The following is a 60,948-nucleotide window of genomic DNA, read 5'->3' as shown; positions in this document are numbered from 1 at the left end:
CAAATGTAAACATTAAGGATCTGAGTAAATGTAAGTGACCTTAGAAAATGGTGACTGATGCACTTCTTGTTTATTAAGTGATTATTTACTTGTGATTAATGTCAAGCTTTATGTGGATGGAAGTTAAAAGGCACAATTGTATTATTTTTTTTTATTAAATAGAGCTACCTTCCATGGGCTGGATACCTTAAAAAACAAAAAGTTAACCACGCCATTGTTTTGCATTTAAAAGTGATTTAATAAACAAAGGCCTGCTCTTAGGCTATGTGCCAGACTCCAACATGGCCGCCACCAGACGCCAAAACGGCCGCCGACTAGTCAGCCAGTGACCTACATGGCCCTAAAGAACGATGCCCGAAGCAGACATGGCGGCGCCCACTGCTCTTCCCCTCCGCGTTGCCTTTCATTTCTATGCCCTCTCGATGGTCTTCACGCCCACGGATCGTCACGTGACGTCCCTAACGTGACCAATCGAGGACCGACGTCTCTGTGGGGTCGCTCCAGTGCCCCGCCCAGCCTCGTTGTGGTTGAAGGCGCCATTGAGAGAAGCTGGGGTCGCCGCTGTCGTGGTCCCAAGGAGGCCTCCACTGATCCCGACACAAGGCACCGCCGCCGTTGCCATGGATTACGGGGAAGGTGAGGGCGCCCCCCGGAGCGAGGGGAGAGTCCGGCCGCCGCCTCCTCCTCAGGACCCGCCTCTGTCTCAAAATGGCAGCGTCCGCTTTGTGTCGTGCAGCGGGGACGGGCGCCCCGGCTCCGCCTCTGTGCCCGGGAAGCCGGGAGCGGGCGCTGAGGACCTGCAGCCTCTGTGCAGGGGGCGGCACGCGGCCGGAGGGGAGTGAGGGGCCCTGGGGGCGAGCTTGTGACAGGAGCAGTAGCTGCCTCGTGGCAGCCCAGCCTCAGGATATTCCCACTGGCCCGGCCGCCCGCCCCAGCTCCCAGCTGCGGCTCGCCAGGCATTCCCTTGCAGTTATGGTGTGAACTGACACAGCGGGCCAGTTTCAGGTGTGAGCAGCAAAGCCAGTCCAAAGCGATCTGGCTGAGAAGTCACTGGTGATAATAACAAGGTTATTCGCTTTAATGAGTATAATGCGGGCTAGCTGTACACATGATCGGGATCCAGATTAATTGTAATCAGCCAGGAAAAGGTGTTGAGTGTCTGCGTGGACATATCAATGCAAACCTCTGCTCGTTCAAAAAAAAAGGGGGGGGTGGGGATAAAATGTTGAGATATTCAAAGAATAGGATGGGAATTAATGAAAGAAAAAAATAGAATGACATTACTTGGCATACTGTGCTCAATTCTTGTTACTCTGCATCACAAAGGATATAGTAGAAATAGAGCAGGGTTTGTTGTCATCCCATTTTTACGGGCATGGAAAAAACTTCCGTATGAGTAAAGATTGGGATTGTTTAGTTTAGAGATGACTTGAGTAAGAGGGGACTTGAAAGGGATCTGAAATAATAAATGGTTCAGAGAAGGCACCTTGTTCTTGTATTATGAAAAAGGGTTTTAAAAGTGGGGCCACAGATTTAAGTGATGAAAGTAATAAGTGTTAACAGGATGCACAATTAAGGCTACGTTTTAGTCACGAGTATTTTTAGTACAAGTCATGGACAGGTCATGGGCAGTAAACAAAAATTCACAGCCTGTGACCCGTTCATGACCTGTTCATGACTTGTACTATAAACACCCCTGACTAACTTAAGTGCTTCTAGTGCGCTCCAGGGCGCCGTGCCTGCTCCAGGAATGGTGGGGGTGGCCTGGGGGCTGCCGTGCCTGCTCTGGAGAAAGGGGGGGGTGCGCTTGCTCCGGTGGAAAGGGGGCGGCGGCCTGGGGGGGCGCTGTGCCTGCTCTGGGGAAAGGTGGGGCAGCCTTAGGCCTCATGACTGCTAGGGGGCGGGGCGGCCTGGGGACACTGTTGTTGCTCTGGGCCGCTGCTGCTCTGGCATCCCCTGGGGAAAGGTGCTTGGGGCTGCAGGAGCAGCAGCCCATGTGTTTGGTCCCTGGGCTGCCCCAGCTGCTCGAGCAGCTCTGGGATCAGCTGCATGGCAGTTGCAGAAGTCATGGAGGTCCCAGGAAGTCATGGAATCCCTGACCTCTGTGACAGACTCACAGCTTTATGCATAATTAATGTGTGGAATTCATTTCTACAAGAAATACAAGGACAAGAGATAAGGATTCAAAAAAGGATTAGACATCAATAATCTCATTAACTATATCCACCCTTACATTAGAATGGCTTTTTAAAAAAAAAAAAAAAAAAAAAAGGTTTTCTAAATCCTTATGCTTCAGTACATAAACAATCCACTAAAAGATTGGGATTCAGTGTGGCAGTTCCTATGGTATGGTCTTTCAGCCTTTGGCTGTACGTACGTATGTATTCCCAATAAATCCAAAGTTTGATTATCTTTTATAGAAGCCAGAATAACTAGTTTAAAATCTTTCATCTTGATATTAACTTAAAATGCCCATCTTTAGTAATTTTCATTTTTTTAGTAGAAAGTGCATTGTCAGTGGAAGAAAAATACAATTTTTAAATGGGCATTTAAAATATTTATTAAAACATTCAGTAAAATCATTAACCAAATGGGATGGCTCTAAAACCTGTCTGATGAAAAGTGCTATAAAAGATCTGGATGGTATTTATTTATTTTTTAGTTATTTTTATAGTGAATCCAAAATCAGTTTTCTCTCTGAATGAGGGATAGTGGCAAGTTGTATATATCATATCATTAGAATTAATTTTAACATGCTTCTAAAATGGTTTCGCTTTGTACTAGTTAAAATAAAACAGAACACTTTAAAAAAGTACTAGAAGAAATCAGTTGTGATGCTACAGACTTGTGTATAGGATCAGATCTTAATCCTTGCCAGGTATGCTGTAGAAGGGGATGGGTGACCCATGGTTGCATCCAGATTGGGTCAATTCTACCCTACAGAGCAGTGTGGATTGAAAGTTAAATTGTAAATGTCCAGTAGATGGCAATAGAGGACACAAACGGCATATAGTACAGTACATGGACTTTTTCCTTTTCCTCAACAATTAAGTCTGGTTTGAGCTTTTGGCAAGTTTCTTTCTGATGGAATTTTATTAGCCAGTTCTAAGCACTTTTTAAAGGGTGACTGATGACTGCTGTAACTCTTCAAGCCTGGTCTGAAATTATGAAGAGACAGTAAAAAAAAAAAACTTGGAGCGGTTTGTGGAATAAATTAAAACTATAGTAAATTAATGTAAATACATAGACTGCTGTAATCAATTTCATTTTAGTCTGGAAAGAAAATGGAACTAGATGCATACATGTTCTAGAACATACCTGAATGTTACCTGTTACACATATTAAATATGCTCATGTCTGCATTCAGTTCCTGAATGTTTTATGTGCACATGAAGCCTGATTCCACAAATTCATCCATATGGATGGATGAGGCATTGACTTGAGTGGGGCTCTGTATTCACAGAGGTGTGACTTTCTGGATTTAATTGAGGGACAGTGGTCTTAAAAGGGACAAAGTCAACTTTAACACACAATTTTTGTCAGAAAACATTGGACTGACTGTTGCACAACCAAGACTTAAGATTACTATAGGCAATTCTGGTTGTAAAATGGCAAGATATCAAATTTTGCCATCTGAAATGGACAGAAGTTGGTCCAGTAAAAGATATTACCTCACCCACCTTGCCTCTCTCAAATTCTGGGACCAGTACAGCTACAACAACACTGCATACAGGAATTGTCAGTCACGTGGAGTCCCTTAGCTCAGATTTTTAAACTTAAAAAAAAAAAAAAAAGATAGTTTCTTTAAGGATGGCATTGAAATTGTTCACAAAAAGATTCTTCTTTTCCATTATCTGTTTCAAATCAGTGTTAGCAAGAACTTTCTTTTTCTGTCCCTGCTTCTTTTGACTTTATTCTTCACAGTTATCTGTGCATGAAAATGATGCTGGTCCTTTTGGTTCTAAATATATTTTACTCCCTAATTTTATGTTGAATGCCTTGAAAGGGCAGGCCTCCATTAGGGATGACGTCAGTTAGGCATTCGCAAACTCTTGAGCTTTTTATTAGCTCAGCAGATTTGTGGGTGTTTTTGTATATGTGCTTAAAAAAACAAACAAACCAGAAAATAATGCAATAGCAATTTCAAGCTAAAACTTATTTTTAGGTATTTTTTTTCAGGTGTTATGTCTAAAAGACTAATTTTTCTAAGGAGCTTTAAAATAAATTAATAATCTGAATGAGCTGATGTTGTTCTATTTTCAGTGGTATTCTGGAATATTGCTTTATTGCAGGGTTTTCATTTACTTTTTAAAAAAGTTTACATATAACTTGTGCTGTCGTAGGAGCAGCTGAGGTGATAATTGATTTTTGCCTCAGCTTGACCCTCCCTCCTTTGTCCCCTAACACACACATGCATCAGTGTTCCCTCTAATTATTCCCACGCATTTGCAGAATGGATTTTGTTACGTGCACCAATGTGGAGGTGATGTGTGACACATCACCTCCATATTGGTGCACATAACAAAATTCATGTGGTGGGATGGGGTTGAGGGGTTCAGAGTGTGAGAGGGGGCTCAGGGCTGGGGCAGAGGGTGGGGGGGTGAGGGCTCTGGGGTGGGGACAGGGATGAGGGGCTCAGGCCTGGGGCAGAGGGTTGAGGTGCAGGGTTGGGTGAGGACTCCAGCTGGGGATGAGGGGTTTGGGGTGCAGTGGGGTTCTCCAGGGGGACAGTGTGGAGAGAGGACCCCCCTCCAGTTCTCTCTTCCCACAGCAGCACCTGGGCTGGCGGGGAGAGGCACCTCTCCCCCAGCCGCGGCAGGTCCGTGATGGGCCGGGGGAGGGGTGGCTGGGTTGGGGCCGGGGGAGGGGCGCCTGCCCCCTGGCCACAGGAGGTTTGGGGCTGGGTCGGGGCCCGGGGAGAGGTGCTGCGGCAGGTTTGGGGATGGGCATCAGCCCTGAGCGCCTGCACGGTGCTTAGAGGGAACTTAGCTATGCATTTGCCCCTGTTGTGGTAGGGCTGGGAACAGCCAAAGTGGTACTTACCTGGTCTTGACTCTCCCGAAATCCCCCTCCCACCCAAACTAGGAATGAAAAAGTGTAAACATGAAAAGGTTCAATAACATTTCATTTTAATAGCTAAATTACTTCTTGATTTTAAATAAAGTAGGCAAAATGATTTGTGTGTAAATAAAGAACAACAAAGGTAGCAAGAATTAATTTTGGTTTGCAAACAATATGATATGGAGGTCACTGTAACAATCAACATAGAACTTGCTGTCATTTAAAAATCACTTGTATGACAACAGGTTCTTAGTCCCAGAGCTGGATAAATTTGTGGTCCACAGAGTTAACATCTTTTTGATTTTTGTAAAATGTTTTCCTTTGAAAAATTCCTTTGAAAAATAAGTGGAGGGCGGACCAACCTTTAATGGGGTTGTCATTGCCATATTCCAGATATCTTCTACAGCCAGCAATAATTCCATTTTACCCAGAGTGAACCTAGCTGACTGTCATGCAAGCACTATCCTTTGACAGGCAAGGACACTACACAATACAGTCTTGATCAAAAAGCTGAAGAGCTGCATGTCATCTGCATGCTCTACCAAATCTTCTATGGATATCATCGCACAGATTTACTTTACCTGTTTCTCAAAATAAACGAGAACTTCTATTAAGTGTTTTTCTTGTTCTTTTAAGAAATGGACCGTGACTATGGACATGGAGCTTATGGTGGCCCAAGATCCATGGACTCTTATCTAAATCAATCTTACGGGATGGAGAGTCATGGAGGAGGAGGTGGTGGAGGAGGAGGTGGTAACAGGTAAAATAATAATTCAGTTGTCTCAAGAACTTAAAAAATCCAGTTAAAATTTTAAAGTATATCTTTTTCCAACTTAAGTGTTCCTTAGGCATGTTGTGTGATATATATATATATAGAGAGAGCGTTCCATTCTCTATAAGCCTTCATGTTCAATAAGGACTGGAAAAGTTATGCTATGACATCTTGACAGTCCAAAACAATACTTCTGTGGATAATTCTTGCAATCATAATGACATACTTATTTTTTTTAACTAAAACTTACAATGTTCTTTTGGTATTTAGTGACTTTCAGCAGTCTGTACCTGATTAGTAAATTTAGACTGGTTTAATGTCTCTTAATTTAGCAATCTGTAGCTAAAATGTTTTAATTGGTTCAGTGCTTTAGATTGAGTCTAAGAATGGAATCAGCATTCCATTTCCAAGGAACATTTAGGATCTATGTTTACCCCTTCAATTCTAATGTAAACTGTGAGAATGTTCACTGGTATTATGACTTAAAGTCATGTCCAGATTATTTTATTGGCAGGTACTGATTACACCAAAATTGCGTATACTGGGTTATTCTGTAAAATGGATTGGTCTAAAAGTAAAATTTCTGGTGCAGTGTTGCATATTTAATACTCAAGTGTTCCTGATATTCTTTCAGGCTAAATTTACACATACAGTATATACCAACTGGTTTATTTCAGGTTTTAAAATCCTGGGCAGAGTAGTTTGCTTCTAAGAGCAGTGTTTCAACTGGAACAAAATAAAACTATAACAAAATGTAAATAACTTGTTGGTGTCCTCATTTGCACAGTTGAATCCTCGACTGGAGGTAGCAGGACTACTGTATGGTAACTGTATGTAGGCATGGCAGTGCCGTTGGGAAAGGACAGGTGGGAGGATAGAGAAAATGCCATTAGGCAAGTAGGGAGAATAGAGAAAATATACTTTGCAGTTTTGTTAGACTACTAGTTGATGAATATTAGGATTTGCAAATGATAAATCTTATCAATTAAAATCTGTGCACAGATCCAGGAATAAGATGTACCTACCATTTAGTAATCTGTATATGATTGAGGTTGACTGGAGACTTGAACACATTAAAATGTCTATTGCCATAAAACCTTGCAATTGTGCATGGACTGTTTCTGTAAATAGTGTCATTTTTGTGTGTAGTTTTGGGTCTTCTGAGACTAATGTATTTAAAATGAAGGCATTCTTCTTACCATAGACATGGGAAGCAATTGAGTTCGTTTTATCAGTTTGTATTTCTGTTAGTAAAGGGCTTCCCTTTCCCAATTTCTGTGGAATTGCCCTATTTTAATTCTCTGGGGAGACTAATGAGCTCCCCATCCCAACGTGTTTAGAGATGATAATGATTCCTTGCCCCGCCTCCTCCCTACCCCAAAAAACTAAAAACAAAACAAACCCCAGTGAATAACTAAAGAGTTCTGCTACTTATCACTCTACGTTGAGATTCCCATGGACCATCTCCATGTGTAATGTGTACATATTTGTACAGATTTTCCAAATGCTGAAGTTGCTAGACTTAATGGTCTACAAGTAAAAGATGGAGGGGTATTGGTGATCATGATCTCTGTGACTGGAAAATTTTAAATTTTACAAAAAGAATGTCCAAAAATACAAATGAACTATAGATCACTAATTTTCTATTTTTTAAAGTAAAACTATGGGGGTGTAAAAATCACCTCTGTTGTATTATAAATACTAAATATATTTTAGCTTAATTTTCAGTTGGGAAAATAGGCCATTTTAAATGCTGTTTAATTGTTAAAATGTTAGGCATGGCTTTGAAAAAGAAACAGTTTGACTACCCTGTAAGCTTCTGCAGGTGATTATTTTCCTGAGACTAGGGCTGGGCTCAAATAAAGTTTAGTAAATGCTGCTGAGAAATTAAATTTAACAAAGTTCAGACATACTGAACTTTAGAATTGTTTGTACAGAAAATGGCTCAGATAGTGTTCTATCTGGTCACAGCTTGAATTGCCCAGCCCTAATCAAGATAAAAACAGAAACACAACCGTACAAACCAGTATAGTATAAATTGATTTTAGTTGATAAATGTCAACTGATAACTTGTCTTTTGAAATGTATAACACTAGTAAGCTTACTTTTTTTTTTTTTTCCCTCACTGTCCAACTTTTCCAGGTTTGGACCTTATGAGTCTTATGACTCCGGGTCTTCTCTGGGTGGGCGAGATCTGTACAGATCTGGCTATGGTTATAATGAACCCGAACAAAGCCGCTTCGGAGGTAGTTATGGTGGTCGATTTGACAGCTCCTACCGGAATAGCCTTGACTCTTTCGGAGGTAGAAACCAGGGCGGGTCTAGCTGGGAAGCACCTTACTCACGTTCAAAATTGAGGCCTGGGTTTATGGAGGACAGAGGAAGAGAGAGTTACTCTTCCTACAGCAGTTTTTCTTCACCCCATATGAAGCCTGCACCTGTAGGCTCTCGGGGGAGAGGAACGCCTGCTTATCCTGAAAGTGGATTTGGAAGCAGAAGCTATGATGCTTTTGGAGGACCATCAACAGGCAGAGGCCGAGGCCGAGGAGTAAGTACAGAATCTTTTCAGATTCTTTTCACTAGTCACTCTTTTAAACCCTTTCAAGACCACAGCTTTAAAACTAATACACTGTTCATCACAGTGTACTTCTGACCAAGCAAACTGTCATAGTTGATCAGCCTGGTAATCCCTTTGAAGTTGATTTATGAAGAAGTACGGAGACCCTCTGTTTTGGAAGTAAAGAGCAATATAAGATTAGTTGATAAGGTTTTGTTAAATCTCTCCTTTTGTTTGAAAGGTGAAGATAAAAGTACTAGGTTTGGTCTAAAAGGGGTTAAAAGGAGTTGCCTTTTTCCTTGTAAACACTAGCATATTTGCTGGTGGGAAAGTTCTTGGATAATTATAAAAGGTTAACTTGAACCTTTTTGAAGTTTTGAGTAGGTTAAAGGTGCAATGTATATGTAAAAATAAAATGTTAGGCTGTGTATGCCATAAAACTGTTTTTTTTTTTTTTTTTTCCTTCTTCATATGGGCAGGTGAAATTTTAGCTAATTCTTTATTAAACACATGCTTGACCAAACAGGAGGTCTCATTTTTAACTTAGTTCTTACTCTAACTTGTATCTGGGGAAAGGGGCGGAAATGTCAAAGGTAGGTGGCAAGCAGTTATAGTGGTTTTCCTTAAATTTAAAGTATTGTTTAAAAGGATGTCATCAACTTGAAATCTAGTCATCTTAAAAGAAATTAAAATGAGTTTCATATACGACATCTGCTTATCCACTACCTCTGCCAGTTTTGTTGTACTTACACATTTCCCATGTTATGTAAAAGAGCCAGGCAAATAGGAAATAGGGAAACTGACTGCACAAAGTACAAAAGCTGAAAGATTGGAGAAACATCTCTACATTTTTCAGTTTGTTAAATCTGAGATGTTATAACAGTAGGGAAAAATATTCAGACAGAATTGATATTTAAGTTGATGGTGTCTCTTTAACTTAATTTTATAATTCCATCTTTGATTTTTTTTGTGCAAATAGTTCACTTACTGAACATTTTTTGCCTATACCTTAGAGGTATCTTACTATCTTATAAAATTTGTAAACATACCATGTTTCTTTATGAAGCAGTTTTGTTATAGTAAACTATATAGCTTGTTTGTAGCTTAAAATGTAGATGAGAATAATTTGTATTGGGTCTTCTAAATGCCTGTGTGTTTTTTGTTTTTTGTTTTTGTTAAAAAGGATTACTTACCCAATATTCGTAAGTAATATAGCTGCCACAATCAATTTAGCACAGAAAACTTACACATAGCTGCTAGCTAACAGGTAGCTTAATTGAAAGAGAGTCTAATTTTTTTATCCCTCTGTTTGTCAAACTGAAAGTGGTGGGGTTTTAAATTCAGATGCCCTCCTTTTGGAACTGTTTCCGAGCTAAAAGTTCTGTCTAAAAATATAGTAGAGTACTTTTATCTAAACTTTTTCTTAAAAATTAATGTTATCAGTTTTACCCTTCATAAAGGAATTATTTGAGGACAATATAAAAGCTAAACAACTTCCATATGTAAAATGCATTGCACCTTTAATAGACGATGGAAATATTTGCTTTTAAAAATGTGGATCACCTGGAAAGACTGTTTATTCAAGTGTGTACTTCACATCAAATTTAAATACATGCAGTATGAACACATGTGCTAGATACCTTTGTAGTAGTACCTTGATAATTAAATAGATAAATTGGAATTACTTGAGAATTTGTGCATGGACTTTTATTTTTTTAAAACTGTAAATATACCTATTTAAAATACGTACTATACTCCAGCCGTGTGTGTTTAAAATATATTCACTGTTTATGAGTATATTTTTTTTTCATATAGTACGTTATACTAAATGATTGTAAGGTACTCTTAATTTGAGTAGTAAAACATTAGTTTTGTTTTCGTGACATTACAGGTATTTCTGCTTATCTGATTCATCCGTCCAGTCAGGTGGGCTTTCCTGTCTACCCTCTGTTAATCAAATAAATGAGCCAATAGGAGATCAGTTTTGTGCTGTTACACCTTGGTTCCTCCTCTTTAGATTACTCCATTGCCTCCAAAGAATTGACTGTCACAGATACAACTCCTCAGATGTCTGTACATTATACAGTCTCTTTCAAAGACAAGACAGAAAGGAATTAATGGACTTGTCATCTAGCCCAGTTCCTTGTCCCCGTTGCTGATTTGTATGGATGTTTTTGCCCCTAAAAGCAATTTTTTAAAGAAGTCCTAAATTCACTGGGTTCACTGTCTTAAATCCTCTTGACAGGATAAAGTTACTAGAGTATGTTGGGTGTTCTCCAGTAGTCAGTGGTCCACACCGGACAACTTCTATGCTTTAAGGTTGCCATCAAAATAGAAAAATCTTGATGGTCATCTCTATTTTCTTGTCCCAAACCCACAAAGAAAACTTATTTTCTGGCTGTCAGCTGAGTTCTAAAGGACTTGGATGGCTTTCTCGCCAGAAAAGAGAACAGACATATCAACTAGAGAATCTAAAGAGAAGGAGCTGAAGTGTACTGAGCTATGAATTCTGATAGGCATACTCATAGCCTGGACTAATGGTTCTGAATAAGCAGAAACCCAGTTCATAGGTGCACATTTAATCTATTAGTGAAGCATCAACAAAGTCATTAAGCACCCAATTTTGATGTGTTTTATTTTAGCAGTGTTTTGTTCCAGAATGCAGATTTTTATCTGCTTAAATGTATTTATAAATATTTACATGTAGTAATTGTGTTGTTTCTGTTGATTTCATATACTAATACTTTTTCTTGATTTCACAAATTTCCAGCATATGGGAGACTTTGGAGGGATGCATAGACCTGGAATTGTTGTTGACTATCATAACAAACCCAGTTCTGCAGCAGTTGCTGCAAGAGGAATAAAGAGAAAAATTATACAGCAGCCATATAACAAACCTGGTGGGACATTTATCAAGAAACCCAAACTGACAAAACCTATTATGATGAACCAGAATAAACTACCTAGTAAGTAATTAAATGAAAAATAATACAAATGGCATTGTTTAATTTCCTTTTTTTAGACACAGGCATTTGCGATGTTTTGCAATTCTTCATTCTTCAGCACTGAAGTACTCTACTAGGGCTTGGTGTTGGCACAAGTCAAAACTTTATTAACTAGGGGCTTGAAAAACTATAGATCAGATAGTCACCTTGGTGTGTAGATATTATGGGCATGTTAGAAATGCATAAGTGTAGAAGGTAAGTCCCTTCAGGTGTATCTTTTTTTTTCTCCAACAAATTGTTTATTTAAATAAACTTTCTTGCTCTTTTATTGTGAAGATAGCTTATCAAATGAGAACAAGTGTCATGATGGTGTGTTAAATAAGTATTGCAGAAGACTGTCTCTAAGCAAACAGTATCACAGCAAATTTGTGACTTTAAATAATTCCCCTTCATTATTTAAAGTAATTTCAGATCTTAGGGTGCAAATGCAAATATTAAACCTGGAAGTCTGACATTCAGCTTGAACGTGGGCACTCTTTTTAAGTATTGAACCTTACTTCAGGTTTCTTTTCCATGCTTGGCTCTGAGGCTGTAAGAATGGGATTGTGCATACCTTTATCCTGGTTGTGTTAAAATGTATTCCCAGTATACCAATCCTCTGTGGAAAAACTGCAGTGTGACGCATCAGTGCCTGTGCAGATGCTGAGTTCAGTAAAGATGCATGATAAATGCTTGCTGTTCCATAGTATTTTGTATTGTAGCTGTTGAGACATGCCAAGTCCTAAAAAGTGCACTGTTGTATAAGCCAGAGGAATGGAAACTTGACTCCTGTCATGAATTTTTCTACTGTGTTTTAGTTCTTGTCAGTTGCGATAACTGGGTGTCCTCTTTTTTTGTTTAATGTACTTGACAAGGATGAAAGCAGTTTCCTTCTGCTTCTCTGTAAACCAAGTCCCACTGGTTCTTTACTACAGTGCTCCATCAGAGTGGTTCTCAAACTTTTGTACTGAGGACTCCTTTCATACAGCAAGCCTCTGAGTGCAACTCTCCTTTTAAATTAAAAACACTTCTAAATATATTTAACACCATTATAAATGCTGGAGACAAAGCAGGGTTTGGGATGGAGGCTGACAGCTCATGACCCCCCACGTAATAACCTTGCAACCCCCTGATGGGTCACGACCCCTAGTTTGAGAACCCCTGCTCTATCCCTACCTCAGTAGCAACTCCTGAGTATCCCTTTTGTTCACACCACAAGAAACTTATCTACAGTACAACTGAAAGAGTGGCAGAGGTGATGGGTGGGGAGGAAGAGGGAAGGGGAAACCAAAGGAGTGAGGAAGTAATGAAAGTCATTAAAAGGTAAATGGGAAGGGAAGATGTTTGTGGCTTATAAAAGAAGAAATTCATTAATGAAGGAAAAGGAGACGAGTGAAGGAAAAAAGAGTGGCAAAAAGCAGAAACTGAAAAGAAGAAAGGAGAGACCAAAGCAAGAAAAGACAACCTGTATAGCAGCTGGCTTAGTGAAACTTATTTTTATACTTGTTCATTTTTAGCAGTTCATTTCTCCAGAAATTCTGAAGTTACTGGAACGAGGTAATGACAGAAAGTTATTAATGGAACTTGACTTAATTGCTTGCTTTTGCAGTACGTGAATTTAAGGATCAAAAATCTTAAGCTGTATGTCCAGCAGTCACTTTTCTTACACCAGAACTTTAAGTCCTAATTGCATACCTGTTGTTGTATCCTTGCTAATTTGGTGTTGTTGATGGATCTGCAATGTTTTCTGTAAATCCTGTTTTCAAATCTACACCTACAAAATAAGTTTAAAAATCGTCTTATAAACTTGTGAAGTAAAGTTAATATGCAGATTTTGGAGAAACTTTCACATGCAAGCCATTGTCTAATATATTGACCTTGTAATAATACTGTGAATTGCACAGCTCTGGATGGACAACTGGGAATTACAGATATTTGTCCCCTTGCCTTTCGCTTCAGGAGTGCTGTAAAACTTTTCATGGACTAATTGCAGTGGGTGCTGAGGAAATATTCCTGTACACATTACGTAGGAAACAGTGTTGCTTGACTTGTCCAGAGTTGGTGTGACAGAACAGGTCTGTAAAATACACATCCAGGTACTTCCAAGCTGTGCTGTACATCTTAAAGATCTCCTAATTTGTCTTTGGAACTGCGTAGCCCAGTTGTGCTAAGCTGGCATTTGTGGAGGTGACTCGATTCTAGAAATTTATATTCATCTCATTCCTGGGTAAGTGGCACTGTAAGAATGATAAAGCATTCTTTTTTTTAAAACATACAAAAATAAATAAGTCTAGTGTTTTGAGAGATATTATATTGACTGAACTAGAAAAGTGAAGTGCACTATTTCAAGAACAGATACAACAGCAGCATTGAAAGCTTACACGTGCATGCACAAACACTGGCCCTGCCATGGTATTTTGACCTTGAAGGACTTTTATCTCGAGGTTGGATAGTCATTCGTTCTCTCTGATCATTCAATTTGTGATCTCCTTTTGGGATCACTAAAAAGTAACAATTGTAATGTGAAGACTTAATCATCTGGAACTAGAGATCCCCAAACTTACTTTACATAGGCCACATCCATCAAGTAACTGGATAGGTTAGTAGTGACAGTCAGGCCATTGACCCTAAGTTATGACCTGTTCATTAACAATATTCTAAGATATCCATTTCCCTTAATTACTGTTCTTTTATGCCATATTCAGATACTCAGATATACGTGCCATATTCAAAATGTTGCTATTCCTTTTGTAGGGAAAAGTGTTTTTTTGTCACAAATCCCTATGGGTCTTTCTCCAGCTGAACTGTTTCCAGGGCACATTTTAAGAGAAATCTTTACTTTCCCTGTATTAGTCATATCCTCAAAATTCAATCTTTCATATTTAATTTAAGTGTCTTTGGTGTAATTAATCCAGTTGGGGGTGCGGGTAGGGGAACCTTTCTCATGACTACAATGGAAAAGTCTTAGTTGCTGCAAATTGAAACTTATTGCATCAAGCACCAGCTACTGTATTTGGTTAATCTCATTTATAAATGTCAGAATGTATTTTAAATTTTAAAATTTCCCCCATTGTAGCTTGCTACCTCTTTACTTCCAGGTGTTCAAATAGGTTACTGAGCCCACATTTCCTTGTGTCTGCTTGTATTTTTTTCCATTTATTCAGGTTAAAGATGTGATCCCTGTGATCATATCTGCATAATAAATCTTCTGTCAGTGGTGCTGGCAACAGGATTGCAAAGATAAAGTTGAGCGGCCCTAACCATTTTTACTCTGCTGCAGGCATCATTACAGAAGTTCAAGAGAGCAGAGATTCTACTAATTTGAAAGAGATTGAAATGAGAGGCAGTCAGGAGATGGAGTTAAGAAACAACACTGTCATACAAAAATAGGTCTGGAGTATATCTGCCTCAGTCTTTTCCTCCACAGCCCTGCACAGTTCCCTTCTTCCCACACCCCTTATAAAGAGGCAGATTTTTTTTATTAAAGCTAATGTTAAAATTATCTGATACACAAGTTAAGGAAAGAGTTTCTATACATCTGGGTATAATGCTTAAATTATCCGAAAGTACAAAGTTTGGTTTAAAAGCCATTAAATACATATAATACATAATCTGCAGTATCCCAAATTAAGGTTAATATATTTAATGGTACAGTTAAAATACTGGCATCCAAATATTCGGGTACATCACTCATAAAAAGTTATACTAAGAGTAGCTTGTGGGAAGCAAATGTAGCAATGAGTGTAGATTGTCCCTCAATAATTTAGGATTTAGGATAGGTTGTCCCTCAGTAAGTACAGTCCATCAGAGAAGTATTTCAGTTATCTTTCCTGACTTCACTTCTCAGTGGCACTCCAGCTCATCTCTCCTGATGTTGCCTATATCTGGTGAGATGTTCTAAATAGATGTCCCTTGACCACCCTATGGTGTCCGACACCATAAGTTGCCACATCATCCGAGCATAGCGCTGATCGATTCCATGTTCTCGCAACACTTGCTCGTTACTGGGGTCCCATGCGTCCAGACTTCCAGTGATCAGTGTGTGTGTTTGAACTTCGTACCCCTAGCTCTCAAGGCATCAGCCAGAGGGGCATATTTTTCCACTTTTGAGCTCGGGCGTCGCAGAAGGCCGGAGTCCTGTTCTTAAAGGGAACTATGATGTCCACTATGACAGTCGTCTTATGTTCCTCTTTAGTGTTGACGATGATGATGATGTTCGGTCGCAGTTGACTGTTCATTCCAGGGATAGTGGAGTTCACGCCAACCTTCCCCATGGGTGGCAGGATGACTTTGACTAGGCAATCTTGGATGACATTGTGGCACAGCTGATAGGCTCTGGAATGGGGCTAGCAGCTACAGAAGTCGTGGGATAGTCTCTCATTGGCATAGCTGCACTTTTTCCATTGCTTGTTTTGATTCCTGTGGCGGACAGCTCTGTTCAGCAGGACACAGTCGAGCCGGGCTCTGTGAATGAATCTCCAGTCAGCAAGTGGGGTGAAACTGCCCCTAGGGAGGAAGTGGTTGCTGGTGTCCCACTTGCATGTCACCTCAAAGGCCTTCCGTCTCAGGTTTTTCCACATACTGCCAGTGGTTGGCATCCTTCAGGGTCGTCTCCAGCATAGTTCTAGTTCTCCCAGCTCCTGATGTTCCTCACACCATGTTCAGTGGTAGCTGACTCTCTTCTCCAGCTGTTGCATAACATTGTGGGCACAAGTCCAAAGTGAAGCAAAGTCTCCCCCATCTCATCCAAATTTGCCTTCCAGGGAGCCGTGTGGCAACATATTGGTTGGAGGGGGTCCTGGCGATTTGTTTCCTGATGGCATCATGCATAGCACTCTCCACAATGTTCCTCGTGTGTCTGTGCATGTTAGAAGGTGGAATGCATGAGTGATCATTGCAACATGACACAGATCACCCATTCAAGGGATGTTGGCGCCGCCCTGCTTGTGCAGGATGTACATCAGTTCATTACTGGCCGTCTCAGGAAGAAACATCCACTTCTTCACTCACTGCCTTATGGTGGTGTTCACCTTGTTGAGAGGTACCTTCGCCTTGGCAGATCCCCTCAGGACAAAGCCATGTCCAGAACATGTCTTATTTTCCCCCGATCTTTGTAGACTAATAGCATATTGAAATGGCTTAATGCACTTCCTAAAGTACTGGAGGACAGTGCTTCTCAGAATGGAGTTTGAGGGCTTGTCTACATTGTGTGGCAATGTGTGCTCTGGGAGTCTGAATTCTGAAGCACGCCAATGTGCTGCACACTAACTGCCCAACGTGGAGCCTATTGGTGCTCATTGGTGCTTTGTGCACAGACTTTCAATATGCACCAGCAGGGTCTATATGGGCCAGTTAGTGCGTATCGTGTTGGTGTGCTTTAGAATTCACACTCCCATAGCACACACTGCTGCATGCTGTAGACAGGCCCTTAGTCTGCCTGCCCTAAGGTTATGGGGAGGGTGGGAAATACCACTTAATTTTCTGTGTGGCAAAATACAAATCATTGGGACATAATCTGGAGGGTGCTTTAAGCAGGAATTGTGAAGTTTTGAAATTAAAAGGTGTGTAACAACGTAATTGAAAATAAATTACACAGTATGGAGGTTTACTTCAAAATGGTACTTTGCAATTTTCATGACTTTCTTTCCAGTATTGTGGAAACTGTCTGTTTGGGGTAAAGAGAGAAAAATATTGATGCCTATAAAATGCTGTGTAATGGACTTTCCATTAAACTATAACACTTTTTGTTTGTGTGGTTACTCTGCTTACAAGGCCAACTGAAATCTGCAGAACAGTTTCTGAGACTTTCACTCAGTAATTACAAAATACTGCAAATCATTAACTTGAAATAGTAAATTGTGAAGAATGGACTGCTAGTTAACCTATTTTGCAGGTGTGCTTTTCTAATGAGGTCTGTATGAAACATTGCAAATCTATGGATCCATCAATAATGCCACTTTAGCAAATGCATGTGAAAATTTATGCAGCTTTTAAAATGAATGCAATGTCATGCAGGAAAGTGGGAGACACAAGTCCATATCTGGACTCAGGCTTCCATTCCCCTGGTCTGGTAGAGGCTGGGCATTTTCAAGGTATCTACTGATCTTGAGGGTAAGCTGTTCAGGCCATTTCACTCCACAAAACTCCATACCAGATGATTTATGCAGCAGTTAAACAAGGAATCCTTTGCCCATTTTCTGGGTTGAAGGTAAGGTGCCGCATTGAAAATTTTAACTCTGGAAGGCTTTATTGGGAAATGTAAAAAAAAAAAATGATATGGGGGGAGGATACTCTTTCCTGCAGGAGCTGAGTAGTATTCAGGCCCTACATGAAGGGTGAAGAGCCTATTCCACAAAATAAAATACAAAAAGTCTTTGGAGGCCAATAGGGAAGCACAGCTTTTCTAAAGTAATTATGAATGTTTTGAACACTTCTGGGCCCAGCAAGCTTTTTGAAATTCTCTTCACTGGGATGAGTTTGTCATGGGAGTGTGTACACATTTTCTGCTATTGTTTGGCTGGACACACATTTCAGGGGAAATGACCTTTCTTTAAAGTTGACCTGCAAAAAGAAAAAACAAATTATACCACCTTACTTCTTGTGAACGGTGGCCTGAATGATTTTTTTTTTTACACATTCATAGAATTCTAGAGCAGAAATATAGAACTATTGTGATTGATAAAAGACTGAAAACTGAGCAGTTAAGAAAGGAAGGGATTTTTAGTCAGACATTTTAAAACTTAGTTTCTTGTCAACATATTCTTACTCAAATGCCTGAGAAACACTTGACAGAATTTCTTTGTTTAAGCTTCTACTATCCCTGCTAAGAAAATTGATCCTCCACTACTCTAGCCCTCTAGCAAAAACCAGGAAGATCTATTATTTATCTTTAAGCTATAAGCCAAAAGTGTGTGTGGGAGGATTTCAGATTTGACATTCAGTGCCTATACATCACAAATAATCAAAAAGAAGCATTAACAATTGTCTTTTTTCCTTGTAGATCATCTTTGTATTCATTTCCATTGTATAAGCTATCTTCACAACAAAAAGGTTGGCTAGAGACTGATTTCTTTTAATAAATTATGTTTTATGCAACAGCAAATATTGCAATGAAACACTAAAATTGTGGGGTGTTTGAATAATTGCGATTTTTCCAGTGTCCCTCCTGGTCACTTACTTGGAAATGCCTTTAGTATCTAGGCAAAATGCGGTTGGGTTGGCTTTAACTCTGAATTTCCTCACTTCTGAGATTTTTAGTCAGGCCCTTAACCACTAAACTTGCATTGAAATATTAATGTTTACTGATTTTTTTTAAATTAAAAATACCCAAAACTTATAGATGCCATTGAAACACTATGACTTGAATTTATTTTACATTTTGGGACTAGAAAAGATGGTTGTGAAAGAGGTAGGGGAAGTCAAGCATTACACTTTCTACACTCTGGATTTTGGAGATATAAAGTGTTTAACCCAATTCACTATGTGTTAAGGTACCAAACCAGAGGTCAAAAGTGAAGAGGAGGAAAAACGTCGAATTGAGGCAAGAAGAGAGAAACAGAGGCGTAGAAGGGAGAAAAACAGTGAAAAATATGGTGATGGATACAGGTTTGTGCTGTTGTTGTTTTCTATTTAACATCTGTCATCATTCCCTAGCACCTTTTGCTGGTCCCAGTACTCTCTATAGAGGAATACATCAAAGGGTGCTAGGTATACAACAGTGTTTTTAAAAAAAAAAAAAAAAAAAAAATTTGTCTTGGAGGAGAGGAGATTGCTCAACTAGAGAACCTGAAACATTTTGAGATATAGTAGCATTAATATTTCTGAAAATATATTCGTGCACTCCACTACGCTCATGAGATGTTCAAATAATCATCTTTTATAGTGGTACCATCTTCCAGTACTACGCCATATGTTTATAGTACAATTAGATGAATCTACATGCTGAAAGGGTATCCTGCTATCCTTCCTAAGCTCCTCAGGATAGGAATTGATCTTATTTTATGTTTCATGTGTCTCCATTTTAAGCATTACAAAAGTGCCAAATTATGTGGGAGACCTGATTTTCACACAAAAAGGCAATACTTTTGTAAATAAGAGGAGTATTCAGTTTCAAGTATATTCCACTAAACTGTGCCCCAGGAAAATGGATTCATTAAGATTATACCGTGATCTCAAACTCTCCAGAGTGCAAGGGGAATTTTGATGTAAGACTTCAACTTTGTAGTAAAAAATAAATTGACATCTCCCTGATGTGATCTCGTCCTGAAGTGGGGTTTTTTTTGGTAGTCTTGTGATTGTATAGGATTACGTATTATGTGAATGGAGGGAAAGAAGCGCTCTTGAGCTACATCTGTTCCTCAAACAGTCTCCATTTTTTTTGGTCCTCTTTCCTTTTCCTGCTGTTTGTACCTTTCCCCACCAATATGAGATTGACACACTTGACAGTTCCACTATTGCTAAACACTGACAGCGTTTTTGAATATCAGCAATAAAATTAACCAAGCTGTTTCATTCTACAGTTTACAAAATGTTGAGTAACAGTTCAGAACATGCCTATTTGAAAATTCAAATAGACATCAGTAGCTGGGTTTGTATTCGGCTCACTTTTGGCCCTTACCTTCAGAACCATAGCACTGCAAATTTAGCTTTCTTTTATGTAAATATCATTAATAAAAATTATAGAAAAAGTTGACTTAATGCCCTACACTTCCTAGGGAAAGCTTTCCTACTTGCCACAGGTGACTGGATTTAACATGTCCCCACATAAGCCATGTAGGTAACTCTTGAAAAACACTGACTTAAAAAAAAAAACAGAAACTTATTGAACAGTAACACCTTTAACATTCCTGTTTCTCCTGCTAGAATGGCATTCACGTGCTCGTTTTGTAAATTTCGAACCTTTGAAGAGAAAGACATTGAAGCTCATTTGGAAAGTGCTGCTCACCAGGAAACATTGGATCATATTCAGAAGCAAACCAAATTTGACAAAGTAGTGATGGAATTTCTGCACGTAAGTTATTATGTTCATAGAAATGTAGGGCTGGAAGGAACCCCAAGAGATCGTCTAGTACAGCCTCATGTGCTGAGGCATGACCAGGTAAACCCAGACCATCACTGACAGATGTTAGTCCAAACTGTTCTTGAAAGCCTCCAGTGAGCCTTCTACAACCTAAGGCTATTCCAGAATTTAACTACCCTTACAGTTAGAACATTTTTGTTAACATCTGACCTAAATTTCTCTGCTTGCTCTAGAGTAAGCCCATTTTTTCTTGTCCTCTCTTCAGTGGACATGGAGAACAATTAATTATGGTCCTCTTTATAGGTGCACTGACGGTGGTGTGTAGAGTTCAGTCATGGCATGCAAAGCTAGCACCAGTATAAATACAGTGTATACAGTGAGTCATGGCTTAAGTAGAATAGATTAAGTGCCCTGCACCCTGAACCCCTAGGGTATATACCCTACATGGCTCTCTACATGCTGAAGCTGTGCCTCCAATGTCTACGCTGCAATTTTTAGTAGTGTAGTGCCCAGCTGTCGCCCCACTGCCAAAGCCTTTTCCCATGGTGGAGGAGAGGAGGCAGTGGGGAAAGGCTCTGGCCGGGGAAGGAGCAGAGAAAGGCTCTGATGGTGTGGGGGAAGGGAGCAGGGGAGGCAGTGGGGAAAGACTCTGGTGGTGGGAGGGGGAGGGAGCAGGAGAGAGAGTGGGGAAAAGGCTCTGGCGGCTGGAGGGGAGGGAGGGAAAGGCTGGTGGTGGGAGGGGAAGGGAGCGGGGTGGTAGTGGGGAAAGGCTCTGGCGGTGGCAGGTGTCGGGAAAAAGGGAGGTAGTGAGGAAAGGAGGAGGCAGTGGGGAAAGGCTTTGGTGGTGGGTCGGGGAGGGCTGCTGGAGCCTTTCATTGCTGTGTATATCTGTAAACCTGCCTTTCACTGCGGCATGTAGCTGCATGTGTAGTGCCTGTACTTTACATGTTGTAAGTGTTGACATAAGCTATAACAGCCCTTAACGTATTTGAAGTCTGTTTTCAGATCCCCCATATTTTTCTTTTTTCAAGACTAAATATGCCCAGTTTTTTAAACCTTTCTCCATAGGTCAGGCTTTCTAAACCTTTTATTGCATTTCCCTAATTTGCTTATGAGACTGTCAAGTGGGACTGTTTCAGAAGCCTTACTAAAATCAGATATATCTCATCTAGTGCTCCCCTCTACCCCCTAGGACAGTAACCCTGACAAAGAAGGAAATTATGTTGGCTTGGCTGGATTTGTCCTTGACAAATCCATATTGGTTATTCTATATAACCCTATTGTTCTCTAGGTTTTACATATTAATTGTTCAATAACTTGTTCCAGTATCTTTCCAGGTATCAAAGTTAGGCTGACTGGTCTATAATTCGTTGGGTCCTCTGTTCCCCATTTTGAAGATAGGTACTATATTTGTCCTTCTCCAGTGCTGTGGGACCTCACCTGTCTTCCATGATTTCTTGCAGATAATTGTTAATGGTTCTGAGATTGCTTCAGCTAGTTCCTTAAAGACCTGTGGATGAATTTTGTCAGGCCTTGCCAACTTGAATACATCTAAATTGTCTTGATTTGTAGGTCACTTGCATATTGGAGTTTAAATTGTACCATTTATCGTCTTCAAAACATGTACTTAATTTTTCATTAGATCATTTCACTTAGGAAAAGGGTTGTTCACAGTAAACACTACTGAACAGAAAGGCAAGTTCAGAATTTTTGAAAAGTAGCATTGCTTCATAGCTAGGTAACAAAATACGCCGTTATTGAAGTTAATAGCTTTGAATGTCTTTGTTAGTCATTATGCCAGAAAATTCCCTTGGAACTAATAATAGTTGATACAAACAAATCTAATAATCAAGAATAGAAAGAGCTGGGTAACTTTCAAAATTTAGTATGTTTCTGATTTGGAGTGTTGTGTAGGTGGAGAAATACGTCAGTCATTTAAAATTGATGTTCTGTTTCCTGCATTCAAGGAGTGTATGGTGAATAAATTCAAGAAGACAGCTATGCGCAAGCAGCAGACCAACAACCAAACTGAAAATGTCCAGGTTGTTGAAAAAGATGTAATGGAAGGCAAGTAACAGACTCCATGTGAAAGTACATGTTTTGGGAATATCCATGTCTTTTTTTTTCTCTTTTCTTTTCATTTCATTTGAACATGCTGATCTGATGTTCGGATTAAAATCAGTTCCAGTGCACTTTATAAAATCTGTTGGACTCTTAAGACTCTCTTTAAAAGCTATTTACTCCAAAGGCAAGTCTCCTCCTTTTAGTTCTACAGTTCTGGTCTCCAGTACATCTGTAGTGTTAGAGGTCTCAAAACTTTCCAAAAATAGGTATTACTACTAAGATTTTGAGTCAGATTACATATCACTTTTTCCACACCCTTCCTATTTTGGGATGAGATTCTGTTCTGGGCCTTTAAGAAGTGCAGCACTAAACTCGCAACTTGGGGAGGTAGTGGTGGCTTAAAAGTCATTTTAGCCCTGTTGTTGTAGCCATTCTGGGGCTGTCCTGGGGCTGGAGAAGCCCTTGGTGTAACTTAGCCCTAGAGACTTTTCTGAGTGACAGTGTCCTCCCTGCCTTATGAGCTGCAGTACTGTGTAAGCAGCCCTACCCCAACACCCCTCTCTGTCCAGGTGGAGCTTCTATGCTGGGTCTTACAAGGGGTTTTCAGGAGGCAGCATTGTGGCTGTTTTCCAGATTATGTGCACTAAGAAGAATCCTCCCTCCTGCTTCTCTGACTCTTTTATAGAGCATATAGTGGCCAGGATCTTATCCTTGATCTTTGTCTTGTGTTAATTAGCATAGCACTTATTAGATAAGACATCCACTGGATCAAAGATCCACACGCTTCATGTGTAAGTAAGCCCTTAGACCTCTGGTCCAGTGGATGTCATATCTGCTAAATGCGGTGTAAAATACAGTGTACTATAAAACATGTTAAATAGTTTAAATTAAACTATTTACAGCAGTTCTAAAAAGTCATCCCCTTAAATTCTTGTGTGTGTAGGAAGATCTTTTCATGTTAGCTTGTTAACAGAAAACCTTGAATGCAAATATTGTAAGTTTTTTTAAGTAGAATTTGAGTCCTGCAACTTATCCTGTTTGGGGGGAAAAAAATTCATATGTCCTTAAGTAGGGCAGAGTGGCAATTCATACAGCTACTACAATAGGATCAGTCCTATAGAAAATACTTGGGGTTTTTTTGGGGGTTTTTTTTTTTTTTACTTTAAAAATATCTAAGTATCCTAAATAAAATTAGGTTCTTCTGTGAGTGCTGGTCCGTATGTGTATTGCACACATGGGTACCAATGCATGCCGTGTGCCCGAGTCTGGAAATTCTTAGTAAGCAGTGTCTGGTGGCCTTCACGTGTGCACTTGCTGTCCTTGTGCTGCAGACCGAGGGCATAAGAGGCAGTGCAGGCTGACACCTCTCCCATTCCTTCTTACTACTACATGGCCTGACTCAGAATCCTCTGGGTCCACAGTTTTCCCCAGCTTCTTTCTCATCAGCCTGTAAATATATATTGTAAATAGTTTTAATATTTAGCATAGTTAAAGTTTTGCGATAATATAGTTAGTTCGGCTTAGTTTTTCCCATTGTAGGGAGTCCCTCCCTGTGGATTGGGACTAGGTCTGGTGTCCTAGGGTTCAAGAATTGCATATCTTGGCCTCTCTCTTTCTCCATGAGCAGTTAGCATCTGTGCTGCCACTGCTATCTGGGTAAGATGCATATCTCAGCAAAGTGCAGTATTTACAGTTTGTTTCCCCCATGAATATGTGAAGTTCATGATGTTCAGCTTGGGAAGCACCTTATGGAGAAAGCCATGAGATCTCACTTGGATTCAGGCAAGGGAGACTCCACTGTATATTGACCTTAACTGACGAGCAGTGACTACTCTCAAGCTCATCCTTAGAGGGAGCCTAGAGCTGCGAAGCCCAAGGAATTGTCACCATGGGCTTTGCATGGGAGGGGCGCACTCATTGATACAAGGACAGATCCCCATCCAGGTCTACTCCTAAAAGAAGAGACCCCTCCCTGACTCTGTGAAGGTCAGGTGAGCCTTCGCTCGCAATTCTGAAGGGCTCAGGACCACGTAAGACCCCCGGGCAGGTGGTTAAAATGCATAAGAAAAAGGATCTGTCAGGACTGTCTTCGGTTCCGATTTCTAAACATAAAGACTGTCATCCACCAGCTCCATTTAAGAGTTCTAGACCTGAGTCTTTGGTGTTTTTTGTTTTTTTTAAATGAATCATATCTTTGATATTAAAGTGGGTTTGATTTATTTTCCCAGGAGCATCTTTGACTTCTTTCAGTTAAGCAACTGTGTCTGTCTTTGACAAATTTAATTAGCGTGAACTGAGCTTTGTAAATGTTTGCTTGTGTATGATTGATATAGACCAGTGGTCTCCAAACTTTTTTGATCGCGCACCCCATCAGTAAAAAATTTTTGAGCACGCACCCCCAATATATGTATAAATTATATACATGTACTACTGTACTAATATATTATGTAAATTATAAAACACACAAAAAATAGAAATTAAAAAACAATGAGATAAAGATGAAATAAACAATATTTTATTTATTTTTTTATTTTATTTATTAACGGTACAAAAAACCTTTTTGCTCTCACTAAAAAAATTATTAATATTTTTAGTGAGAGCAATGTGATTGAATATGCTTTATTATTTTTGAAAATCTTGGTTTAACACTTTGTGATACAGCGGGCGTTCAGGGTGGGGTGCGGGGTCTGGGAGGGAGTTAGGGTGTGGGAGGGCGCTCAGGGTGGGACTGCGGGAGGAGGCTCAGGGCTGGGGCAGGCAGGAGGTGCAGAGCACTTACCTGGGACAGATCCTGTTTGGTGCAGGGAGTGTGCAGGTGGCTCTGTGCAGTGCAGCACCACCCCCATGGCCACAATTCTGGGAGCTGCCCCCCCCCCAGCAGGCAGGGCCACCCGGAACGCGGGGGCTTCAGGGCCCTGGGCTAAGGGGGCCCTGGCCTGCAGCTCTAAAGCCCCTTTCGGAATGCGGCCCTGCGAGCACGGGCCGGAGGACTCAGGAGGAGCAGGGGCAGCTGCGCAGCCAGCGGCTGGAGAGAAGTGGTGCTTTCCCGTTCAAAGCACCGCTTCTCTCCGGCTGGCTTTGAAGGGGAAAGTGCCGCTTGTTTCCGGCCGCTGGCTGCATGGCTGTCCCTGCTTCTCCACGGGCCGGAGGACTCAGGGCTGCCCCTGCCCCCCCTTTTTTTCCCTCCAGCGGCGCTCCTCCTGTTGCGCCCCCCAATTGATAGTCTTGCGCACCCCACTTTGGAGACCACTGATATAGACAATAGAGCCTCATAATTGTGGTAATGTCTTGTTTTCTTTGCTAGGCGTTACTGCTGATGACCACATGATGAAAGTTGAGACTGTTCACTGCAGTGCTTGTAGTGTGTATGTTCCTGCACTGCACAGTTCTGTTCAACAGCACTTAAAATCTCCTGATCACACAAAGGGAAAGCAAGTAAGATTCAGTATTTTATAAATGTTCGTAATTACTTGTTCTGTGAACTGCTGAAGGTACAGTCTAATCTGAACAGAAAATAGAATGCAGGTTTCCTTTTTAACTTTAGAATTTTCTGTTTTGATACTGGGCATCTAATGAGGAGCAATAAATTCAGCCCTCTTATCAAATAGACAGCTTACATTGTGATCTGTTGCTATGGGGTTTTATAGTTTTCTTGTGATTCAGTGTAAGATTTAGGTTTATGTTACTAAATGGAACAATCATTTTAAGTTGCGATTTGATGAGAGATTTATATTCTGACTAATGAGTATACACTCTGATATGCTAGTTTTCTAGTGAAAGTAATGGTTTATGAAGGTTCAACTTTCCAGTAACAGTGTATACATTAATAATGTGTTTTATGGCTGCCAATAAGGATCAAAAGAAAATCAGTGGTGACATACTTCTCTGTTAAATTCCTCGCTCTATTAGAAATTGAAACTAGTAAGAAAACTTACTGCATTAAATATTAAGTAGTACTAAATACTGTTCTTGGTTGAATGCATGAGATAAATGAAAGGAATTGTTAGAACAATAGTTATTTAAGTCTATAAATAGGAGTTTAGAGCATTGATTTAGGTAATTATTTATAGTGATATTGCAATAGTTCATTGTCCTTTCCTGTCTGTATCAGACTTTAATGTATACCTAGTGCAAGGCCTAAATTCATATATTTTGGGTGGTGCTGCTGCCATCATTTCCTCTGCTGGTTTCATGTAGACATATGCATGCCACCTCACTGTTTAAAGCCAAGGTGTGTGTTCTGATTGTTAAGCACTTTTTTAATCAGAAGGAAAAGTCTTATATAGAAAGAATTAGAACAGTTGAGAAGTAGCAGTGATACACAGAAACAAAATTTCCATTGCAATTTAAAATGCTGCATTTTTAATTTAGCTAATCTACTAAAGTGATTGGTTGAAAGAGGAACATGACTGGAAAAACGGTGGTAGCTGGTGAGTGTGGCTTGGAGAATAATATAAATCTGCAGTAGTTTGGACATTCCTTGTCCATTATACAGTTACTGAGATTTTGTATATTTTCAATAATTATAATAAATTATAGAAAATGATATGCAGGGCAATCTGCTCTGATACGAAGATGGTAAGTCAGAGAACTTTTTTGCATTAGTGGTCAGTGTAAGTTTAAATGTGCATTAAATGCATTCAGAGAAGCCAGTTACATGATTGCAGTTTGTAATGTAGATGAGGGCTTAACTGTGTCCCTAGACAAGGCTAAAGCCAGGGACCAGTCCACTCGCCCACATACAGATACAACTGTGTTGTACCCAGTTCCTCTTATTTCATTTATTGTGCAGGTTGGACCTTTTATGCCAAGAGTTAGTGTTTCCTGCTTTGACAAGTAAATGTGTAACAGCTCTAATGTAGCAGCCTTAACCAATAGAGCATGAATTAAATTTGTATCACACAACTATTTAAATAGATCAGGTTTGTAATAGTTACAATTAAATCCATTTCATAGGCCTACAGAGAACAAATAAAAAGGGAGAGTGTACTGACTGCTACCAGCATCCTGAATAACCCAATAGTGAAGGCACGATATGAGCTGTATGTCAAGGTAAGATATGAAAGGAAAAAATGATACTGTCATCTCTGATCTTGTTTATGGTGTCACCCTGTTCCTTCCATCAATTCCCCATTGATGCTAATCTCAGTGCATGTTTGTCTCCTCTGCCTTCTTACAGACCACCCCAATCCATGGAATACCCTCCCATCTTGATTCACTGAGCCACCTCTCTACCCTCTTTTAAGTACCTTACAAAAATTTTGTGATGCTAATAAGTCAGCTATTAACATGTTTTATTTTTTTTTTAAATCCTTTTGTATTCCCATTTTGGGGTGTCCTAGTTTGTCCAGTCTTGTGTGTCCTTTTTACTTTTTAAGCAAAGACTCATGTTGAGTTTGTAAATTAGGTGCATTGTTGATGCTTTATTAGTAAATAACAGTATGTATGACACAGACTCTTGCAGAGGTTGCAAATCCTGTGACTTTGTATTAAAGCTGCGGTAATCCTTTTGCTGAAATATCCTCCTTCATCAGTAACATAAATGCAAAGATTCCATTGCACATCTCATAACTGTCATACTAAATTGCTAGTATGTCCGCAGACCACTTGATTATTCCACTTCTGTTTGCTGCAGAAGAAAATGACTAGTCTGATATAGTTTATTTCAGTGTCCAAATAAATCAGCATTTCCAATAGCAGTCTATGCTACCATAAACTTAGAATTAAAGAACCTTTCCAACCCTTGAGCAGGACATCTTTTGGGATGCCTGTGAATGCAGTTTCATGTATAATGCACAATTTTCTGGATCAACTAAATATACCATGCTTTGATATTTAAACTGTGGTGAGAGTAACTATAAGTAGGTGTCAAAATAGCCATAATTTTGTCCATACATAGGGTGTCAAAATAATACAGATTTTTCAATCTATACTGACAAGAGTAAAGTCTTCAGGAAAAATTACAAGATTGCAATCAATGTGCCAAATAACCAGGATTTAAAATCTCAAATTGTTCTCATCCTGTGAGATTTAGCATAGATGCATCAGTTGAAGCCATGAGCTCTAGCCTCTTGAGTCTTTAATTAAATTCTACAAATATACAGAATTTGGACTTATAGTTCAATATCCTTAGCAAAACATTTCTAGCTTGCAAGCTAAGGTAGTTGGGGGTGAGGAGGAGAGAAGAGTATAGAGGTAAATTTGTTTGACTTTAAAAGTGCATTTCTATACTTGGAATTTCCTAGTTTTCTTGCATTTAGTTCTTAAAGCTGATAGTTTAAAATGTCTTTTCCTGAAGTTGCAGATGTAAGATTGAACATATACAACAATTTAAAGAAGGTTTGGAATTTTGAGTTATATACGCTTCACACTTATTGATTTGTTAAATATTCATTTCACTACTACCAAAGACGAATTGTGATTGTACCTGGACATAATAGCAACCTACAATTGACCTGCAAAGGAATTTAAAAAAAATAAACTATAATTTGAGAATTCATATACACGGATCCCACCATAGGTGTGTGCACATAAACCTGAAATCTTTTAGCCATAAATGTCCCTTTGGGCTGCACAGGCAACCGGTGTACGTTTGCACCTCTCACAGCAAGGGTATAAAAGGCCGAGAAGCACCAACTGCCACTCAGTTCCTTCTAACTGCCTGTGGTTGTGAGTTGGGTGGCCATCTTGAGTCCTTCTCAGGCTCATGTTGGCCATCCCTGAGCTACATGCCATTGTAGGCAATTTCATCATACCGTCCCTTTCATAAACTTATCAAGCTCAGTCTTGAAGGAAGTTAGGTTTTTTGCCCCTACTGTTCCCTGTGGAAGGCTGTTCCAGAACTTCACTTCACTTTGATGGTTAGAAACTTTCATCTAATTTCAAGCCTAAACTTGTTCACGGCCAGTTTATATCCATTTGTTCTTGTGACCTTCAACTTAAATAATGCCTCTCCTTCCCTGGTATTTATCCCTCTGATTTATTCATAGAGAGCAATCATATCTCCCCCACAGTCTTATTTTGGTTAAACCTAACCTAATTTCTGCGGTAGGGTTCTGCAAAGATCCAGCTACTAGTTGGTACTGTATTAGTACTGTATTGGAACTAGTTTGGTACTGTATTGGTGGGCGGTGTGTGTGTTTATCTTTGTCTCCTCCTTGATGCCTAAACATGATCAAGACCAAAATAAATAAAATTTTGTAATACGTTACTTTGGGTTTGTAATTAATTATGTTATGGAATACTTACTGTCTTTAAAGCACTCAGGGCTTTCAGTTAGGTCTGTTAGGGTCCATCTGGCCGCAGATCAGCATATAATCCATATGTTGATGGTCATTAGATTTTCCTATCACCCTATGTTACGTAGGTTTTTAAAAGGCTTAATTCATATATTTCCACCAATATTAAGGAACCATTTGCTACCTGGGACTTGTGCGTGGTCCTTAAGTCTGACGGACCCTCCATTTGAACCTGTCATGTTTTTTGTATCACCTCTCTGTTTAAAGTGATGTTTTTGGTAGCCATCACCTCAGCACACAAGGTGAGCGAAATTCAAATTTTGATGTCTGGCCCCTCCATATGCTGTTTCATAAGGACAAAGTTACACTCTGGCTACATCCAAGATTTTTACCAAAAGTAGTTTTGGACTTCATGTAAATCAGTTTCTTCCCTTACTGGTATTTTTTCTTAAGTCTCATGACTCTCTTCTGTGGAGACTAAACTCCACACACTTAGACGTTCTTAGGGATATGCCCTTTTATCTTTTCACAATGAAGCCTTTTTGTAAATCATCTAGACTTTTTTTTGTAGCTTTGGTAGTAAGTCTGAGGGGTAGGCTGTATCCTCTCAGACTCTGTAAATAGGTTACAGACTGCATTAAAATTTCCTGTTCTTTTGAATAAACTACCTGTTCCCCCTCAAGTTAGGATACACTCTTCTAGGATCCAGTTGATATCTGTGGCTTCTTTCAGAGGGCTTCCTATTTCTGAAATTTGTAGAGCAGCTACTTGGAGTTCTGTTCATATGTTTACCAATCACTGCTTCATTGTGATAGGTTCTAGATCAGATGCCAAGTTAGGTCTTGCTGTTCTACAGTCGCCATTTAGATAGGACTCTATCACCCACCTCTTTGAAGGATAATTGCTAGTTCTATAGTTGGATCCATGTGGATAAAGAGAGGTTACTTATGTTACAGTAACTGGAGTTCTTCAAGATGTTTTTGTCCACATGGATCCCAGGATGCACCCGCCTTCCCCACTGATACAGAGGTCTTGGATTTCTGAATTATTGAAAGAACTGACTGGAAGTTTGAGCTGCTCTATACCTTTCCTGTAAGAACCATCCGTAAAGGTACACAAGGTGAATTCACAACCCCAGTGGACACTTGCATGCCTTAGGTGCATGTGTCTGCATTGGGATCCATGTGGACAAAAGCATCTTGAACTCCAGTTACCGTAAGGTAAGTAACCTCTGTTTTCAGGCTGTGTGTGTGTATCTCAAGAGGGCATAAATCCAGATTTAAGTGTTGCTTTTTTAACCTTAGAAATATTGAGGTTATCAAGTTCCAGTCATGTCTGGTGTTGTAGTCCTCCTAAGTCGACCTTGAATAACACCGTGGTGCTTGAAAAAATCTTAAAAAATAAACAAACTCCAAACTTACATGGCTTTCTTTGCACATCATAAGCAAAAAAGGCAGAAGCCCAATATTTTTTCCTTTTCAGATCACCTTTAAGTAATACTCTTGGAAAACTAGTTGTGCTTTAATTAGCAGCTTGTGCAAAACAGCTGTCTACATTTCATGTAATTCCATTGTTTTTACTTACTGTTAATACACAGTTCTTAAAGGTGTACAGCAAAACAAAAATGTTCTGTATTGAATGTCCCTACTAAACAGGGAGAGCATTCATGAGAAAATTAAATTTTGACTAATCTATTTAAAATAAACTTCTGTCTTAAATCTACTTGCTACTTCCTGGTTCAGTAAGGATAACCAAGAATATGAATTTCAGATCAGACAATTTCAGTGACCATTAAAAGGTTTATAATTCTGGGTCTAACTTGGTTTTAATTTTGCCTTACAGTTCACCTTTAAAGTAGAATTGTCTTCTTGAGAATGAATAGACTGACTTAGGGCATGGCTATACTTGCAAATGTAGAGTCCTTTGAGTTAAACCAGCTTTCGTAGAGCGCAGTAGGGAAAGTGCTGCAGTCTGTCCACACTGACAGCTGCAAGTGCACTGGCATGTCCACATTTGCAGCACTTGCAGCGGCATTGGGAGCGGTGCATTGTGGGCAGCTATCCCACAGAACACTCTTCCCATTCTGGTGCTGTGGGTTGTGGGAAGGGGACAGGGAGTGTGTGGTATTCTGGGTCCTGTCTCAACGCCCCATGATGCATCGGTTCGCATCCCAGCAGTCCCTCTGCTTCCATCCACAATTGGCGCTATCTTTTGACGTTTTTTGTACTGCGCACTCTTTCTTCCCTTTCGGTCTGTGGGAGTGGAGCCCGAACTGCTGAGGAATATGCTGATGAGTCTCGCCAGCACATCACGTTTGGCAGTCGAGTTACTCCTTAAGATCCAAAGTGACAGTGAGGACTCCGATAATATCGACACGAGTAACGCATAAGCTATGAGATTGCTTGTGGCATTCACGGACATGCTCACCACCATGGAACGCTGCTTCTGGGCTCGGGAAACAAGCCCGGGAAACTGAGTGGTGGGATCACATCGTCATACAAGTCTGGGATGATGAGCAGTGGCTGCAGAACTTTTGGATGAGAAAAGCCACTTTCATGGGACTGTGTGAGGAGCTCGCCCTCACCCTGCGGCACAAGGACACAAGACTGAGAGTTGCCCTCATGGTGGAGAAGAGAGTGGCTATTGCAATCTGGAAGCTGGCAACTCCAGACAGCTACCGATCGGTCGCTAACCAGTTTGGAGTGGGGAAGTCGACTGTTGGAATCGTGTTGATACAAGTTTGCAGGGCCATTAATCGCATCCTGCTCAGAAGAACCGTGACTCCGGGTAATGTGCATGACGTTGTGGCTGGCTTTGCACAAATAGGTTTTCCTAACTGCAGAGGGGCGATAGATGGCACGCATATTCCAATTCTGACATCAGTCTACCTAGCCTCTGAGTATGTTAATTGCAAAGGGTATTTCTCTATGGTTCTCCAGGCGCTTGTGGATCACCGTGGGCGTTTCATTGACCTTAATGCAGGCTGGCCCGGAAAGGTGCATGATGCACACATCTTTTGGAACACTGGCCTGTTCAGGAAGCTGCAAGCCGGGACTTTTTTTCCCAGACCAGAAGATCACCGTAGGGGAAGTGGAAATGCCCATTCTGATCCTTGGAGACCCCGCTTACCCTTTAATGCCATGGCTCATGAAACCATATACGGGGAGCCTTGACAGCAGCAAGGAGTGATTCAACAACAGTGTGAGCCGGTGCAGCATGACTGTGGAGTGTGCTTTTAGCTGTTTAAAGGGCCGCTGGCGCTCTCTGTATGGGAAGCTGGACCTGTCCGATGACTGCATCCCCACAGTTATATCCGCGTGCTGTACCCTCCATAACTTTTGTGAAGGGAAGGGTGAAAGCTTCACTCAGGCATGGAACTCGGAGGTTCAACACCTGGAGGCTGAATTTGAACAGCCAGAGAGCAGGGCTATTAGAGGGGCCCAGCGTGGGGTTGCAAGGATTAGGGATGCGTTGAGGGAGCAATTTGAGGCTGAAAGCCACCAGTAGTGTCTGGTGCCCTGCACGGGAGTGAAGTGCAGTGGTTCCAATGTTAGTAGGAATTTGTGTTTGCTACGTATGATATACTGACTTGCAGTGCCTGTTGCTTTCCTAGACTAAGATATCTTTTACTTTATGCAATAATAATGTTTTCAAAGCAAAAAAAATCTATTTAATGAAAAGAAAATGCATTTATTGAAAAGAAACACAACTGCTTGGGAAACACAAAGGGCAAGGGGGTGGGGTGGGGAACGGTACAATCACAGGTTTGCGTATGTTCTGTTATCATACTCAAGCCTTCCTGTTTGGAGTGCTGTGCAATGAGTGCTGCACTTCAGGATGGCTACATTGCATGGTGATGGGGGTTGAGTGCAGTGGGTAAGGGTCATAGTTTTCAGGGCTGGGTGGTGAAGCTACAGGTGCTGGAGGCAGCTGGTGGCGGTAAGAACCCGGATGTTGGGGTAAGTGGGTTGGAGGTGACATGGGGCAAAAGGGAAAGAGTTTTGGGATGAGGGCTGCGGGGGAGGTGGGCGGCCATGGTAGTACTCTGCCTGCATGGCTACGAGCACCTGGATCGAGTCCGCTTGGCACTCCATGATGCTTATCAGCTGCTCTGTGCTTTGGTGCCGGCGATACGCATTCTGCTGGCGGACCGTCCTTTCACTCTCCCGCCACTCCTGCACTTTTTGATTTTTATTAAGAGAGTTCTGCATGACTTCATGCAGCATGTCCTCTTTGCTTCTACGTGGCCTCTTCCTGATTCTTTGAAGCCTCTCGGCCGGTGATAACACGCACGGCTGAGATCTCAGGGTTGCATCTGTAAAGGCAAAATGCAACACTTAACAGAGGCAGCATTGTTCACACCAGACAGAGCAGTGATTCCACTGTACTTAAGGAGGGTGAGCACAGTCTACACAATCTCATAATTTGCCTGTCCCAAAGCGAGCGCGCACAACCCCCAGGAGCCCCAGAATGGTGAGTAAGCACAGGGTCAAGGGGGACTGATTCTTTCATGGCTGTACTGTCCTCTGGGTTTCTGTGCCTGGGGGAGAGTCAATAGCTGCAGGGGGTCCCTATACTGAACACTGTTCCCACATTTTCAACAAGAGTTCGTCCTGGAAGATATCTTGCTGCTGAGGGTGACCTGGGAAGCAAGGGAGGGTCTTCTACTACAATGCAGCTTCCGCCCTGGCCCATATGCAGCTTGCCTGTGTGCAGCAATGGTCTCCCCGCCCCTCATGGCACAGTGGTGTGGACATGTTAGACTGACTGGGTTAAGGACCACAGTGGCTCTCCCACAAAACCTACGCAAGCGCATTGCCCAAGTTCTGGATGAGAGCTTTGAAGAGATCACTGAGGCCGATTACCACGATGTGAGAGAGCACATCAGTGCCCTATCTTGCATCTAGGCACGCATGCAGCCATAACACTCCTCGTCCCAAGAGCCCACACTGAATAACTTCCTTCCCAAAATAAAAGCCACTTACCGGGAACCTCCTCTGGTGGTTGTCCTTCCCCAAGCACCGGCCACCTTCCTCCTGGCTTGAGAACAGCTCCTGGATGCATGCATCTAGGGATGCTGGGGTGTCTTCCTCCTCCTCAGCACCCTCGCTCCTGCTTTGCTCCTCCTCCTCCTGCCTTGTTGGACTGTGTTCTGAAGTGTCCACAGTGGTGCTTGGAGTGGAAGTGGGGTCGCCCCCAAGTATCGTGTCCCGCTCTTTGTAAAAATGGCAGGTCGTGGGTGCAGCGCTGGAGCGGCTGTTTGCTTCGCAGGCTTCGTAGTAGGCATTCTGTAGCTCTTTCACTTTAACCCTGCAGAGCATCCCGGTCATGGCCCCTTTCCATCATGTCCCTTGATATCTGCCCGAAGATATTGTAATTTCTACAGCTGGAGCGCAATTGGGACTGGACAGCTTCCTCCCCCAAACACTGATGAGGTCCAGCACCTCACCATTGCTCCATACTTGGGATTGCCTGGCACGTGGAGGCATGGTCACCTGGAAAGATTCGCTGAGAGCACTCCACGCCTGGCTGAGCAAACATGAAGGGGCTTTTCAAAATTCCCAGAGAATTTAAAGGGCTGGTCTGACGGTTGGTCACCTGAGGGCAGGGCAGTAGAGTTCAAAGTGATGACCAGAGTGGCTAGAACAGGCATTATGGGACACTTCTGGAGGCTGATCAGAGCGCATTAACAGACCATGGCATCCACACTGGCACTGCGGCGCTCCAGCAGGGGCGCATCAAACATTATTCCACTCGCCGAGGTGGAGTACCAGCAGCGCTCTACGTGCCTTGCCAGTGTGGACGCGTTGTGAGTTAGAGCGCACTGGGCTGCATTAACGCGCTCTAACTAGCAAGTGTAGCCATGCCCTTAGTGTGAATAAGAGAAGGTAGAAGGAAACCAGTTTTTTCAAATTCGCCTTTCAATCCAGGAAGCAAAGCTGTTGGAGCTACATGAAGAATTGCTTTTTTTGTGAAGTTTAAGCATGCTGTTTTATCTATTGAGTTGTTAATGCTAAGTGATACTGAGGTTTTATCTGCATATCTAACACATGGGTGCTTTCAGTCTGCATCAACTCAAACTGTTAAGTGCCAGTTCTGATTTCATTAGAGTCAAATATTGAGATCATGATTTCTAACATATAGAGATTTGTACTTCTGTTTCTCGCTTTATACTCATGTGGTGGCTGTTTAAATTATAAAAATTAGATGTAGCTCATCATGAACCTTGAAAAGCCATTTTTTGATCTCCATGTGTTGCCCCAGAAATAGTGTAACAAATTCCAGCATTATTTCAACAGTTTTTTCTCTTACATGACTTGACAGTGCATGTTTCTGCTAAATAAAATTAAGGTTTCATTTTTAATGTCTTAGATTTCAAAATATTTGAACAGTTAATTTCTCTATTTTAGGGTGAAAATCCTTTTGAAATTACTGATCAATCTCAGGATCAGCAGGCAGGGGAGGAGGAGGAGGAGGAAGAAGAAGAAGAAGACAAGGCCGATGAGCCTGCTGAAGAGGAAGAGGAGGAGGAAGAGGAGGAGGAAGAAGAAACAGAAGAACAAACTGACTTCACCCTTGACCAAACTGAAGATAACTAAATGCATGAAAATGAAAAAATTCAAGTTGAAAAACAGCTTTTTACTTCTGTTCTAAAGTGGCTCAATGCAAGACTTTGTAATAGTTTCACAGATGAGACTTGTGTAACATCCCCACCCTATGCATGCATTCCATTATGCAGATAACTTGTTTATATAATTTCTGTGTTTCCCATTTGTTTAAAATGACATTAAGACCATTTTAGTTGAGCTTTTATAACAACCAAACTGTTAGAGCTGATTAAAACATTTTGTGTTGTATATTTTTTTAAGCTTCCTTTTTCTTTTTTCGGTGTTGAAAATTGGCTATATTATTAGTGTTTGTTCTAATCACTTGAAAAAGGTAGTTTGAGGGTAAATATTCCAAGTGCTGTGTGACATAATACATTATGCAGCTCATAATATTTACCCCTTAAGGCTACGATGCATAAATTTAAAAATTGTGCTGTGAGTGGCTATTTTTTGGAGTGTATCGCACACTGTATAGTAGTGTACATGTTATAAACAGGGCTTGTAGCTTTTTGTGATAAAATGTACCAGTTTGTAGTAATAAAATGTTTTAGAAACATTGGTGTTCTTATTTTTTGTAGTTAAATACTAGCAAAAACTATTTTTTTTCAGTTGTTGTGAAGAAATGTCTGTAAGTAAAAATTCAAATATAAATCCCACTAACCCAATTTGCAAACCTATTATTCCATTTGCAGTTCAGTGATTGACACAGCACCCTTTATTGTTTGACGCTTCAAAGTTTCAGTCCTCCCCTATCAATATGCATTCCATGCTTCCACCTGCTTTGTAGGTGCACATGGGGAGTGTGTGTGCGTTTGTGCACACTCTGCATACAGTTCTATCCAGTTGGGGTGTGAAAGCCCTGTGCTAGCCTGCTGTGGAATATCTGTCCTTGTGGACCCTTGTGACGTGCATTAACATTTAATATGCTTTGATGTAGTCCTCTTTTGAACTGAATTAATCAAAACACATTAACAAACTGTTAATTTGTAGCTATTTCACTGCCATTTTTATATGACAGAGAGGGTTGAGATAAAGGAGCAAGGGCTAGGGGGAGGAGGGAGGAAAGTAGTTGTGGTGGAAACTAAGCCCTGGTCTACGCTGGGGGGGGTCGACCTAAGATACGCAACTTCAGCTACACGAATAGCGTAGCTGAAGTCGGTGTATCTTAGGTCGACTTACCTGGCCGTGAGGACGGTGGCGAGTCGACTGCTGCCGCTCCCCCGTCAACACCGCTTCCGCTTCTCGCGAGCTGGAGTTCTGGAGTCAACAGGGAGTGCGTTCGGGGATCGATTTATCGCATTTTAGACGAGACGCGATAAATCGATCCCCGATAGATCAATCACTACCCGCCAATCCGGAGTGAAAAGTGAGCAGGGGTTGGCTGAAAGAGAATTTTACTTCTTGCGAAATATAAGGTAGGTGGTCTGTGAGACTAAAACATATTCAAGATGTGATCATTGACACTGACACTGTGCTCCACAGTCTTTATGAAAATATGTTTAAAATATGGATATGACAGATATACTTTATGCAAGATGGGTCTTGTAAGGTATCATTGGAAAGGTTATGATTTACTGAATGTGATTATGCAATTCATATGTATGTATCATTTCTGTACCTAAGGTTAGGAATATGTACTATGTAACCATTACAACTGGGTGTGTATTGGGAAGACACCCACCCGACGACAGGCCATCAAATTTGATGGGCCAGCAGGAAGGAATAACAAAACCATGAAGATACTGATCTCTCTCCCTCTTGGGAGGTGTCCGGGAATGTAACTGTGACACCTACTAGGTCAGGTGGTCTTGTCACCTGATTATCTCAGAGTGGTAGCCATGTTAGTCTGTATCAGCAAAAACAACGAGGAGTGCTTGTGGCACCTTAGAGGGAAGGGAGGTCAAGTTTGGGAAACAAAGGATTCCCGCCTTATGTAAATCTTATTTAAGGGTGGGGAGGAAGGCAAATGCCCAAGAAGAAAGACTGCTAAAGACACCTGAAGGGAAGGCAAGGGGGCAGTCCAGACTGAAAAGAAATATAACGAGCTCTAAACCACAGAAATTTTGCAACCTGCCTAAAATAACATTTAGGGTAAGAAATTATATTTTGTAACCTGCTTCTTAAGTATATTGAGCTTAGCTTGCATATTTTGTTTTATTTGCTCAGTAATCTGCTTTGTTCTGTTATGTCATATTTACTTAAAATTAACTTTTTGTAGTTAAGCTTATTTCTTGTTTATAATATAATCCTGTTAGTACAATTCACAAAGTGGGGTGGGCGGGGGGAGAGGCTGTGTATACCTTCCTCCACATTGAGGGAGGAGGCAGATTTCATAATATATCTTTGGGTCTGCACCCCAAGGGAGGTGGATACCTGAGTGCTGGGGCAAGTCCCTTAAGCTGAGCTTTCCCAGAACTGTTCTGTGTCTGTTTCGTTCTGCAGGTGGGAGTGGCCCTGCCTGTGTGTGTGTGCGTGCTGGAGGAGGCTTAATAGCTTGGCTCATCAAGACAGGTAAAAAGGGTGCCCAGGCTGGCATAACAGGTGGGCTCAGCAGTATCTCAGCACATCAGCTGACATCCTAAGGGGGACAGCCTGTCACAGATACGGTCCCTGAATGCATGTGTTACTGAGATATGTCTAAGCTGCTATTGGCCCAAATATCTCATCAGGTACAAGGGGCAGTTTGAACTGAGGGAAAATAAAGGCAGGCATGGCTATAATTGTTGCACCAATCTGAATTGCTAACCTCCTTTTCCAAAGCTGGATTTGGTCGAGTGTGTCCATTTTGTGAAAGTCCTGTAATGGAGTTAAGATGGAATGTGGTATTGGGACATTGTTCATCCCATTGCACTTCATAGCCTCATGTGAGCTGGCAGAGTTCCTTTCTGGGATGATTGTTGCAGAGCCTGATTGTTCTGGCCAACTTTAATGTCTGAATGAACAGCCCTTCAGGGTTAGCGTGGGATCTCTTGGCTTTCATGGCAATCATAAGACAGGTGTTTAATAGGGAAGGGTGGTTTCTGGCTATCTAGGTACACGTGGTCCCCATTACTGTAGTTTGAGTATTTCAAACATTAATTACTTTATCCTCTCTATACCTCTGTGAGGTAGGGAAGTATTCCCATTTAAACAGATGAGGAAATTGAGACACAGAGATTTGTGAGGAATTCTGTGGTTTAGCCAAGAATTAAACTTTTTCACTAGGAGGGTGGTGAAACACTGGAATGCGTTACCTAGGGAGGTGGTAGAATTTCCTTCCTTAGAAGTTTTTTTTTTTTTTAAGGTCAGGCTTGACAAAGCCCTGGCTGGGATGATTTAATTGGGGATTGGTCCTGCTTTGAGCAGGGGTTTGGACTAGATGACCTCCTGAGGTCCCTTCCAACCCTGATATTCTATGATTCTAAACCCAGGTCACCTGTATCCTAGTCCAGTGCCTTGGTCATAGGACCATGCTTTTTGTCCCATTCTCAATAAATATAGGTGACCACATTCTGGATTTGGGTTGGTGCTGGAATTGCACTGGTGTGGAAGTAAAATTTTGTAACAGAATGACCATTCACGTACCTTTTCTATTTTGATGCCAAGATATATCTTTTACTTTGGCGTGCAAGTTTTCATTCCCACACCAGTCGCCGGAAGGATTTTCCCCTAATGGTACCTGTCGGGTCAGCTGCGAAGCTCCCTGGAGTCGTGCCTTCATGGCTGTGTATCTAGGTCCCTGCCAACCTGCCACCTCTTCAGTTCCTTTTTACTGCCAGTGACGCTTGTTGGAGCAGCTTCTCTCTTGCAAACAGCAAGCAATCCCTTAGTTGACTTGTTCAGTGTGTCCTGTAAATAGTTAAAATCTTATAGTTAGTGTAAATAGTATAGTGAGTTTAGATGGGTTTTCCCCCATCCCCATCATGTTTCCCCTCCCGGGAACCGGGGCATGCCTCTGTCTCAGGGTTTCAAACCGTGCGGGTCCTGTCTGATGCCCATGCCAAAGGGAGAGCCACATGACTCCTGTCTGAAGTGCCTGTGTGAGGCACACCAAACAGATAAGTGCAAGATCTGCAGAGGCTTCCGATCGAGGACCAAAAAAGAGAGGGACTTTAGGCTGAAACTGCTGCTCAAGGAGTCAGCCCTTTGTTCCCAGCCAGCCCAGGCGGCGTCCAACCCCAAGCCCAGCACTTTGATGTGAGGTGGCTGCGACGCCAAGAAAGAACTCACGCTCCAGGGACCCTCAGTACTGACATTCTCCGGTGCCAAAGACCTCTTCTGGTGTGAGTGCCTGGCACCGCTCCCATTTGCTGGTGCCACACCAGCAGAAGAGAACGGACAAAGGTCGCTCTCCCACTAAAGTAGTGGAGTGAGCAGGTACCAGCGGGGTGTGTCCCACGTCAGGACACCGTGCTCTGGCTGTGACTCTGCTGGCACCATTGACTCCCGCCTCCCAGGAAGGTCCGTCGAGTGTAGTTCTTGTGGACTCCCTGGTGTGGGAGATTCAGGAGGAGGACATAGACCTCCCTTCCACACCGGACACCTTTGAGGTGGCTTGGGGCCTTATTGCGATGATGGTGCAGTCCCCTGCACTGGCACCGGTGCCGCAGAGAGGTTCCATGCCCTCGAGAGGCAAGCTGACTGATGCAGCACCTCTTGCCCTTGCTGCAGCACTGTTGCCCGGCACAGTCTGGGTCCACACCACCCTGGTCGCCAAGGTCAGACTATTCATTAGACTCTGAGGTGGAGTCGTATGCCTCTAGGCGCAGCCGGCACTGCTCCCAGCACCACTCGAGGCAGGAAGAAGGGCAGCCGCTTCCCGTGATATCTTGGCCTCCGCAGTGGCAGGCGCCGGCTCAATGGCCCTTCTGGACACCGTGGACCTACCACCAAGCCCAAGAACTGGGATCCAGATCCCTGTCAGTGGCTTCGGAGGCTTGGGTCCCTCCATCAGCTACTTCAGTAGCCCAGGAGCCTCTGTGAGGGCAGGAGATGGGCACGCAGGTTGGCACTGATACCAGTGCGGGTTCTGGGACCGAGGCAGACGCAGGCCCAGGCCCGGGAACCAGCACCGGCACCGCACAAGGTGTCTTGACGGGGGGGATGAAGTGGTGATGGGCAGTTCCACCACCACTGCCTGCCATGGACACCAGGGCACACCAGGAGCTGCTCAGGAGGGTGGCTCAAAATCTCAACATGCAGATGGAGACGGACCCTATGGTGGACATTCTGGTCCCTAAGGGGACCTTGAAGGGTGGCTTTGCCACTATTAACACCACTAAGGTGCTATGGCAAACGCCCACCTCTCTTTTCCCACCCACGGCAAAAGGGATAGAGCTGAAATATTTCATGCCATCCAGAGGGTATGAGCACCTGTTTACTCACTCTCAACCGGGTACTCTGGTGGCGGAGTTGGCCAACCAGAAAGAGATGGAGAGCTGGGGCTGACCTTTAAGTCTAAAGAGACGAAGAGGCTGGATCTCTTCGGTAGAAAGGTGTATTCTACCGGAGGGCTCCAGCTTCGCATTGCCAACCAGCAGGTGGTCCTAGCTACAATTCCTGGAACACATTGTCCAAGTTCCAGGAACTGCTACTGTCAGAATCCCACTCCAAATTTGTGGTGGTTCTGGAGGAGGGCAAGGTAGTCACAAGGACCTCCTTACAGGCCTTCCTGCACTCAGTGACTCGGACTATGGTAACCGCGATAGCCATGAGGTGCAGCTCATGGCTTCAAGTCTTGGGACTCCTGCATGAAGTCCAGAACACCATTCAGGACTTGCCTTTTGACTATTCAGAACTCTTTGCAGAGCAAACAGACACTAGGCTCCATAGCCTGAAGGACTCGCAGGCAACCCTTAAGTTCCTGGGGCTGCATATGCCAGCCCCCCAGAGAGAGCCATTCAAACCACAACCTGCCCCTCGCTTCTACTCAGCTCCTCCCAGGCAGGACTGTAACAGGAGGAGGTCCCCTCAGTCCTCCTCTGGTCAGGAACAGGGCGCAGCAAAGCAGCCCTCTGCTGCTAAGCCAAACTTTTAAAGGTGCGCCCGGGGGCAACACACCAATTCAAATCCCGGATCCTTCCCCTCCCTTTGTGAATCCTCTATCCCATTTCTACTGTGCCTGGGCTCAAATAACCTCCGATTAATGGGTCTTGAGCATGGTAGAATTAGGATATTCTCTCTCCAATTCTGTTCCCTCCTGCCTTCCCACCTGCCCTCCCCATCCCTCTTCAGGGACCCCTCTCACAAGCAACTTCTACAACTCAGGACGGTAGAAGAGGTCCCTCTGGAGTTCAGGGGCAGGAGGTTCTACTCCTCGAGGCCAAGGCTGGGCTCAGGCCTATTTTAAACCTGCGAAACCTAAACAGATTCATGAAGAAGTTAAAGTTCCACATGGTCTCCCTGGCTTTCATCATTCCCTCCCTGGATCCAGGGGACTGGTACACCACCTTTGACTTTAAGGACATGTACTTTCACGTGTCCATAATTCCGTGCCACAGATGGATCCTCCAATTTGTGGTCAGCAACACCCACTGTCAGTTCACGGCCCTCCCCTTTAGCCTTGAGGTGGCCCCTCGGGTGTTCATCAAGTGCATGGCCGTCGTGGCAGCCTTCCTGCAGAAGCGGCAGGTGCAAGTACTCCTGTACCTAGACAACTGGCTAAGCAAGGGCCTCTGCTGGGCACAAGTGGAGGACCACATGAGCCTGGAGCGGACAACGTTCCACAGGCTCAGCCTCATTCTGAATGTGGCAGTCAACCATAACCCCACTCAAAGGATAGAGTTCATCGGAGCCCTCCTGGGTTCCAGTCAGGCGAGAGCATTCCTCTTAGAATCTCGCTTCCTTCCCATGAGCGCCATCATAGAGGATCTCAGAAGAATTCCTACCACTACAGTGCAGAATTGCCTGAGACTACTTGGGCATATTGCTGCTTGCATGTATGTGGTACAGCATGCCAGGCTGTGAATCCGGCCCCTTCAGGCTTGGCTAGCCCGGGTGTACAGGCCGAACTGGGACCACCTACACTGGTCACACTCACTCCTCAGGTCCTCGAGTCCCTCAGGCTTGACCTGCAAACAGTATGTGTGGGAATACCCTTTTCCAGACTTCAGCCATTGCTGTCCCTAGTCACTGATGCATTGTTGATGGGATCGGGGGGCACATCTAGGAAAACTCAGGACTCAAGGTCTTTGGTCTCAGGCAGAACTTTCGCTCTGCACGTCAACGTCAGGGAGCTGTGTGTGGTGCGCCTTGCTTGCCAGACACTCCAAACCCATCTACAGGGCAGATGTGTATTGGTATTGACAGACAATACCACAGCAATGTTCTGTATAAACAGACAGGGTGGTGCTCGCTCCTCTCCCCTGGGTCAGGAAGCTCTCACGCTGTGGGACTTCTGCATCGCCCACTGGATATATTTGAAGGCATTGTACCTTCCAGGCTCGCAGAACGAACTGGCCGATCACCCCAGCAGGTCTTTTCATGGCCACGAGTAGTCTCTCTGCCCTGATGACTCAATCAACTTTTTTCAAAGGTGGGGATTTCCCCAGATAGACCTGTTTGCGATACAGTGCAACAGGAAGTGTCAGCAATTCTGCTCTTTCCTGATCCATAGCCCGCGCTTGCTTGCGGATGCCTTTCCTTGGAAGGGGTGCCTGCTGTATGCATTTCCACCTTTCCCGCTCATCCACAAGGTCCTCCTCAAGGTCTGATGAGAGGAAGCATCAATAATCTTGATAGCATCAGCGTGGCCACGTCAGCTGCTAGACCTGTCAGTCTGCTAGATGTCTATAACTCTGCTCATGGTCCCAGGCTTGATAACACAGAACCATGGTCACCTCCAGCATCCCAATCTAGAGTCTCTTCACCTCACAGTGTGGAACTCCATGGCTAAACCTGTTAGAGCTTGCATGCTCAGACTTGGTTAAAGAGGTTCTCCTTGGCCTCAGAAAGCCATCCATTTGGGCCACTTATCGGGCTAAGTGGAAGAGGTTTTCAATTTGGTCTCTGCTGAAGGGCACTCCTCCGTTGCAGTCATCGATTCCCTTCACCCTGGACTATTCACCTAAAGCAGCAGGTCCTGGTGGTATTGTTGATAAAGGTGCACCTGGCCGCTATTTTGGCTTTCCATCCCGGCTCAACTGGATGGTCAGTATTCGCTAACCCCATGGTTGGCTGCTTCCTCAAAGGGCTAGAGAGACTGTACCCGCAAGTAAGGCAACAGATTCCCCCATGGAATCTCAACCTGATGCTCTTGAGGCTGAAGGCCTTTGAGCCCCTAGCAACATGCTCTCTCCTTTACCTTTCTCGGAAGGTGACATTCCTAGTGGCTATAACTCAAGGCCTTGACATCCAAGCCCCCTTACACTGAGCTTTATAAAGACAAGGTGCAGTTGCGGCCGCACCCAGCTTTCCTCCTGAAGTTGGTCTCACAGTTTCACACGAACCAGGACATTTTTCTTCCAGTATTCTTCCCTAAGCCACATGCTAATAACTGGGAATGGATGCTCCATTCGCTAGATGTCAGACGAGTATTAGCTTTGTACATTGAGCGGATAAAGCCATTTTGGAAATCGGCACAGCTCTTTATTGCAATTACTGAGCAGATGAAGGGGCTCCCAGTGTCATCCCAAAGGATCTCTACATGGATCATGGCATGTATCAGGGTGTGCTGCAACCTAGCAAAGGTACTGGCCCCAGTATTAATGCGCACTCCACAAGAGTGAAAGCTTCGTCTGCAACGTGTCTGGCACAGGTTCCTATTCAAGATGTCTGCAGGGTGGCGATGTGGTCATCTATTCACACCTTTGTGTCACACTATGCCATTACACAGCAGGCTAGAGATGATATCGCATTTGTCAGAGCAGTGCTACGGTCTGTGACTTGGTAAATTCCAACCCTTTCTCCTAGGGACTGTTTGGGAGTCACCTACTTGGAATCGACATGAGCAATCGCGCGAAGAAAAAATTGTTACCTTTCGTAACTGTTGTTTTTCGAGATGTTGCTCATGTCCATTCCAAGACCCACCCACCTTGCCTCTGTTGGCGTATCTGGCAAGAAGGAATTGAAGAGGTGGCGGGTTGTCAGGGAGTTATATATACCTCCATTAAGGCGCGACTCCAGGGGGTTCCACAGCTGACCTGGCGGGTACTGCAAGGGGAAAAACCTTCCGGCGACTGTGCACACGCCTACTTGAAATGAACATGAGCAATGCATCTCAAAGAACAGTTACGAAAGGTAGGTAACTCTTTTTTTTGCTTACAAACCAGTGGCCCTGCTTAAGTGGGATCAACAGGCAAATGAAAGAAGAATTTGGCCCCTGGTAAAAGGCTCCAACAATAATCTTTAGCAGTAGTGGTGGAAACTAACAGGAACTGTGGCAGCATGTCAAAACCCATTCCTCAGATAGTTGATGAGAAAACTGAGGCATTGTGCTGCTGATAGATTTCTGTAAGCATCTGCTGCCGTGTGCTTTGCACATGTATTCTTAGCCTGGTTCAGAAAGGTCAAGAAGCTGCTCCTGTTATAGGGTTAGCATTCATAAGCCCTTCTAAACAAACTCTCAATATCTTTCTCCTTAGTTGCCACTGCCACTTCAAACTCTAAGGATCTCTTTGCATCTTTGAACTTAGTGGCAATTGAAGTACCTGGGAGACAACTGGGGGACAGCATATGGAAAACAATTACGAGGCACACTAAGTGGCAGCCTCAACCCAACTTCAGAAAGCTCAACAATGTCATTGCAGATGTAATGCAAAGAAAGAAAAGTGGGCTCTGCCACCTGCTCTTACAAAAAGGAATCCTGGTTTTTATGGATTGGTTTCATCTGATTCAATCAAAATGATCTTCCACCATCCAGAAGAAAAGTATGGCGGTAGGAACATCAGAGACAGAATGTGACTTCAGGCTCCCCTTCTCCAGAAGATGCAAATTGCTGGTATGATTACACACCTACCCAAGAGTGCCAATCTGAAATCAGCTTACTTTACTTCTAGAATCTCAACAAAAATAAACCTAATGACTCTAGGGAGTTTGGGATGGAGAACACCCTAGAATATACCACAAGTACTTACACACTTATCAGGAAGGCTTGTATGCATTTCCCTATCAAAAAGCCACAGGAAGCTCTTTGGGTTTACTTTCATATTCTGTGTCAAAGCTCAGCCATTCACAAATGTCCTGCTCACTGTGAGACCAATGAGTGTACCAGCCCCTTGGAGTCATTTCTAAATGACATATGAGATGTCAACTATCAGGAGATGCTAGCCAAAGAACTGTGAGCACTTCTGAAACACGGCTTTACCATCAGTTTCCAAAAGGGCAATTGTACTGCTTCAAGCAGTTCACATGGTGGGAGTTAGATCAGTTAAGAAAGAGAAATAAATCAACTGAATGGTCCCTGAACTTTGGGGAACCAAAGGGAGGAACTATCCACATCACATTACAGGTTATCTGGCTTTTACAACTGGTTGGTAACTGCAGGGTACACCACAACTTGGAGGTCATCAAGTGAGGCTAGGTTGGCAGTTTTGGAATGAGATAATCCTTATTAATATATGTAGAAAGTAAGTGTCATAATTCTAACCTATAGGAGAAGGGTACCCATAGATTTCTTAGGGTACGGAAATAAGATTTTGGTATAGTAGGTTGGGCCTGAATTACATAGGTCAGGATCCTATAAAATACTTTGTAAGAGAGTTCGGTTAGTTTTTTAGTTAGTTCAGTGCAGTTTGGTTCTGCTAAGTTCAGCTCTTCTAAGTTCTGACCTCCTATCTATAGCTTAGTTTGTGCAATATAGTACAACTACTTAACATTCCTAACCATTGGGGAAGCCAGCACCATCATGTAATGGGGCATGCCAGGAGTGAGGCTGGTGCTTCACCTCCTATTACTCACATACTTCCTTGAGGACCCAGTATGTTAGGTTAAGGTATAATAGAAATGGTACCACCAGGAGTTTTGGAATTTTTACTGTTTTGCAATTATAAGTTTCATAGCATTTCTTATTTTTATGTTAATTTCAATAAGGCTTTATCAATTTAGTATTGTCCTCCGTGTACTTGTTCTTGCCAAGCACCCCGAGAATCCTCTCCCAATATAGAACTCTGAGTTCTTAAACTTTGTAGTCTGAATTGGATAAGAACATATAAATCTTCTGGTTGGGTGCGATCAGTGGCGAGCCACCACAACTAACCCATCAAATTCAGGTCAACAAGACAGCCACTACTGTGTGATGCACCATAACAACCTACCTCCCACTAGGCAAGGAGGCACAAAGGGAACCAAGCTGCACCAGAACTTACGACTTAGTTCCCTTTGTGCCTCAGCTGAAAGACAAAACACCCAGGAAAGCCACTTGGGTCTTCCAATCGATAGTATCCGAGATTGGAAAACTACAGGTCGATCAGTTTGCATTAGAAACAGCGGCAAGACAGATTTGCAGCTTTAGAGGGACCAGAGAAGCAGGCATGGTGGACGTGATGTTGCAATGTGAATTAAGATGCTTTCTTTATTTTCTCCAATACTTTTCTGGTTTAGGGCAATTTAGAAGATTTGTGCTGGGAGTGGGCAAGAATTATTAGTTTAAATGTGATCCCATCCACATCCCCATGCACACACCTAGTCCAAGAATTTGACTTCCTATTAGACCACAAGCCTGATCTCTCACAGTATAGCAACTGAATAGCAAGAGACGACTGCCCAGGGTACGTGGAGATACTTGAAGGATAGATGGTGCTCACTGAATGTGTAGCTATTCAATATTTCTTTTTATCTTCGTTGATTGTGTGGCCACATGCTTTATTTACTGTTCTTCATCAACACAGTGTGCTAAATGCAGCACTGTTAAATTCCTAATAGGCTTTTCTATGGCACTCATCACTAATGTATCTGAGTCCTTCCCAAACATTCATGAATTTATTTTCACAACAGCACTGTCCCATGAGGTGTTGGCATTATCACCATTTACAGATGAAGAGACTGAGACAGAGAATAAAGCCAAAAGTGTCAAGTGTTCACTAATTTTGGGTTCCCAACTTGAGATACCTGGAACCTGATTTTTCAAATTACTTGCCATTTTGATAGCATATGTTCAAAACAGTTCCCACTGACTCCAGTTGCAGCTGAGTGCTCAGCACTTCTGTGAGTTAGACCCTAGGGTCTCAAGTTGGGCACCCAAAAAATGAGGAACACACAGTGACCACCCATGAAAAGTTTTGTTTAAGTCACTTGTGAAGCATCACACATGGATTCTGACAAAGATGGGGTGGAAACCAGTTTTCTAAGGTAGCATTCATCTGCCTGAATCATGAGACCACCCTGTCTTTTCCTGCAATCCCTTGTCTCATTCACTACACACCTCACTTCTGCAACAAATGAAGCAAGAGGGTCCTTGTGATGGGGGTATCCACCCCAGATAAAGCCTGAAGGGGTTAAGGTGGCTAGGTGGGCCAACTAACTGCCAAGACTGCACCTGGAGAAAGAACCAGGGAGCAGAGATTAATTAGATGAGGCTTAGCTGGACAGGAAGATGAGGGGCTCTATAAAGCCCAGGAGGAGCTGAGAGCAGTTGAGGCTTCATGGTTCAGTAGTTTGCAGTCACTCCATGGGAGAAGGGAGGTGTGTTGGGGGCTACAAAGGCAAGTAGCCTACAGTTACTCCCTGTGAGGAGGGAGTGTGAGGTTGGGAAACCCAGGGAAGTAGGGAGAGCCAGAAGATAAGGAAAGGCTCAGCAAAATTCAATTCTGCTTCAAATATCAGTCTATTCTTCCAATATTTTCTAGAAGCCAATATGTGAAAATTTGATGAGCAAGCCTTAGAAATTGTCCTGTTACTGCATATTCTTTGTAAGTGATCCTAGGATATGAGTAACACAGCCTCTCTTCAGATAGGTTTGCTCCACCTAAATGTAGTCTTTGCACACTGCAGTTGTTAGAACTCTAGGGAAAACCTTTATCAGAAAAGATTCCATACCAGCCAGAAGCAGAGTCTCTCTTCCTGTCTTAGAGCAAGGGAAGGCAGAAACCAGGCCATAGGTAAGTCCCTGTGTTCTCTGTAGTGAGCCTTTGAATTTTTGTGGCTCACTGGTGTAGCAGACTTGAAATTCTGCAGCAGATTAATTTAAATAAAAATGGAGATTTGTCATGAATTAAATATGAAAATGAATGAATAATTTATATTCTCCATAGTGGTATAGTAGCTCCTGTTTATTCTGATATTAAATTCATTTTAAATTTTTTTGTCATTTTTCAGTTTTCAGTGTTGCACATACAGGCTTTTGTTCTGACCATGCATGATTGCATTGTAGAAGATGGGGGGGGAAACTGGAGATTTTGGAAGCTGACTTGGGGACAATCTGGGTTTTTTTATGTTGGCATTGTAGGATAACCACATTAGGTGAATGTTTCTCTTGAAACAGGAATGAAATGGTTAATATTAACATTTTAATTGTCATTAGGCTTGAGACAACAACTCATGGACATTAATGGGATTGGTCATACCTCTGAGCATTTGTTTCAGACTGTCTGCAGACTTGGGAAGACAACACAGTGTTGGTTTGCACTACTGTTTTCAAGGTTACCTTCACGACCCTGTAGACTGTAAACTTTTTAAAATAAAAGGGGTAGCTTAGCTTGGGTACTGGAGCACAATTCTTTGGCAACAGGTAGATTCTATGACAGAAAGGGATTGTTTTTTGCTTGGTCGTTGTGGGTCAGGGGAGTTAGGTGAAGCAGATGGACTCTTAAGTCATAAGAATTGTAATACATTTCAGCAGTGAGTGCCTAAAATTCTAGGCATCTCAAGTCATACACAGTAAGATAAATAAAAGTAGTTCTATTTTTAGAGGAGCTGAGCATCTACAGCTCAAGATGGTCCAATTTAAATAAGATTCTGAATGTTTTTAAATACAGGCAAGTGCACATAGAGCATGGGCTAAATTTCTTCATATATAAATAATAATAAAAATATAACAAATTGGCCTAATGCCTAAAATCAAAAAGTGTCTTATTTCCCTCCACAAAAGCACTCTCCGATCTTGCTCTCTTGTCCATTCAACTTACCCCCGCAAAAAGCCTGAGCAAACTTCCGAAGTGGGACTTGCGGGTCAGGTCACCAAATCGGCTTTGTAGAAAAAGGAAAAAAATCATCCCACTGTCGAAGTCCTCCTCCCCTAGAACAGCCTGCCTCCAGTTCTTTCTGGTTTAAGCCAGAGGACTGTTTGCTTGGGCGCCTCAGTTGACCACAGTAACCATTCAATGGGCTTTTACAGTGTACAAGTACACTAACAATTTGGGGATAGTTCCCCACTTCGGTTCACAGCCCCCTAGTATTAAGATTTTCATTACACTGCAACTTGATTTTTCATGCTAAGCATGTGTCTCTCATTCTGGGGACTCTTCTTTCCAATGCGAGGAAAGAAAGATTTCTCCTCCTTGGGTGGAGAAGGCTCTTGGTCATGTAATTTCATAGCCTTTGATTTCTTTTTTTATTCATTGGCTTCTCTGTGGTGTTAATCAAGATTGGAGAAGACTCTGAGGAACTTCAGAGGCACCTGACAAAGCTAGGAGGATGGAGAATACAGTGGCAGATAAAATTCAGGGTGGATAAATGCAAGGTAATGTGCATTAGAATGAATAAGTTGAGCTACTCGTACAGCTTCCTGGGTTCTAAATGAACTAAAACAACTTAGGAAAAGATCTGGGCAGCGCTGTGGGCAGAGGAATGAAAACATCTGCTCAATGTGCAGTGATGGCCAATAAAGTAAACAAGGTTATGATGCAGTAAGCAATGGGATGAAACATTGCACTGAAAATATGGTACCATTATGTATATAATGGTAAGCCTTCACATGGATTTGCAGGCCTGAGACCAGATCAGTTCCCCCTCCCCAAACCAGCCTTGTGTGAAACTCAGGGAATTCATCACCAAAACTAAAAAAAAATGTTCTGCTGTTGATAAAGCACCCCGCTCCCCCCGACACGCACACCTCAGGAATGTCCCGAACAAGAGTTATAACCACCAAGGTTGTAAAGTAGAGACACCCAGGTGCTGGGAAATTAGGGAGGATACGGAGAGAGACTCAATAAATGGTCAGATAAGCTCTACCCAGTGTTTTTATGCTGACTATTGGCATAAAAAGAGAAGGTCATGACTATTTACAATTTGGGCATGAAATATAAAATGTAAGAAACTTGGGTAGGAAGGAAGACACATAGGTGCCAGTGTGTAATTGGTTAAAATTTTTGTTGTTTAGGAGTGTGGGATAGTGTGATAAGTTCAGTAAATTTGGAGGAGGGAAGATTGTTTTTCATTTACATTATATAGATAAAACTATGCTCTTTGGGAACCATTTCCAGACTGCAGTTCAACTTCAAGCTGCTGGAACTCTGACCCTCTGCACGACCGTGATGTGCAGAGGCATCGCTGGGAACCCCCAGGTGAGTGGATCCTCACTGGCCATTGGGTGAAATTTGTCTGTATATTGGGAGTGATGAGCATAAGATATTTGCTTGGGATACGTATTCTGCGTGTGTTGCTAATAAATAGATGTTCAGAGCACAACTGTGTAAGGCTCTTTCACTGGGAAAAGGTTCCACAGACCTGTAGAGCCCTAAGCTCTGAGGTAAAGGGCAGGTACTTAAATTGACCAGGTTTATTCCTGAGCCCTCAGCCGGGGATATCAGTTGGTGGCTCCTCCACGGAGCCGTGAGCCTGGGTGTGTACTTGGCGCGGTTCACTCTGTCCCCGACACCTACTTCTTTTGCGGCGTGAGGGAGACCCTAGCGCACGTATACCTTGAGTGCGCCAGGTTGCAGCCCCTGTTCTGGCTCCTCCTATCTATCCTTTGACGTTTTTGGCTGCACTTTTCACCCCACCTTCTTCTATACGCACACCCTATCCGTGGCCCCACAAAGTCGCGGGACCTCCTCGTCAACCTCCTCCTAGCGCTGGCTAAAGTGGTCATCTATAAGGCCAGGGAGAGGAGGTTGGCTTACGGGGTTTCCTGTGACTGTGGGGCCTACTTCCGATCCTCCCTCCGGTCATGCATTAGGGCAGAGTTTCTCTGGGCAGCGTCCATTGGCTCCCTTGCCACCTTTGAGGAGCAGTGGGCACAGTCCAGGGTTCTCTGCTTGGTATCCCCTAAAGGTTTCCTACTTTTGACCCTTTGACTCTCACAACTTGTCCCTGTTGTTTTTTCAATTGTCCCACGTCGTTATTTGAGTCCCAGGTCTAGTGGATCGTCCCCATAGGCTGGGAGAGGGCCCTTTAGCGGTGGGTGGGCCTGTGCCCGACCACTTCCTGGAACCCAACATGAGACCCTGAGCCATTGGAAGGGAAAGGGTGGGGGTGCCTAAATTGATTGCGTCACGCCTTGAGCCCTCGGTAGGGTATAGGTAGGGTGCCCTAGATTTTAGTGTGTGACAGATTACTCTAAATTCATAGATTCATAAGTCCAGAAGGAACCACTATGATTATCTAGTCTGACCTCCTGCATAACACAAACTGTAGAATTTCATTTAGTGATTCTTGTGTTCCATTCCTGACTCAACCATAGGCTCGTAGGGGTGTTGTGAAGTTAACTCAATGTTTATGAAGTGCAATTGTATAGTGCTTTCCTTCCAGAGATTTTAATGCACATTATTAAGTTTTACAACAGAATTCACTATGGGGAAAATGTAGTCCCCTCTTTGGCTGTGGACGCCCCTTTGGTTGTAGAAGTGGCATGATTCTGCTGCCAAAAGAGGGGAAAGGGGTTGGATTTGAGGATGCATACCTTTCATGGTGCTCCAGTCTATGCTAGCTCCCTGTGTGATAGTGGGCCTGGGGAGGGCAGGGCAGGGCTAGAGGTTCCATCACTGCCCAAATTCTCTTGCCCTTCCCTGCAAAGGCTTACTGAGGCTACTTGAGTCATTGGGTTAAGGTAGCCTTCATGGCATGTTGAAAGGGTTCCTTCCTGGCACATCCATCAAGTGTGTGGTACTTCTGAGCAGGCTTCCATGCCTGAGCAGATCCCCAGTTATTTCAGTGGGACTCGGCATGAGTGTAAGGGTTAGTTTGCGCCAATCAGACTGCAGCACTGGATCTTAGCCTTTACCGATGAAAAACCTGTCCATCAGGATCTATAGAGCATCCCCATACTGCATCTGATTGGCTGAATTCCAGATTGGTGTAACAAATAGTTGCCTTTTATTTTTGAACGGCTAACATTAATGTAGGAGTTCAATCCCTTCATGTGCATGTCCAGGTTTTATTAGTAGCACATTTATAAAAATGTTTGAATGAGGAACCTAATGCTGCCCATCAAATCCTAATGCCCCTTTATCGAGCTGTCCATTTTGTATAAGTGAAGTTAAATTAATATATGAATAATTAAATTATATTCTAACACTTTATTATTATTTTATTATTATTCTGAGGCTAAAAGCTGAGGTACCATGCAGCAGCCCTAATGCTAGAGGTCTCAACCCACCCTTTACCAAAGGATTAATGTGTTTCCATCACTGGGGATTTGAATTGCTTGGCAGTGCCGAGGTCACTGTCACTGTTAAATGACAGATGTCTTCCTGAAAATCCCTTGCATCTTTCCTTGTGATGTAAAGTTCAGTGACTGCAATAACAGGGTGTTGTTCTTTAATAACTGTTAAATTTATTCTTTTGAGATTTTACAAAAATGTCCTATTGCTTCTGGAGAGCTCCCTTGACACCAAACTCTGCATTTTCTTTTTGCATAATGCCTACAGATTTAGAGTCACTGTACTCCCTGTTGTATAACTTCTGTATCCCTGGTTCAGTGCTGCTGAAATACTCGTAAATCTCCTTTCTTCTAGTGTCTTTGTGCAGCAGCTGGGGTATGGCAATAAGGTCCCTGATCTATAATTCCAGACAGCCCCTGAGGGTGAACAGATTGACCAATCCTGAGCCTCTACGTCAGTTAGTGATGAAGCCTGGAGAACTCTGTATCCCCCAGAGGTAGTCATCTAATGCTTCCTATTTGTATTCTACATGAAACTCTTCTTCATGCTGGACTGTTTTTCACTCGGAGAATTGTCCACTGTGCAAGGTATAAACTCCCACTAGAGATTGAGTACATCTTAATAAAAGTGTGCCTAAAATCTGACATAATGTACTTCCTAAGTGAAAAGGAATGCACTAAATCTAAACACCATTTAAGGCTGCATACACTGTTCCAGCTCTGTAGAATGATTACTAAAATCAGTATCTGCATTTAAATATGGCATTCGTAAATTCAAAGAGAGTATCTCTCTGAAATGTCTAATTATATGAATTTCTTTTTATTTAATTTGATTCAAAATTATAAAATTGTCTGTTCAAACTAACTGGGCTGTTTTCAAAGTACTAATATGAAATATCACCATGTCGTTCCTTATGGAATGAGGTAAAGAGCACAGTTTGAAAAACTAGCTTTTATTTTATTATTCTGGATTTGTCTTGTGGAAATGTGATTCTAGAGGTGTTTATTTCACAACACCCAAAAGCATGCCAAACGCTTCAGAGTGCAGATAGAAAAGCAAGGTTCCTGTCCCAAAGACCGTGCAATCATTGTAACCTCTAACTGTATTCATGTTCGTTGGGGGGAATGGGAGGATTGGTGTTGTGACTTTCATATCTGTATAATGTTTTTAAGTGTCTTGTGTATTTTAATTATAGCACATTTTAAAAGGTTTGTGGAGACAAATGGACATATCTAGAGACTAACATTCAGCTTTTCATAAATATTACATATCTACTGTAAATTTTAGGATGAAACAACATGTAAAGAGTGCTATATATTTTAAAATGTTAAAAAATATAGCCTTTATATATTTACCTTTTTAAAAAAAAAATCTTATCAAGGGGGTATCTTATGTTATTAACTGTAACTGCACTTGGCTCAACTATGCAGAGTTAGTACTGATTCAATTCTTGGAGTTTGGGGAGTCATGTTAGATGTTAGCTTAATTTTATTGCAGATGGCAATTTTAAAACAATTAACAATGTTCAGTTCTAGGGATTTAATATTTGCCAGAAAAAATATTGTAAAATATTTTTGGTTAAATGAAGAGCAAAACATTTGTACAAGAAGAATGGCATGCGTGAAATCCTGGCTGCACTGAAGTCAATGGCAAAATGCTGATGGATTTCTGTGGGGCTGGGATTTCACCCTGTGTGTTTAAAATACTGATAAAGTGCCTAGCTACTTTCACCACAAAAAGTCTACAAAAAGCAAGAATAGAATGACTGATACTTCAGGAATTTCTTTACACACATACTGTAAGAAGGCTAATCCACAATTATAAAAGCATTATCAGATTCCTTCCTTGAAATTGTTTACTACTTCATGTCATTTCATTCTAGTGGCCTACATATTTTTAAAAATTAGTTATTAACTTTTACGTTTTATACACTACTATGTATGAGACAGATCCAACTCTTCCTTAAAGTCACTGCGCGGCCTGGCTCTCAGAACAAACAGGCACAGTTAAATCCAGGCTCCAGAGAACAAACAAAAAGGGAAATCCAAATAGGCATCTTTGGCTTGTATTTCAGTCTCCCACATTAAAGATAGCTATGTTCATAACATCACTCTGTCCTCTTTCACAAAGAGAGTTGAGGTGGGGTAGGAGAGGAAATCCTGTATAAAAGTTAGAAAAGGAATCCATGTCCCCTGCAGCCTGTGTTATTTTAAACAAAGCATTACCTTGCTCACATTTAATTTGGAAAGTGCATAAATCCATCCCCAGTAAAATCAATACTGTACTGCAGCAAACTGAAGCAATGTATAATATTTATTAAGAAAAAGGATATAGTGAGTCATAGAATTCAGCATGTTCTGAAAGGAAAGCAAGAGCTGCATAGTTACTATCCTACAGTAACTGATATCATACAGTTACTATCATAGTACCACAAGCTACCTATTTTTAAGCTTTTTAGTTTTGTTCACTGTGGGATCTTGTGCAGAGCAGAAAACAACTGTTCTACTCTTTCTACTAGAAAAATAGTAACCTTCATGCACCTGTGTAAGGAAAGAAGAAAGCAGGGTGGATAAAAATCAATAATTTTAAAAAATCAGATTTTTAAACTTACTTTGGATTTTTTAAATACAGGTTTATTTTAAAAAATGTATTTACAAATAAATTTGAAATTGATAACGTATGTTAAAGCCTAAACATATTATAATCTATTAAAATCATTTAAAATAAACACAAAAAATATTAAATGGTACACATTTGCTAGCAAGCTTTAAAGGAAGTCAAACCACTGAACTAGTTGAAGTCTCTGGCTAAGCACCTAGAACCGGAGTGTATTGATGCTGAATCTGCTTTAGACAGGAGTAGCCTCTTCTGCAGGTACAAAGAGAATGTTTGTTTTTTCACTTCAGTTTATTCAACTATTTCAGTTCAATGACTAGTTTATTCAAAGTTAAGAAACCATTTGGGAGATGGAAAAACTGGAAATTGATTTTTGCTCTACCAAACTATGAATTAAAACTAGGTGTGAAAGGATGAGCTCCACTAGTTCTAAAATCTTGAAGGACGTGGTGACCAGAGATAATCAATTTAATTAATTAGCTGCAGATAATACTTCCTTTGTTTAATTAATCAGTTTTAAATGCAAAACATGTTTTGATAAACTATGTTAAAATTTTTGTTTCCAGCATATTTAAGGTAGTTTTATTTATAAAATAAATACATACATAAAATGCTGTTTTTGTGCATTTTTAATTGAATTTGAATTTCCATCCAAATAGAGCTTGACACAAATCACAAGTAAATTAATCACCTAGTAAATAAGAAAGCATGATTCACTATTTCTGAACTTAATACAAAATGTAAAAATTGAGACTCTCAATAAATGTAAGTTAAGCTATATAATTGTTTAAATATATGTGTATAAGTACAGTGTATCCTCCTAGTTACCGAAAATAAGCATCACATTTTGTGTAAAGGCTATATTTAGTTGTAAATCAACATGTTTTAATAGTTATCAACCACTGAAAATCAATGCTTCTTTAGGAAAATGACTAAAAAGTACAAATGCAAGATGCAATTAAAATCAATTATTTAAATTAAGGTTTCCTGCTTGAAGGTTTAAATCATGATTAAAATCCATGTTTTAAATCACTTTGTTTTAAATCAATCCACCCTGGAAGAAAGAAACAGAAAATAAGAGATTACAGAAGGAAAGTAACCAGATATAAAGGAGTATTTATGGAGTATTAAACTACCATAATCTTTTTGGGGTGGAGAAAGGGAGTAACATGTATAGTATCTCAGTAGTTTTTTTAAAAAAAGAAAAGGAGTACTTGTGGCACCTTAGAGACTAACCAATTTATTTGAGCATAAGCTTTCGTGAGCTACAGCTCACTTCATCGGATGCATAAAGTGGAAAGTACAGTGAGGAGATCTTATATATACACACAGACCATGAAAAAATATACATTGTAAGGAGAGTGATCACTTAAGATGAGCTATTACCAGCAGGAGAATGGGGTGGGGGGAGAGAAAACCTTTTGAAGTAATAATCAAGGTGGGCCATTTCCAGCACATTTCCAGGAGTTAACAAGAAAGTCTGAGGAACAGTGGGGTGGGGGAGGCAGGAGGAATAAACAAGGGGAAATAGTTTCACTTAGTATAATGACTCAACCACTTCCAGTCTCTATTCAAGCCTAAGTTAATTGTATCCAATTTGCAAATTAATTCCAATTCAGCAGTCTCTCGTTGGAGTCTGTTTTTCGAAGTTTTTTTTGTTGAAGGATAGTCACTTTGAGGTCAGAAATCGAGTGACCAGAGAGATTGAAGTGTGCTCCGACTGGTTTATGAATGTTATAATTCTTGACATCTGATTTGTGTCCATTTATTCTTTTACGTAGAAACTGTCCAGTTTGCCCAATGTACATGGCAGAGGAGCATTGCTGGCACATGATGGCATATATCACATTGGTAGATGTGCAGGTGAATGAGCCTCTGATAGTGTGGCTGATGTGATTAGGCCCTGTGATGGTGTCCCCTGAATAGATATGTGGGCACAGTTGGCAACGGGCTTTGTTGCAAGGATAGGTTCCTGGGTTAGTGGTTCTGTTGTGTGGTGTGTGGTTGCTGGTGAGTATTTGCTTCAGGTTGGGGGTCTGTCTGTAGGCAAGGACTGGCCTGTCTCCCAAGATTTGTGAGAGTGATGGGTCGTCCTTCAGGATAGGTTGTAGATCCTTGATTTCCTTGATTTCAACAATTTCCATCCCACCATCAACCTCAGCCTAGACCAGTCCACATAAGAGATCCACTTCCTGGACACTACAGTGCTAATAAGCGATGGTCACATAAATACCACCCTATACCGGAAACCTACCAACCGCTATTCCTACCTACATGCCTCCAGCTTTCACCCAGACCACACCACACGATCCATTGTCTACAGCCAAGCTCTACGATACAACCGCATTTGCTCCAACCCCTCAGACAGAGATAAACACCTACAAGATCTCTATCAAGTATTCTTATAACTACAATACCCACCTGTTGAAGTGAAGAAACAGATGGACAGAGCCAGAAGAGTACCCAGAAGTCACCTACTACAGGACAGGCCCAACAAAGAAAATAACAGAACGCCACTAACAGTCACCTTCAGCCCCCAACGAAAACCTCTCCAACGCATTATCAAGGATCTACAACCTAAAGATTTTGCCAATAATATTAAACTGTTACTATTTTTCAGTGTTTGAAATGCACCAATTTTCAGCTGTTTTGTAAACATTTCTGTAATATTTTTACCAGAGTTCGTAAACCAAACTTGAAGTAATTTTAAAATGTTTGAAAATTTTTCATTTACCATTTTTAATAATAAAATGTGGTTTACGGTAAACAAATTTCAACAATGATTTTGAAAACCAATTCAATATAAAACATTGATTAAAGATATTGTAGAAAATGTCAAGGGGTGTGTGTGTGTGTGTGTGTATTTTCCAGATTTAAAATTGTGCCTAGTGTTTATTTGGGTTTTGGGTATCATACACTTAGTTCCACTACCTGTGCCATGAAATAGTCAATTTCTCTAAAATCCTTTTCTTCTTGCCCCAAGTAGCATAAGTCGAATTGGTGAAGGCCAGATTCCTTCCCTTCCTTAGGATTTATTTTCCTCCTTTTTCTGCTGCATCCAGGGCTCTTTACATGTCTCAAGTGCATGAAAAGTGCTCTAATGGTACCAAGTTATTGCTTTCATTCTGCTTCTTCACAGGTATTCAGTTGCTTTTTTCCACTTGTATTCAAGTTAAGCAATTTGGGCAGCAGCTTTTCCATAAATGCTTCAGGGTCCAGATTTTCCTTCTCTGCTGGAGTGCCCAGAATGCATACATTCTGGGAACACACCTGGCTTTCTAATCATTCTTCCTGTCCCAAGTAAAGCATTACTTTTAACCAGAGGTTAATACTTAGAGTTTGATTGTTAATATTATCCTCAGTTAAGATTGGTTTGCTTTCTGTTTTTTCCACTGTTATGTTTTATTTTTTTTCTAGTTTTTTCCACTGTGGTCAATCTACCATTCATATTCTCTGATTTCCCCTCTAATGAAGTCATAGGGTATGTATACACCAGTGGTGCAAGTAGATTTTAACTCTTACTGGTACGGTACCGCCCTCCCCCACCCCCCTTCACAATATATGTTCCATGACTAGAGCCCTGTGCGGATACAAATTTATACCTACAGATGTGGATTTCTGCAGATAGACATCGGTGTCCCCTGAACTGCAGGGCTCTCCCGGGAACCGCAGCGGTGAAAGGAGCAGAACATGGGGCCACCGCCACCGGGAGTCAGCGCTGTGCACTGGCAGCTCCTCCGGTGTATCCGTACTGCCCCCAGACCTTCCATGCAGCTGTGTCTCCTGTCTGGAGTTTTTTCAGCCCTGCCGGAGGACAGGGCTTGGGACGGTACAGCCGCACCAGAGGAGCTGCCGGCGCAGGGCTCTGGCTCCTGGGAGCGGTGGCCCCAAGTTCTGTTCCTTTGGCTGTTGTGGTTCCCAGGAGAGCCCTGCGGTTCAGTGGGCACCAATTTATATCCGTGGATATCCACATCCATGGATATAAATTTGTATCCATGCAGGGCTCTACAATTCATTCTTGAAAATGTCTTTCCAATATGGCATACCGGCTGTAAATGTCTTAATGGTACAGCGTACCTGTCCGTACCGGCTTACTTGCACCACTAGTATTCACTGCAGTGTAAGCCTGGGCTCAGACTCAGGCTCACCCCCTTCTTCCATCTACACACAATTCTGTCTGACTTGGGTCCAGGCCCTGCAGGGGGGAGAGGGTTTGAGCTGGGTCCTGTGGGAGCTTGGGCTCAAATGCCATCATTTTGCAGTGGGAGCCAGACTGGGCCCAGGGCCCCCATACATGTGCCCTGAGAGTCCACCAACACTATCCCACAATCCCATGGGCCAGTGCTCTTTAGTAACTCTTGGGATAAAGGGAACAATCAACTCCAAGGAAGCAGAAACAGCCCTGACTGACCGCTGAGCTACAAACAGAGTGAACTATGTCTTGCATTAGCTATGGCCACCAACAAAAAGTAGTCCTTTGCCAAGTGTGCTGCTTCCTTGTTCGGGGAGCACAGCCAGATTTTGGTGAATCTGTGGGGCGAGGCGAGTAAGAAATTTGATTTTAGCAAGAAGTCTA

At 42.1% G+C, this 60,948-nt stretch overlaps 1 protein-coding gene across 1 annotated transcript; it reads left to right on the top strand.

Annotated features, from left to right (window-relative positions):
• The first annotated feature begins 507 nt into the window (after window positions 1-507).
• Window positions 508-36,790, top strand: ZNF326 (zinc finger protein 326). Its single transcript, XM_074961364.1, has 10 exons — window positions 508-636; window positions 5,698-5,821; window positions 7,976-8,381; window positions 11,161-11,356; window positions 18,865-18,979; window positions 20,237-20,384; window positions 22,361-22,460; window positions 25,762-25,892; window positions 27,414-27,509; window positions 36,106-36,790. Exons 1-10 carry the CDS (start codon window positions 621-623, stop codon window positions 36,292-36,294), a joined length of 1,521 nt encoding a protein of 506 aa, XP_074817465.1. The 5' UTR covers window positions 508-620; the 3' UTR covers window positions 36,295-36,790.
• The last annotated feature ends 24,158 nt before the right edge of the window (window positions 36,791-60,948 follow it).

This window comes from Natator depressus, chromosome 8 (assembly GCF_965152275.1).
Source record: "Natator depressus isolate rNatDep1 chromosome 8, rNatDep2.hap1, whole genome shotgun sequence".
Classification (NCBI taxonomy): Eukaryota; Metazoa; Chordata; order Testudines; family Cheloniidae; genus Natator; species Natator depressus.
The sequence above is the reverse complement of the archived record's forward strand: the minus strand, read 5'-3'. Positions and strand labels throughout refer to the sequence as shown.

Coding starts and splice junctions, on each gene's coding strand:
- ZNF326 (XM_074961364.1), top strand. Junction 8,382..11,160: donor GCAGAGGCCGAGGCCGAGGA/GTAAGTACAGAA, acceptor ACAAATTTCCAG/CATATGGGAGACTTTGGAGG. Junction 27,510..36,105: donor GATATGAGCTGTATGTCAAG/GTAAGATATGAA, acceptor TCTCTATTTTAG/GGTGAAAATCCTTTTGAAAT.